Source organism: Lolium rigidum, chromosome 4, assembly GCF_022539505.1.
Source record: "Lolium rigidum isolate FL_2022 chromosome 4, APGP_CSIRO_Lrig_0.1, whole genome shotgun sequence".
NCBI lineage: Eukaryota > Viridiplantae > Streptophyta > Magnoliopsida > Poales > Poaceae > Lolium > Lolium rigidum.
The window spans coordinates 198,399,715-198,471,803 of NC_061511.1; the positions used below are offsets into that span (position 1 = coordinate 198,399,715).

Here is a 72,089-nt window from a genome sequence, read left to right on the forward strand (position 1 = left end):
ATTCGGTTAGCCATGGCTTGTGTAAGCAAAGGTTGGGGGAGTGTCATCCTTAAATAAACTAAAATACATGTGTAAACAAAAGAGAAGAGGGATGATCTACCTTGCTTGGTAGAGATAACGTCCTTCATGGGAGCCGCTCTTTGGAGGTACTGTTTGGCAAGGGGTTAGAGTACCCGCTACCGGTCGTTGACAACAACAAACACCTCTCAAAACTTTACTTTTATTCTCTTTATATGATTTCAAAGCTGGAAAAGCTCTAGCACATGATTTAATCCCTGCTTCCCTCTGCGAAGGGACTGTCTTTTACTTTATGTTGAGTCAGTAAACCTATTTCCCTCCATCTCAAGCAAGCATTTGAGTTGTTGTGATCAAACTATTACATTGTGATTTGCTTCATCATGTCTTTACTCTTTCTTGTTTAGTACAAGTTTTACCTGAATGAATATGGCTTTGAAAGTCATCAATGATTAATATGATTGAGTATGCAAGTTTACCATAAGCTTTAATATGGGAGCGCTGCTCAATAGATAAGTATAATCTGTTAACTGTTCTATGACCAAGAACAAAGTTTGCCATCACCAATTATGATTTCTTATGCACCTTTATTTGTGATTACCTTATACTTGTTTCAAGTTGAGTTATATGAGGAAGTTGTTTACTATAATGTCTTGTGTGAATGAAGATGATGCTTCTTGTTCGTATTTTATTTATCGACTCTTCACTCCATAAACATGTGGTCCTGTTTACCGAGTTCAGTTTCGCTTGGGGACAAGCGAAGTCTAAGCTTGGGGGGAGTTGATACGTCCAATTTGCATCACTATTTTGTATCATAATTTCTGTTATTCATTGATATATTTCACATTGGGACACAATACTTATGTTATTTCATCTATTTTGCATGTTTCATGATTATTTGGAGATCGCGCACCGGAGCCAGGATTCTGCTGGAAAAAGCACCGTCAGGATGCAATATTTCGGAAGATCGGCTTGTGGAAGGAAGTTTTACCAAAAATCCTATTTTTCCGGATGACGGAGGAAGCCGAGAAGGGGAGCCAGCTGGACCCGGGGTGGGCCCACACCATAGGGTGGCGCGGCCCATGGCTCGGCCGCGCCACCATGTGGTGTGGAGCCCCCTCGGCCTCTTTCGCCTCCTTTTCTTCGCGAAACCCTTCGTCCCGAAGACCGAAGCCACGGAGGAATCCTCACGAAGGGTTACGGCCGCCTCGCGGGGCGGAGAACACCGGAGAGAAAAGAGCTCTCCGGCGGGCGAGGAATCCGCGGGGAAATTCCCTCCGGAGGGGAAATCGACGCCATCGTCACCGCCATCGAGCTGGACATCATCTCCATCACCATCATCATCATCTCCACCATCATCACCGCCATCTCCACCGCTGGACATCGTCACCGCTGTAGCAATTTGGGTTTGATCTTGATTGTTTGATAGGGGAAACTCTCCCGATGCTGATTTCTACTTGTTATTGATGCTATTGAGTGAAACCATTGAACCAAGGTTTATGTTCAGATTGTTATTCATCATCATATCACCTCGATCATGTTCCATATGATGTCTCGTGAGTAGTTCGTTTAGTTCTTGAGGACATGGGTGAAGTCTAAATGTTAGTAGTGAACTATGGTTGAGTAATATTCAATGTTATGATATTTAAGTTGTGGTGTTATTCTTCTAGTGGTGTCGTGTGAACGTCGACTACACGACACTTCACCATTTATGGGCCTAGGGGAATGCATCTTGTACTCGTTTGCCAATTGCGGGGTTGCCGGAGTGACGAAACCTAAACCCCCGTTGGTATATCGATGCGGGAGGGATCGCGAGGATCTCGAGTTTAAGGTTGTGGTTAGATTTATCTTAATTACTTTCTTGTAGTTGCGGATGCTTGCAAGGGGTATAATCACAAGTATGTATTAGTCCTAGGAAGGGCGATACATTAGCATAGGTTCACCCACACAACACTTATCAAAATAATGAAGATTAATCAACTGTATGTAGCGAAAGCACTAGACTAAAATGCCGTGTGTCCTCGAGAACGTTTGGTCATTATAAGTAAACAAACCGGCTTGTCCTTTGTGCTAAAAAGGATTGGGCCACTCGCTGCAATTATTTCTCTCGCATTTTACTTACTCGTACTTTATTCATCTGTTACATCAAAACCCCCGAATACTTGGTTGTGAGCATTTACAGTGAATCCTTCATCAAAACTGCCTGTCAACACCTTCTGCTCCTCGTTGGGATCGACATTCTTACTTATCGAAGATACTACGATACACCCCCTATACTTGTGGGTCATCATTGGGCAATTGACAAATAAAGAAGGCATAACAATGCACATACATATATCATGATGAGTACTATGAGATTTAATCAGGGCATTACGACAAAGTACATAGACCGCTATCTAGCATGCATCTATGCCTAAAAAGTCCACCTTCGAGGTTATCATCCGAACCCCTCCAGGTATTAAGTTGTAAACAACGGACAATTGCATTAAGTATGGTGCGTAATGTAATCAACACAAATATCCTTAGACAAAGCATCGATCTTTTATCCCTAGTGGCAACGAGCACATCCACAACCTTAGAACTTTCCGTCACTGTCCCAGATTTAATGGAGGCATGAACCCACTATCGAGCATAAATACTCTCTCTTGGAGTCACAAGTATCAACTTGGCCAGAGCCTCTACTAGCAACGGAGAGCATGCAAGAACATAAATAACATATATGATAGATTGATAATCAACTTGACATAGTATTCAATATTCATCGGATCCCAACAAACACAACATGTAGAATTACAAATAGATGATCTTGATCATGATAGGCAGCTCACAAGATCTAACATGATAGCACAATGAGGAGAAGACAACCATCTAGCTACTGCTATGGACCCATAGTCCATGGGTGGACTACTCACACATCGATCCGGAGGCGATCATGGCGATGAAGAGACCTCCGGGAGATGATTCCCCTCTCCGGCAAGGTGCCGGAGGCGATCTCCTGAATCCCCCGAGATGGGATTGGCGGCGGCGGCGTCTTTGGAAGGTTTTCCGTATCGTGGCTCTCGGTACTGGGGGTTTCACGACAAAGACTTTAAGTAGGCGGAAGGGCAGGTCAAGGGGCGTCACGGGGGACCCACACAACAGGCCGGCGCGGCCAGGGCTTGGGCCGCGCCTCCCTAGTGTGGCGCCACCTCGTGGACCCACTTCGTTTCCTCTTCGGACTTCTGGAAGCTTCGTGGAAAATAGGCCCCTGGGCGTTGATTTCGTCCAATTCCGAGAATATTTCCTTACTAGGATTTCTGAAACCAAAAACAGCAGAAAACAACAACTGGCTCTTCGGCATCTCGTCAACACAAAGTAATATAACAAGTGCAATAAGTAAACATGTAAGAATCAATGCACACAGTTGATACAAGTGTTTGCTTCTAAGATAGAGAGAATAGGTAAACTGACTCAACAATAAAGTAGAAGATAGGCCCTTCGCAGAGGGAAGCATTGATTACTATATTTGTGCTAGAGCTTTTCATTTTGAAAATAAGAAATAATTTTGTCAACGGTAGTAATAAAGCATATATATATGTGTTATGTATAAGATATCCTATAAGTTGCAAGCCTCATGCATAGTATACCAATAGTGCTCGCACCTTGTCCTAATTAGCTTGGATTAACACGGATTATCATTGCATAGCATATGTTTCAACCAAGTGTCACAAAGGGGTACCTCTATGCCGCCTGTACAAAGGTCTAAGGAGAAAGCTCGCATTGGATTTCTCGCTTTTGATTATTCTCAACTTAGACATCCATACGGGACAACATAGACAACGAGATAATGGACTCCTCTTTAATGCATAGGCATTCAACAAGCTGTTAATATTCTCATAAGAGATTGAGGATTGATTGTCCAAACTGAAACTTCCACCATGAATCATGGCTTTAGTTAGCGGCCCAATGTTCTTCTCTAACAGTATGCATACTCAAACCATTTGATCATGAAAATCTCCCTTATTTCAGACAAGACGAACATGCATAGCAACTCACATGATATTCAACAAAGGTAAAAGAGTTGATGGTGTCCCCAGAAACATGGTTACCGCTCAACAAGCAACTTATTAAGAAATAAGACACATAAGTACATATTCTTCACCACAATAGTTTTTAAGGCTATTTTCCCCATGAGCTATATATTGCAAAGGTAAAGGAATAGATATTTTAAAGGTAACACTCAAGTAATGTACTTTGGAATGGCGGAGAAATACCATGTAGTAGGTAGGTATGGTGGACACAAATGGCATGGTTATTGGCTCAAGGATTTGGATGCACGACAAGAATTCCTCTCAATACAAGGCTAGGCTAGCAAGCTTGTTTGAACCAAACTCAAGTATAAAAGGAGCAGCAAAGCTTACATATGAACATATTGTAACTATTATAAGACTTTACATTGTCTCCTTGTTGTTCAAACACCTCAACCAGAAAATATCTAGACTTATCAATCATGCAAACCAAATTTTAACAAGCTATCTGTAGTTATTCATTAATGGGTACAAGGTACATGATGCAAGAGCTTAAACATGATCTATATGAGCACAACAATTGCCAAGTATCAAATTATTCAAGACATTATACCATTTAACACATGCGGCATTTTCCGTTTCCAACCATATAACAATGAATGAAGTAGTTCAACTTTCGCAATGGACATTAAAGATAAAGCTAAGAACACATGTGTTCATCCGAAATAGCGGAGCGTGTCTCTCTCCCAAACAAAGAATGCTAGGATCCGATTTTATTCAAACAAAAACAAAAACAAAAACAAACAGACGCTCCAAGTAAAGCACATAAGATGTGACGGAATAAAAATATAGTTTCACTAGAGGAACTCGATAAGTTGTCGATGAAGAAGGGATGCCTTGGGCATCCCCAAGCTTAGACGCTTGAGTCTTCTTAAAATATGCAGGGATAAACCACGGGGGCATCCCCAAGCTTTGACTTTTCACTCTTCTTGATCATATTGTATCATCCTCCTCTCTTGACCCTTGAAAACTTCCTCCACACCAAACTCAAAACAAACTCATTAGAGGGTCGAGTGCATAATTCATATATTCAGAGGTGACATCATCATTCTTAACACTTCGGACATTGCACAAAGCTACTGAAAGTTAATGGAACAAAGAAATCCATCAAACATAGCAAAACGAGGCAATGCGAAATAAAAGGCAGAATCTGTCAAAACAGAACGGTCACGTAAAGACGAATTTTTAAGAGGCACCGGACTTGCTCGGATGAAAATGCCCAAATTGAATGAAAGTTGCGTACATATCCGAGGATCACGCACGTAAATTGGCAGATTTTTATAAATTTTCTACGAGACTACTGCTCAAATTCGTGACGACAAGAAATGCTGTTCCTGCGTGGTAATCCAAATCTAGTATTGACTTTACTATCAAAGACTTTACTTGGCACAACAATGCAATAAAATAAAGATAAGGAGATGTTGCTACAGTAATAACAACTTCCAAGACTCAAATATAAAACAAAGTGCAGAAGTAAAATAATGGGTTGTCTCCCATAAGCGCTTTTCTTTAACGCCTTTCAGCTAGGCGCAGAAAATGTGTATCAAGTATTATCAAGAGATGAAGCATCAACATTACCTCGGGCTTTACACCTACCTTTCTTATTCTTTTTCTTACTCTTTGATTTAGGGAATACATGTCTACCTCCCGGTGTAGAGGTGAATTTTAGGGTGCCTTCTCCCACATCTATGACTGCTCCCAATAGTTTCGGCGGGGATCTTCAGAGTGTGATTTGTCCTGTTCCTACACATTCAATGATAAGATAATCGAGTGGATACTTGTTCTTCCAAGAATGATTGTATGCACACCCTCGGCTATTCCCTTAGGAATTATAACAGAGTTATCAATAAGAGTTATTCCTTCTCCCCCTTCAACTAGTCCCCAAAGTGTCAAAGATTCATAAATACTCTTAGGCATCAGGCAAAATTCAGACATAATATCACAATTGGCATGAAAAGTTTCACCACCGATAACAACTTTAATAGTAGGGTCCCATATTGAAGGTTCAGATTTCACCAAAACTTGATCAAGACGGTTACGAACATAACTATAAATTTTTTCCAAGCAACATGCACTTGTCTCAAGAGTGTTTAATCTATTATAAATGCTAATAAGAGCTGAATCAAAGTTATTAGCTGAACTATGTGATGCAACCAATTTTTTAATGGCATTAAAATCTTGATCCCCATTGCAATGAAGGAAATCTCCTCCCACTACAGCATCCAAGGCATATCTATAGCAAGCCCAAAATAAAAGTTACTAAGGAGCAAACTTAGAGTCATTTGAGGTTCAGCTTTACGATAAAAATAAAAAATTCTAGACCACGCATCTTTAAAACTCTCCTCATCCCCTTGTTTAAAAGTGAAGACTAATTCCTCAGGTGAAGAAGTAACAGGTACATAGCTAGACATGATAACAGAGGTAAAAATGCAAGTAACTAATTTTTTTGTGTTTTTGATATAGAGAACAAGACAGTAAATAAAGTAAACTAGCAACTAATTTTTTTGTGTTTTTGATATAAGAAGCAAACAAAGCAGTAAATAAAGTAAAGTAAAGCAAGACAAAAACAAAGTAAAGAGATTGGATGTGGAAGACTCCCCTTGCAGCGTGTCTTGATCTCCCCGGCAACGGCGCCAGAAATTTAGCTTGATGACGCGTAAATCACACGCCCGTTGGGAACCCCAAGTGGAAGGTGTGATGCGTACATCAGCAAGTTTCCCTCAGTATGAAACCAAGGTTTATCGAACCAGTAGGAGCCAAGAAGCACGTTGAAGGTTGTTGGCGGCGGAGTGTAGTGCGGCGCAACACCGAGGATTCCGGTGCCAACGTGGAACCCTGCACAACACAATCAAAGTACTTTGCCCCAACGTAACGGTGAGGTTGTCAATCTCACCGACTTGCTGTAAACAAAGGATTAAACGTATCGTGTGGAAGATGATGATTGTTTGCGAAGAACGAGTAAAGAACAATTGCGATAGGCGTATTTCAGATGTAAAGAATAGGACCGGGGTCCACGGTTCACTAGTGGTGTCTCTCCCATAAGATAAACGGATGTTGGGTGAACAAATTACGGTTGGGCAATTGACAAATAAAGAAGGCATAACAATGCACATACATATATCATGATGAGTACTATGAGATTTAATCGGGGCATTACGACAAAGTACATAGACCGCTATCCGGCATGCATCTATGTCTAAAAAGTCCACCTTCGAGTTATCATCCGAACCCCCTCCGGTATTAAGTTGTAAACAACGAGACAATTGCATTAAGTATGGTGCGTAATGTAATCAACACAAATATCCTTAGACAAAACATCGATGTTTTATCCCTAGTGGCAACGACACATCCACAACCTTAGAACTTTACGTCACATCGTCCCAGATTTAATGGAGGCATGAACCCACTATCGAGCATAAATACTCCCTCTTGGAGTCACAAGTATCAACTTGGTCAGAGCCTCTACTAGCAACGGAGAGCATGCAAGAACATAAATAACATATATGATAGATTGATAATCAACTTGATATAGTATTCAATATTCATCAGATCCCAACAAACACAACATGTAGAATTACAAATAGATGATCTTGATCATGATAGGCAGCTCACAAGATCTAACATGATAGCACAATAAGGAGAAGACAACCATCTAGCTACTGCTATAGACCCATAGTCCAGGGGTGGACTACTCATACATCGATCCGGAGGCGATCATGGCGATGAAGAGACCTCCGGGAGATGATTCCCCTCTCCGGCAGGGTGCCGGAGGCGATCTCCTGAATCCCCCGAGATGGGATTGGCGGCGGCGGCGTCTCTGAAAGGTTTTCCGTATCGTGGCTCTCGGTACTGGGGGTTTCGCGACGAAGACTTTAAGTAGGCGGAAGGGCAGGTCAAGGGGCGTCACGGGGGACCCACACAACAGGCCGGCGCGGCCAGGGCTTGGGCCGCGCCGCCCTAGTGTGGCGCCACCTCGTGGCCCCACTTCATTTCCTCTTCGGACTTCTGGAAGCTTCGTGGAAAAATAGGCCCCTGGGCGTTGATTTCGTCCAATTCCGAGAATATTTCCTTACTAGGATTTCTGAAACCAAAAACAGCAGAAAACGACAAGCGGCTCTTCGGCATCTCGTCAATATGTTAGTGCCGGAAAATGCATAATAATGACATATAATGTGTATAAAACATGTGAGTATCATCATAAAAGTAGCATGGAACATAAGAAATTATAGATACGTTTGGGACGTATCATGTACTTTGATGACATATTAATCTACAGCCGCAATGAATCTGATCATACTATACATATTCGACATGTTTTGCAAGTGTTGCGTGATAATAAACTCTATGGTAATCTTGAGAAGTGCACATTTTGCAAAGATAAGGTCATATTTACGGGTTATGTTGTCTCTCAGCATGGAGTAGAAGTAGATGTGTCTAAAATTGAAGCTATTCAAAATTGGCCTACTCCCATGAATGTGAGTCAAGTTAGAAGTTTTCATGATCTAGCTGGGTTTTATAGAAGATTTGTGCCCAACTTTAGTACTATTGTTGCACCTTTGAATGATTTAACTAAAAAGGGTGTAATATTTGAGTGGGGCGCAACCCAAGATCATGCTTTTGATGAACTGAAGAGATTGTTAACTTCTGCACCGTTGCTTGCACTTCCTGATTTCAATAAGCAATTTGAGATTGAATGTGATGCTAGTGGTATTGGAATTGGTGGTGTGTTGATGCAAGAGGATCGTCCCATTGCATATTTTTCTGAGAAACTGTCTGGTGCTAAGTTCAACTATCCTATATATGATAAAGAATTGTATGCTTTAATTAGAGTTCTTGAGATTTGGCAACATTACTTGTGGCCAAAAGAATTTATCATACATTCTGATCATGAAGCTTTAAAATACCTGAAAGCTCAGTCTACTTTGCATAAGCGTCTTGCCAAGTGGGTTGAGTTCATTGAGTCTTTTCCATACATTATTAAGCATAAGAAGGGAAAAGATAATATTGTTGCTGATGCTCTATCTAGGAAGAATATGCTATTAACTCAACTTGATGTTAAAATTCCTGGATTAGAAGTACTATGTGATTTGTATGCTACTGATCATGATTTTGCTGAACCATATCGCTTGTGTGCTCTCGGTAAGGCATGAGAAAAATATCACATACATGATGGGTTCTTGTTTAGAGCTAACAAACTATGTGTTCCAGAATCGTCTGTGCGTTTGCTCTTATTGCAGGAATCACATGCTGGAGGTTTGATGGGTCACTTTGGGCGTGAGAAGACTCTACTGATGCTAGCTGACCACTTTTATTGGTCAAAGATGAGGCGGGATGTGGACAGGTATGTGAAGCGGTGCATTACTTGCAACAAGTCCAAGTCCAAGCTGAAGCCTCACGGTTTGTATACTCCTTTACCGGCACCTACTACACCTTGGGAGGATATTAGTATGGATTTTGTGTTGGGTTTGCCGCGTACTAAAAGAGGCCATGATTCTATATTTGTGGTAGTGGACAGATTTTCCAAAATGTCACACTTTATTGCTCGCCACAAAAGCGACGATGCGTCGCATATTGCTAACCTGTTTTTCAGGGAGGTTGTACGACTACATGGAGTCCCGAAGACTATTGTTTCTGATCGTGACGTGAAGTTTATGCGCTACTTCTGGAAGACGCTGTGGAGAAAGCTCGGGACGAAGCTACTGTTCAGTACTACTTGTCATCCCCAAACTGATGGACAAACTGAAGTGGTGATAGAACATTGTCACAACTGTTGAGATCCATGATCAAGAAGAACCTGAAGGAGTGGGAAGAGTGTTTGCCCCATGTGGAGTTTGGTTACAACATGGTGGTACATTCTACCACAGAGCTATGTCCTTTTGAGGTGGTGTATGGTTTCAAACCCATTACTTCACTTGACTTGTTGCCTTTGCCCATACATGAGAGAGTTAATATGAAGGCATCCAAGAGGGCAGATTTTGTGCGAAAGATCCATGTGAAGACTAAAGAGTTGATAGAGAAGAAAGGCAAGAGCAATGCTGCAAGGATGAACAAGAAGCGCAAGGAGATGTTGTTCACGCCTGGTGATATGGTCTGGGTACATTTTCGCAAGGATAGGTTCCTGAAGCTGCGGAAGTCTAAGTTGAAGCCTCGTGGTGCTGGTCCTTACAAAGTGCTTGCCAAGATCAATGATAATGCATACTCGATAGATCTTCCAGTTGATGAGTTTGGTGTCAGTAATTCTTTCAATGTTGCTGATTTGACACCATATGACGGAGAAGACCTTGGAGCGTCGGGGTCGACGCCTTTTGAAGGGGGGGGAGATGATGAGGACATCCCTACCACACTACCACCTCCGTCATTACCAAATGAAGATGAACCTGCTGTGAAGCTCAAGTTCAATGAAGTTAGGATTGGACCGATTACAAGAGCTCGTGCGAAGCTACTTAAACAACATGTGAACTTGTTCCTAAGCGATACTTTGATTGATCAGAACTTTATACTACCTAAGTCCTATTACTTGTGTATCATCAGGTATGAAGAGGAGACAAGCATCGCACGAGGAGGAGACGAGCAGCTGGACGTGAAGATGGACGTGGAGCTGGACAAGGAGTTGGACATGAAGATATCTCATGGACGCGCGAGGGAGGAGCGGGAGGCATGCGCGAGAGGAGAAGAAGAAGTCCAGGCCATCCCAGCATCCGGTCAGACCGGCCGCCACGCCGGCACGCCCGGTCCCTGGCCCGGTCCGACGGGTTACTGCGTGACAATTCTAGAGCCCGGTTGCCACCCGGTCCCTGGCCCGGTTTGAACCGGCCAGCCCGGTCCCAGGCCCGGTCGACCGGCCCCCAGACCGGCCGTGTCCGAGTCTGTCTCGACCAGATCTATTTTGGGTCGGTTATTTTCGTACTTTTTCGACCCGAGGTCGTCCCGGACGCCTATATAAGTGCCCAGGACGCCCCCTAGCTGCTTTAGACCACGTTTAAGATAAACCCTAGTTCTTAGTTGTTTGCTCTGCAAAACTATTGAATTCCCTACACCATATTGCTTGATATTGTGTAGATCCTGATAAAGTCTTGTGTGATCAGCTGTTCCATTGGGAATTAGACGGTTGCAACTTACCGCTTCGTGGTCGGCGGCTACGTGCGCAAGTGTGTGGAGTTGCGAATATCTTGCGGGGTTGAGAGCTGTTGCATTGGCGACAGGGACCAATCGAGAGATCTCGTTGCGTCATACAAGTTATCATCCACTTCATCCAAGTTACCTCCGCTGCAATCACCCCGTGATCATCATCACCACCGTTGCTTACTGAGAAGATCGGGCCACCCCTTATCAGTTCCCCTATGCACTGGATGTCCGCCAAACCCGGACTGTCCGGCGAGGTCCCCACCGGACTGTCCGGAGTCGCCAATCTGCCATGACCGGCCGGCGCCCACCACGATGGTGCATAGGCCACGATGATCCGCCAAACTCGCAGGGGGTCACAACTGTGCCGTACTTGTATCTCATATATTGAATTGGGCTATACCGGTTTTGTACAGTGCCATGTATCGGTATTTTATAACTGAGTTTGAGGGAGTTTGGGGTGGGGGGTGGGGGGGGGGGGGGGAGTTGTACCGGAGCACATGCCTTCTCTCAAAAGAAAAAGAAACTCCACTATAGTGCCATTCATGACGAACTCCTGTTCTCTTTCCCTCGATATATACCGACCCGCTGCTTTACATGCCCCGGCATTCTCGAAGTTGAAGCTTCCTTAATATTCCTTGGCCACCCCCACCACACAAACAGTCCGCACACGAGCGCTCATGGCACCACGCGCTATATCGTCCCCAAGCCCTAGCTAGCAGCAGGGAGGCATGCAGAGCGGCGGTGGTGCGACGATGGAGGATACGGCTGCTAAGGTAGGCGGCGAGGGCGGCGTGGAGGTGGAGGTGGAGGAGGGTCCTCGGTTCCGGCGGGTGTGCGTGTTCTGCGGGAGCAGGTCCGGGAAGCGGAGCAGCTACCGGGACGCCGCCGTCGAGCTCGGCAAAGAGCTGGTAAGTCGCGTGCATATGCATACTACTGCTACACTGGATCTTGTTGCATGAGTTAATTTGTTGGTTCGTTAGTTAAGCTGGTGCTGGTATCTCTTGTGTGTGTGCGCTTCAGGTCGCTCGTAAGATGGATCTGGTGTACGGAGGGGGCAGCCTGGGCCTCATGGGGGAGGTCTCCGAGGCCGTCCACAGCGCCGGCGGCCATGTCATCGGGTCCGTAAACCGTACACATAGCATACATCTTGCATGCATCATTGTCAATCGTTCGTATCTACCGCCTTTTATCTCCTCACCGTAGCCACCTTTTTGTCGACAATGATATCTCTCCAACTAGTAGAGAGGAAGCATTCAATCCAAGTTGCTAGCTCACGGGTGCTGCTTGTCTCTTCTTTTTATCTGCATGCAGCGTCATACCCACCACTCTCATGGGCAAGGAGGTAAGATCGTTGGACATCTCAGCCCATTTATGCACTAGCTAGGTATGCAAGCTAACTCCAGGATGCATATATATCGATGCAAGCAGATCACCGGGGAGACGGTGGGTGAGGTATTGGCGGTGTCGGGGATGCACCATCGCAAGGCGGAGATGGCCCGCAACGCCGACGCCTTCATCGCGCTCCCCGGCGGCTACGGCACCCTCGACGAGCTGCTCGAGGTCATCTCCTGGGCGCAGCTCGGCATCCACACAAAACCTGTTAAGTTCCATCATCTCGTCTGCAGCTGGACTGAATCCGAAGAGAGAACTTTATCTAGCTTGTTCTCTAATGTGGCGGTTGGATGACTTCGGATGCAGGTGGGTCTTCTGAACGTGGAGGGGTACTACGACTTCCTGCTGGCCTTCGTCGACAAGGCGGTGGACGACGGCTTCATCAGGCCCGCCCAGCGCCACATCTTCGTCAGCGCACCCCACGCCAGGGACCTTGTATACAAGCTCGAGGTAGCAATTATCGTGCACTCATCTTCTTCCTCTAATGTCTCTCGCATGCCCTTACTTGCCGATCAATCGGCCAGTCGCCTTGCTGCTTCTAATTTCTAGCAGCAATTAGTCCATGCCTAGATCTCTTACTAACATGCATGCCCGGCAGTGCTGGTGCACCAACCAATTTGGCAACTAGCTGACTAGCTTCTAGCTATAGCTTGTCTCGTCTTCTAGCTATAGTTCTAGGTGGCCTTGGTGGTTGGACATATAATTAGAGACAGTACAATAAGGTACAACAGGCTATAAAACTTAAAGTAATTTATTTTTGCTGAGTTGGATGAGAGAGAAGAGGAGAGAAGAGAAGCAGGCTACAGGATAATAGCTAGCTGTAGCGCGTGCTCCTAGGTACTTTGTGAGATTGCAATGTGGGCCATAATATATAAAGTAGTTCATACTTGTATCTTACTATTTTATGTGCTGACTACAAGTAGACTATAGATGACATGGCAAAAACATATAGCCAACTGCTGACTCTTCTATTGTTCTGACCAAGTCCAATAAGACCCAGTCAGCTGGCTATAAGAGATAAAATATTATAAGTTTGCTTAATTGGAGACGAGAGATTAGGAGAGAGAATAGAAGTGGACTCTTATGACACTATGTGAGACTAAAATGTGGGCCATTTATTGTAAAAGTACTACACTCTTATAGCTTACTACATTGTACATGCTAGCTACTCCCTCCGTCCTAGAGTGTAAGTCATATTCCCAAAAACTATTTGTCCCATAACCCCCACCTCTAAGTCATAATTTTATTTAATGAGGGAGAGAAAGGGGTTGCATGCACCAATGTGGGAGAAAAAGAGAATGCATGCATCAGTGAGGGAAAGAAAGGGGCTGCATGCACCAATGAGAGAGAGAAAATGAGACACAATCACCTAGTACCTTGGGCCAAGATACTCAAAAATTGTGATTTACAAACTAGGACGGAGGAAGTAGTATAAATTAACTATAGATAATGTAGCAAACTGTTATAGCCGGCTGCCGACTATACTATTATTCTTGCTCTTGGAGTTCTCCTCTTGATTAATTACTCGTCCTTGCACTAGACAAGCGCTACGTGTCGTCTAGCTTCCGATAGAAAGTCCACCATTTCCATATCGGTTGCGTTTCCATATCGGTTGCGTACGGACCAAATTAAGTGGCGTTCTTGATGGTTCACTCTGTAGTCTGTGTACATATATATACGTTTGATTTGGCGATTCTTGAGTTTGTCTTAATTTTGCGTGCAAGTGCTAACATAATCTCCGTGCTAATTTACCCGGCATGCAGGAGTACGCGCCGGTGGAGGAGGGTGACCAGGCGACGCCGAAGCTGCGGTGGGAGATGGAGCAGGTCGGCTACAGCGCCACGCTCCTCGCCGAGGTTGCTCGTCGTTGATCCATTCTACAGCTACAAGAGTAGTACGGGATCAGTTACTGGCCCGCTAGTAGTGGTTTATTTAGTGGCACGTGACGATTAGCTGCCAACACGTATGGCGTGTATGAACGGAGGAGGGATTATGAGACAGGATTTGCTACCCACGGGGTTTGTTGCCCACTCTCATCCGGCCGTACGTGTAATGAAATCATCAAGATTCGGGTGTAGATGGCCGTCAGCATAATTGTGGTGCTGATCACGCGTTGCCCATTGATGACTGGACGAAGCTTTGCACGAGCTGGGGTGAGATAAACAGAGATGCATGCATTTTAGACAGTCTACAACAGGCTACGTTGTACCCTTGCAGCCAAGATTTAATGATACTAAATATGCTACGGCGGACAAGCATATATGAATAACCAATGAAAATGAACAATTATAATTATAATTACCATTAGATTTTAAGTAAAATTTACGTGTTATCTCCATATTCCTATAATATCATATATGAAATGTTAATGTAGACAACATATGAAAGACAATTTAGCCGAGAAAGACTCTGAGATTTACTGGTTAGTACATGTGAAGTTGTACTAAACAGCCAGAGTCTGAGACTCACCACCTTCTATATCAAATACAACAGTGGTTCCTCCTACTGTTGGTTTCATCTTTTTCTTTCTAAGACAATTTAGCCAACAATGTAAAATATACTGTGTGATCATTTTGAGACAATGCAATCAATTGTCATCTGGTCAAAGTACTCAAGGTAGTTAGAAATATACTGGACATGAAGAGTGTCAAATTAAGATCTCGGTCTTAGAAGTACAATCCAGGGCTCAGGTTTTTGTTGACTAAATATTGAAGTACACATACAAGAGAAACAAAAGACTGAAGCAACAGATCAAAAACGACGACAAAACCATCCTGTCTAAAAGCAATAGAGCTGAAGTACATAGAAAAATACTACTACTTCAGCAATACTCTTGCACGATTAATCAACAGATCAAGCAAAATACTAATAGCCTTGCAAATACTCTTTGTATTGCTGCAACTCTCCTCAAACTGTCATGTAAAAAAGAAACAATGGAGATCTTCACGGTTGGAAATTCTATCGAAGGAGTAATAAGACTTGCCTGATTAGGAATTCATTGTCAGTTGAGAACCAACCTGAGGTTGGGTGGTTAGGAGGGTGGTTGTACCCCCAGCCCACCAGAGTTTAAATCCCAGATTTGACATCTGTGTGTCTTATAAAGGTGGAATATTCATTCAGTGGGAGGCGATGTTCCCGTCAACAGCGAGGCGCCTGTGGTGACTTCGTCAATTTCAAGATCCAGTCCGCCGGCTCGAAGGTGCTCATAGGAGTAGGGTGTGTGTGTGCGCGTTCATAGGGGTGAGTGTATGCGCGTGTATGTGAGCGCCTACGTTTATACTGTGTTTCTCAAAGAAAAAAAGGAATTCATTGTCAGTTATGTTCTGAGAGTGGCTTGCTTGATAAATTTGGGGCAGAGCTGCATTCGCATTGTCAGAGTTACTTGCTTGTACAACCTCTGGCAAATCTGCATTGCCGGGGCACAAAAAAAACTGTTAAATTCAAGAAAAACCATTGTAGTAGTCCTAATAAAGAAGGTTCACTATGAAGGTGGAATTGCACAATCAAGTTATTTATTTATTAGCCGGTAGTTCGCATCGGTTTAGCAATGCATAGAGTCAGTTGAAAGATGCAAAAGGCAAGGTGATTCAACACCGTCAGGGTTTAGCCATAAAGTTTCCTTCATAAAAAAGAACCAACCTTCAACCCAGACCCCCATCCCAAGGTTCCACAGTATTATTTTCTTCTGAAAAAAAAGGAACCATCTCTTTATTCATCACACTATTACACCTCTGTTCAACAGAATTCAACACACAACAAAACAAAAGCAGATACCCCTTTGTTTTCAACAGCGCTTAATGCAACGCACCCAGCAATTAACTGGACTGTCGCTCAGATGACTTGACAACACGCAGGGGGAAGTGGGGGCAGTAGGCATCCAGTTTAGCAGCAGCACAAGGTACCAATGCTTTCAATGTTTTACTTTTTATGTCAATAGAGACCATGTGTCTCTTGGGGACGTCCAACCTCACCAAGGATTTCACATGGACAACATCATCACCATGGATGCTCTAGATGTCTGCAGAGATGACCAAGAAAAATTAAATCATTAGGGAAGTCAGAGAAAGTGTGTGGTAGAAAGTATAGGGATATCTCTGAACTTTTGACAGCAGACTGAAATCTAGAGTAGAAATACAACTGTAGATGATGAAAATAAACTCTTACTTCTTTGGATCTCTGTTTTTTTACTTTGACATGACAGGTCAAATATCATTAATAAATGTATTGATGTATCAAGACATCTGATCAACTAAAGCAATATTTTAAAAAACATGAATTATGTATCTGACACGAAGTTCAATAGGTCGTGTAACATTTGAGCAAGCAAGTAAATTAAGCCCATTTGATGCCCACAATATAGATGAACAAAATAATAACAAAACAAAAAAAGAAACTTCCTTATTATTCTGTGGAATTGTATGATGATATACCCAACAACAAGTCATCAACTGTGAATTTGATCCTTCCATTATATCCAGTTCTATCTATAGTGGCGATGAAAAATCTAGGCTTCAGTCATACTGAACATTAATCTGACATCGATTATGTTGAAATCCATATGTGGGTTCCCCAGGTGGAAAGTAAGAATGAAACCGCACGAGGAAAAGGTAAAATCAACTCCTTACTTTCCTGGAAATATTTGGAGCAAATATATCCACCATCATCACCAATGTTGCAACTGTCTGCAGCCATACTTTTCCCATATGATATCCTAACATATCACTGGTAAGAAATTTGTTGATCAAAATCAGCAAACTTATCTGTCAATGCTGCAGTATAAAATAAACTTTGAGACAGCTACACAACCCATGTTTCAAAAATTAGTGCTCTGCCTTGGGAATTATGTACTGACATGAATTAGTGACAAGCAGGTTAAGAAGACGGAGAAGAGCATTAGAAGGCTTACATAGGACGTTAGGTTTCACATACACACACAATGTTTCCTACACTTGATGGGAAGGTAGAAGGTTGGTCCAAATATGGTACTGGACAACATGAATATACCCACGAAAGTTCTTAGAAACAGAGGGTACCTTCAGATGATGATATGTATCTGAGCCCATCTACATTGCTTCTTCATTGATCATCCAGACGTTTGTTTCATTTGTTCCAAGCTCCTTTCCATTGCACAGAACCTACATAGAAAGTGAAAACATAAAAACCATTTGCTCATTTATTCATAGAAAACCAAGCTTAAGTACATCAAGATGAACTGCTAGCGAAAAAGATCCACCACTACCATGTAAAATCAAACATCAACCCAAATGGTGCACATACTGTATCAATAAAAACTAATTAGAAAAAAATCATACTGGTAAGTATAATCTATAACAAGCATGACAGCCTGGTGAGTCAATTTTATATACATTCCTAAAATCATGACAAGCAGCACAATGTTTACCAATCTTTGCAAGGTTAAAAAGTTCCAAGAGCAAACAAATTTTAACAGGAGCAAATCCTTTCAAGATAGCTTTACAAATAATGGGCCCCGCAATCTTTACGAATGTTATACCTGATTCTGGTGAGAACCAAATGGGACAAGGTGCAAATTTTGATAGCATGCTGGCTGCTATTGCGATGGCCATGGCCACTGGTTGTTGCCATAGATTGAGCATGTGTCATTAGCGGGGAATCTCGCGGGGAATCGTGGATGATGTCGGAGGGAAGCACAACTTCAGATCCGTATACTAGGAAGAAGGGGATAAACCCTGTTGATTTGTTAGGGGTAGTTCGTAAGCTCCACAGAACAGAATCTAACTCCTCAGCCCAAGCTCCGGCTGCGCGTCGCAGCGGTTCTTCAGGGCGCGGTTTGACTCTGGCTAGTATGAGGCCATTGGCTCGCTCGACCTGCCCATTGGACTGTGGATGCACCACAGATGCCAGGTCGAGCCGGATCCCAACGTCACTGCAGTAATCATTTAGTTCTCCTTGTGCGAAGTTCGTGCAAATTGTCTGTGATTATGCTGTGTGGGATGCCGTATCTCACAACGAGGCTGCAGACGGACTTTAGTGCCGTAGCACCATCGGTTTTTCTCACTGGCTTTGCCTCGATCCACTTACTGAACTTGTCAATAGCGACCAAGAGGTACTCAAACCCGCCAGGAGTTGATTTCTTCAATTTTCCGACCATGTCAAGCCCCCAGACCGTGAACGGCCAAGTGATAGGGATGGTTTTCAGCTCCTGAGCCGGAGCATTTGGTTGAGTAGCGTAGTACTGACAACCTCGACAGGTTTTCACTATTTTCTCAGCATCTTCTTTAGCTGTGAGCCAGTAAAATCCTTGCCGGAAAGCTTTTGCAACGAGGGACCTGGGAGCGGCGTGGTGCCCGCAATCACCTGCGTGGATCTCTCTGAGGATTTCAATGCCATCTTGGTTTGAGACGCATTTCAGAAATACCCCGTTTGCGCTTCATTTGTAGAGCTATCCATCAACTATTGTGTAGGATCTTGCTCGTCGGATGACCTGTCGTGCGAGGACTTCGTCCTCCGGCAACTTATTGTGGTCCACGAGGTAATCCAGGAAAGGCTTGGTCCAAGCCGGAGTGATTACCATCACCTCCTTAGCCGGAGACACTGCCACGTCTGGGTTTTCCGGGCTAGCGCCCTTCACCGAGGGTGTCCTTAGGTGCTCGAGGAAAATTCCGGGCGGGATGGGTTTTCTGCCAGATCCGAGCTTGGAGAGCATATCTGCCGCTGTGTTATCATCTCTCCAGACGTACTTGACTTCATATCCGAGGAAGCACTTGGCAATCTCATCAACTTCATCTATGTAAGCCGCCATGATGGAGTTTCTAGCATTCCAGGTTCTGGCTACTTGTTGTGCCACCAAGTCGGAATCTCCATAGCATATGATGTGTTTGATCCCAATTTCCTTAGCGATGCGCAGACCGTGTAGTAGAGCCTCGTATTCCGCCATGTTGTTTATAGCTTCGAAGTGAATCTGCAGGACGTACTGCAGTTCTTCTCCGGTAGGGGACTTCAGGATAACTCCAGCCCCCGAGCCTTGATGTTGTTTGGATCCATCGAAGTGCATGATTCAAGTTTCAGGTTCCGGCTCAGGTTCGCCATCCGGAGCCTCGGTCCAATCAGTGACAAAATCCGCCAAAAATTGGTACTTGATCGAGGTTCTATGGAATGTAGTTCGAATATTGTTCGGAGTCTCGGATGGGATCCAGGACATCACGAGGAGTTCTGGAATGGTCCGGAGAATAAGATTCATATATGGGAAGTCACATTCCAAGTTTGGGAGTGATCCGGTGAATTTATGGAAGGTTCTCGAAGGTTCTAGAATCATCCAGAATGATTCACTATGGCAGGTGGAGTCCCGGAGGGACTCCACCAGCCCTTGCTGACCTACAATGTGGGAAGGTGGAGCCCTTGCCGACCTACAAGGTGTGATGGATGAGTGGATGATCTTGAGGGGGTAGATCTTCACGGGAGTCGATGATGGTTATCTCCTTCTTCAGATCTGATCTCCTCTATTCTGGTGCGAATGGTTGCTGTTGCGTTTTGTTTCTTCTGTGTGTCCCTTTATGAAAGAGGCTTGTATTGATATGAGGAAGGTGGTGGCGCGTAGTATGTGCGGGTTGTACGATCGACCCCGCCTGTACGGGTGCCCGCTAAACACCCTGCTACGCTAGGATGGGTTTGGCCTCAACAGGAAATCTTCATATTTCATTGTAATTAGCTCATAACTGCCTTGGGATTCTCCATAAGTGATGGTTCCCATACATAATTCAAAAGAAGGTTCTGCCTGGATTACGATATTAACATTAGTTGAAACACAAAATCCAATAAACCCAATGAAACCAAGTGATAGATAGGGAAGAATCCGCAATAAAACGCATCAATATTCGGAGCTATCAGACGACGACGATGGTGATGATCGATGGACAAAGACATGGATGGACACTAGAGAAGAAGGGACAAGGTGAGTTTTTTGTGGGTAAGGGATAAGGTGAGTTCCTCTAGGCGTTCTAGAGTGTTTGTCAAGAGGACACTCTTCGACTACCAGAACCATTTTCGTCTTAGAATGAAATGATTCCCGTGCATTCTGAACTCTGAACTCTTTCGCCTGTATTCTAAAATGAATTTTGTCATTCCTCATGGCGTGTTTCCAACTAGAAGAGAACCTTTTCTCGTTGCTCAAGTTTACACGTGGTATAGTCATGTTTATATGCTCACATGTTATTACTATATGTTACAAGACGAACTTTGACCATAAAAGTTGAGCAACAAAATCCTGATTATATTATATGTATTTAGTATCGTTGGATTCGTATTGAAAAGCACTTTTTAATTATATTATTTTCATACAAACAATTTTTATACATTTGAAGTTATTCTTGGTCAAACAAAAAGCTCGTAAAACGAGGGCGCCTTATTCCTTGAAACGGAGGTAGTAGTGGTTAGTAACATCAAACTCGTATTTTGGAAAGTGTGATGTTACAGTAACTAGTTGAATGCTCGTGCGTTGCTACGGTTTCTGTTTTTGTCGCAATATACATTCGTAGGAAGTCACGTGTATCAAAAGGACATCCACAAGATATTCTAAAATCTCACATGAATTCACGTGTTGCTACAGACCCTAAGTTTTTTTCCTCTCGGTATTTTTTCCGTCGATCATGTAATATTATTATTCTAACAAACAGTTTAGTGGCACCCACCCAAATTAGGATACATGTTGAACCATATACACAATAAAAGAAAAATTTTCTGATAATCTCAATACTACAAGATAAGACATGTTTTAGCATGAACGAGACCGTATGTTGATTAAGTAAAAATGGACATCACCAAAAAACTAATTTTTTGAAGTATCTTTGAATTGGGAATGATGATGGCGCCAAAGCTTCATCAACAGCTGATATCGATAGATTGAGTTAGTTAAATCAAGCGGAGACAATACAAAATATGATGAAATTTCTCCGTACATAGCCTCTCAATAAGCAAAAGGAAAATCAATTTCAACTTTATCTGAGGCAGCCAATGAGATTATGTATTCCCTTGGAAATGAAGTCCAAAGATAGTTTCTTCTAGCAGCAAAAACAAATAATCTTTTATGATCAAAACCCTCCATTCAGAACTCCATTGGTAACTTCTGAATTGGTTATCCATGATACATCTTATATTAATAGTTCTGGGCGAGAATAAGAAAGCAATACAGGAGAGCTGCCTCCTTGGATAACTTATTTATAGGAATATTACCCCAGAAGCTCTTAAGAAAATTCACGGTGCAAAGTAGGCTCGGCTGATACCAGTTAGAGAATCAAATAATAGTATTTCTCCGATAAAATCTGAAAAAGGAAGCCTTTGGGGTGGCTGCACGTTGGTACAAGAGGCGGTGTATCGGTCTTTGGAAGGGGAGATGGACCGGCTCTGCAAGGCGACATAGCTGGCTTCAAGCGTGACGGCAGTGGTGACCATGAAACAGTCGGCGACGATAGTGGACCGTGTAGCAGCGGCTCCGTGCAGATGGATGATGAAGTATGCTGAGGAGGAGCAATGTAGGCGTCAAAGGAGGGCACACAAACGCGTCAATGGGCGTTGGCCATACCCCACAACGAAATCCCTAGCTAGGTGCTTGCGGCTCCCTACAAGAGAGAAGGGAAATTGAGTCGGGAGCGACGAAAAAAATCCAACCGAGAGGAACAGGGACGCGCTAGCACCAAAGTCCTCATCAACATCTCGGCTAGATAGAGCCATCCATGGAGGCGCATCCAAAGCATCCATGGAGGCGCTACTTGTCAGGCGGCGCCACCAGCTGTTTGAAATATTAATTGACATGTTTAACTGAAAATTCACCTGAATTTCATGACACCAGCTCGCCTCTTCATCTCTTCTTCGTCAATGATGGTCTGCTTGGGTTTGCTGTCATATTGGAATGTCGATGTTCTTCCGATCCAAGCATTGAAGCAACCCTTCAGAAAAAAAAAGTCATATCCATTGTACAATTCGGTTATCTCTAATCAGTTTTTCCATGCAGAGTAAATAAACAGAATACAAGAGAAAAATACACATGGTTCACAAACGGAGCCTTAGCTAGCTGATCATGCAATCCTTTTGAAAATACAAAACGTGACCGGCCAGAAAATCTGGAAACATTGCCGCGTTGACATGCCTAATTATCGAGATGATATTGATGGAGTCCGATGATTCCTTTCCTGTCGGCCTAATTATTTACATATTTCTTTCCTTTCCCGCAAGAGAATAAAAGGAAAAACGGCCAAGATATTAATTCTTCACCATTTTGCAGACGCTAATTAATTCTTTCCTTTCCCGCAAGAGAATAAAAGGAAAAAAGGTCAAGACATTAATTCTTGACCATTTTGCAGACGCTAATTAATTCTTTCCTTGATTGACCGATTTGTTTCTTCGGTTTTGAAATCCCAAACGGAGGGTCTACGCGTGAGATCAGACGTAGATCGGATGGTCAAGATGTCTTCAATCTTTGACATCAAACATTTTTGATGGCGTACAAACTCGTATATAATAGTAAAGATTTCTGTTTTTTGTCGCAATATACATTCGTAGGAAGTCATGTGTATCAAAAGGACATGCACAAGATATTCTAAAATCTCACATGAATTCACGTGCTGCTACAGAACCTAAGTTTTTTCCTCTCGGTATTTTTTCCGTCGATCATGTAATATTATTATTCTAACAAACAGTTTAGTGGCACCCACCCAAATTAGGATACATGTTGAACCATATACACAATAAAAGAAAAATTTACTGATAATCTCAATACTACAAGATAAGACATGTTTTAGCACGAACGAGACCGTATGTTGATTAAGTAAAAATGGGCATCACCAAAAAATTAATTTTTTGAAGTATCTTTGAATTGGGAATGATGATGGCGCCAAAGCTTCATCAACAGCTGATATCGATAGATTGAGTTAGTTAAATCAAGCGGAGACAATACAAAATATGATGAAATTTCTCCGTACATAGCCTCTCAATAAGCAAAAGGAAAATCAATTTCAACTTTATCTGAGGCAGCCAATGAGATTATGTATTCCCTTGGAAATGAAGTCCAAAGATAGTTTCTTCTAGCAGCAAAAACAAATAATCTTTTATGATCAAAACCTCCATTCAGAACTTCATTGGTAACTTCTGAATTGGTTATCCATGATACATCTTATATTAATAGTTCTGGGCGAGAATAAGAAAGCAATACAGGAGAGCTGCCTCCTTGGATAACTTATTTATAGGAATATTACCCCAGAAGCTCTTAAGAAAATTCACGGTGCAAAGTAGGCTCGGCTGATACCAGTTAGAGAATCAAAAAAAGGAAGCCTTTGGGGTGGCTGCACGTTGGTACAAGAGGCGGTGTATCGGTCTTTGGAAGGGGAGATGGACCGGCTCTACAAGGCGACATAGCTGGCTTCAAGCGTGACGGCGGTGGCGACCATGAAATAGTCGGAGACGGTAGTTGACAAGGTATCAACTTGTCAATGCCTAAGGATTGTAGGCTAGGGTTTAGTTGGAAGTAGAGGGCAAGTAGATCTCGAAGGTTTCAGCCGAAAAGTACTCGACGATTATGAAAACTAGGGCTTGTAAACAATGATTCGATGATCTCTTTGTCCCTCGACCCCCCCTTATATAGGAGATGGTGTCGAGGGATTCATATCGTACAGGTTACAGAGTTCGGGTAGGTTTCTAACTCCTCCCGCAAGATTACAAATATTACTTCCTATTACAACTCTAGCTTTCCTTAACAATATCTTGGGCTTCCGAATCTTCTTATTCTTCGAGTAGTGGGCCTTCAGTAAACCCCGGGTACTATCTTCGGCAGGCCCATTAGGGATGCCCATGTCAGTAGCCCCCGAGATTTTGCTTGAATCGTAGAGTCAGGGAAAATCTCCACTGTTTATTTTTACTCGACAACTTTAAACTTTTCTATATTTCTTCATATAAATTTCTATATTGTACAGGGATAATGATAGTTGGGGCTAGTTCATCTGACGGATCAGGTACTAGTTAACTGCTCTAGTGGCAATCCGCAAAAACCTACTTCAAAATCACGTCCCTGGACATGATTTCGGGATACTGGTGTAAACTTCGACGGAGTGCCGCTTAAGGTCTTACCATTCTGTCGAGTCCCGAGCCATATTTATCGGGTACCTAACGCGTCCGTTAGGATTTTTCTCCGTATCTGTTGATACGGATAAAAGTAGCAAACCGACGTCAGAGACGGCGCCACGCCTCACAGAATAGATCTGGGGTCTTACCTTCGCAAAGTTTTGCGGCATTCAGAAATTGTTCGCAACTTCGGCGTTCTGAGAATATATTGTCGAGTGCTTATTCGGCTGATGGAATGGCACATTTTATCGAGTCACGGATGACTTATATTGCTCTCCCGATGGGAGTATATGCAGAGTTATTTATAACTCGAAATATACTCTTTTGCTTTTCTATGTTTGTTCTTTTCATTCTAACTTTCTTTCTTTTTTATAATTTCATCGGGCACGCGAACAGCGTTCCCGATGGGAGTAGCCCCCGAGGCTACAGCCAAGGACTTGTGCTTGGTTGTAGGCTCCACGCTATATGTCACTATATTTTCTTTCTCTCCCGAAGTTTTATAATTTCTCGGGTGCGCGAACAGCGCTCCCGATGGGAGTAGCCCCCGAGGCTATGAACAAATATTTGTATTTGATCATAGGCTCACACCAGTTCTATTTTGTCTTTCTTGATCTCTTCATTTTTCCAAAGTAGCCCCGAGCATTTGTTCAAAAACTTGTATTTGATCAAAGGCTCTCCAATACTTTTGCATGTCGCCTTTTGATGCAGCTGTTGAGTCGAATTTTTCTTCTGCCAAGGTGACGTTATTGCTGACGATAGCTGATGACCCACAAGTATAGGGGGTGTATCGTAGTATCTTCGATAAGTAAGAATGTCGATCCCAACGAGGAGCAGAAGGTGTTGACAAGCAGTTTCGATGAAGGTTTCACTGTAAATGCTCACGAGACAAGTATTCGGGGGTTTTGATGTAACAGATGAATAAAGTACGAGTAAGTAAAATGCGAGAGAAATAATTGCAGCGAGTGGCCCAATCCTTTTTAGCACAAAGGACAAGCCGGTTTGTTTACTTATAATGACCAAACGTTCTCGAGGACACACGGGATTTTAGTCTAGTGCTTTCGCTACATATAGCTGATTAATCTTCATTGTTTTGATAAGTGTTGTGTGGGTGAACCTGTGCTAATGTACCGCCCTTCCTAGGACTAATACATACTTATGATTATACCCCTTGCAAGCATCCGCAACTACAAGAAAGTAATTAAGATAAATCTAACCACGGCCTTAAACTCCGAGATCCTCGCGATCCCTCCCGCATCGATATACCAACGGGGGTTTAGGTTTCGTCACTCCGGCAACCCCGCAATTAGCAAACGAGTACAAGATGCATTCCCCTAGGCCCATAAATGGTGAAGTGTCGTGTAGTCGACGTTCACACGACACCACTAGAAGAATAACACCACAACTTAAATATCATAACATTGAATATTACTCAACCATAGTTCACTACTAACAATTAGACTTCACCCATGTCCTCAAGAACTAAACGAACTACTCACGAGACATCATATGTAACATGATCAGAGGTGATATGATGATGAATAACAATCTGAACATAAACTTGGTTCAATGGTTTCACTCAATAGCATCAACAACAAGTGTGAATAGATACCGGGAGAGTTTCCCCTATCAAACAATCAAGATCAAACCCAAATTGCTACGGCGGTGACGAGGTGCTGCGGAGGAGATGGCGGTGATGATGGTGGAGATGATGATGATGGTGATGGAGATGATGTCCAGCTCGATGGCGGTGACGATGGCGTCGATTTCCCCCTCCGGGAGGGAATTTCCCCGGCGGATTCCTGCCCGCCGGAGAGCTCTTTTCTCTCTGGTGTTCTCCGCCCCGCAGAGGCGGCTGTAACCCTTCGTGAGGATTCCTCTGTGGCTTAGGTCTTCGGGACGAAGGGTTTCGCGAAGAAAAGGAGGCGAAAGGGGTCGTGGGCCCCCCAGACCACATGGCGGCGCGGCCAGGGCATGGGCCGCGCCGCCCTATGGTGTGGGCCCACCCTGGGTCCTCCTGGCCCCTCCTTCTGGCTCCCCTCGTCATCTGGAAAAATAGGATTTTTGGTAAAACTCCCTTCCACAGTTGATCTTCCGAAATATTGCATTCTGACGGTGCTTTTTCCAGCGAGAATCCGGCTCCGGTGCTTGATCTCCAAATAATCATGAAACATGCAAAATAGATGAAATAACATAAGTATTGTGTCCCAATATGAAATATATCAATGAATAACAGCAAATTATGATATAAAATAGTGATGCAATTTGGACGTATCAATAGCCACGATTGCTAGTCCAAAATTTGCGACAAGTCTTTTCTCGCTGCCATGCGGGCCCAATTGATCCACTATCATGACACGTCGTGCAAGTGGGGGACACACGTCCTCCGCTTTTTCTGGCGCACGCACCGTAACTTCCCCAACGTTGAGTTACTTTTTACCCTTGTTGCCACGTGGCTATCATCTGCCACACATTTTCCTTATCCAACGGTTCGTCGTTTCACCGCACCTCTATATAAGATCGTCTTCTTCCTCCTTGAACACTTCCGCTCACGCCGTCCTCCTTCTCTCATCTGCAAATTTCCTCCTGCGATCCACAACCTCTTAAGCTCCTCGCCTCCAAACTGCAAACCCTGCGCCATTGTTGATGCCACCGCGTCGATTGACAAGGCACAGCACGTCGGAATCCTCCATGGCCGCCGCGGATCTTGGGGCGGCGGAGTGGGAAAGATCGAAAATTTCCACTCAAGACATCAACATGTTGAAGAAGGCCGGGGATCAGCAAGAAACCCAAGGCACCGTGCTTCCCCAGTGAGGAGAGCTACCCAACCCCTCCAATGGGGTATCGGGTAAGTTTTGTCGATCACCTCATCCGCGGTCTGTCCGCCCCCATTCATCCTTTTCTTCGTGGACTGCTTTTTATCTACGGTCCGCAACTCCACCACCTCACGCCAAACTCCATTCTTCACATCTCCATTTTCATCACTCTTTGCGAGGCCTTCCTTGGCGTCCGGCCTAGCGGGCGCTATGGAAGCGCATTTTCTTCTGCCGCCGTAATGGCTCGCCCAATGTCGCCTATAATATAGGCGGCGTTGTAATTTCTGTTCGGCCCACTGTTGACTACTTCGACGTCAAGCTTCCGACTCAGTTCAAGGATGGCGCAAGAAGTGGTTGTACATTCAGGAGGAGAACCATGGATGTGCGGAGGACAACATCCCTCCTTTTGATGGCGCCGAAAAAATCCTTTGCCGCCGCTCCTGGGACGCAGAGGCTACCGAAGAAGAAAGGGCGTCGACATAAACCTTGATGGCTCGTATCCACGAGTTGCAAAATACTCGCGGCCAAGAATTATCGGGTATCCAAATCACTGCATACTTTCTTAGGACTAGAGTGCAACCGCTTCAAGCTCGCAAATATCCTCTCTGGAAATATGCCGGCGACAAGGACGTAGATCGGCTGTCGGTGAATTTGGAGGTCAAGGATTTAGAAAAACTTGTCCGAAAAATTTCATCTCTCAGCAAAAGAGATGATGTCCCTTCTTCTTGCCGTGTGACACCATTCATCGCCGCCAATCCACTTCCCGAGGTAATCTTTATCTATTGTCTTGTTGTTGCTTTGCTATCTTTTTTTGTAACTTCTTTCCTGACATCTCTCCATGTTTTATTTTGCACAGAATCATCCAGACCTTGTCTCGCTTCCTCCTCTTCCTGAAGGTGGAGAAGTCGAAGAAAGGGCCATTGTCACTGATGACCATCAAGAAGCTCCATCTTTTGTGAATGAACCCGTGGATTCTCGAAAATCTGCGGGATCTTCCGAAGGCACTGCGTCGGCACTATCTCCTCCTCCCGCTGTTTCTCCAAAAGGCAAAAGGAAGAGGAGTAACGTCGAAGATTCCGGCACTTCCAAAGCCGAAGAAGTTGATCCTTCACGTCAGAAGGCAACTTATGATCCATATCTCGCATCCCTCGTCAGCTCATAAGTCACCTTGATTTCCCCTTATTTCTGTAGTCGAAGTTTTTTTTTGTCTCATCTTGCTTTTTATGCTGTCGATCTTTAATCGCAGTGATGATGAGGAAGAAGTACCAACTCGTGACGTGGCTCCTCGGACGAGCGCGTCACATACTTTACTTGTTTCGGAGACGCTAGTTGAAGGAGAAGAATCTTCGCCTCCTCAACAAAACATCGTCACCACCACTCCTCCTTCAAGCCCCCTTGCTCCTTCACCAAAAAGGACAAGGGTTGAAGCGATCATCGAGCCTGCCCCTCAATTGGGTAGCTCTTCTCAGGCGCTCTTAGATGATGTAAGTTTTTGACTTTCCTGCTAGTATCTATATTTCCTCTGTTTACTTCTTTTTGTGCCTTCATATTTTTCTCGTACCGATATTTTCTTTCTCTATTCTTTTTTGATAGCCCATGATCAAAGAGCTTATTCGCATTGGGTCCCAATTCATTGGGTACCGTGAATACGCCAGCAGGACTGAAGGTAACAACTTTTTGCTGTCATTGTTTCTAATCTTCTTGCTCCTATGTTTGTCGCAATTTTGATTGTTCTTTTCTATTTTGGCAGAGAAACTTGCAGAGGCCAACAGGCTTGCCGACACTCTTGCTCAGAAATTGGAGCAAAGTGAAACGGCTCGCCGAGAAAGCCGAACTTGATGCTAGCCAAGCAAAAGTGGAGGCCGATGAGGCCAAAGCAAAAGCTGCTAGTGTCGAAGAACTGCAGAAGAAACTTGAAGATGCTCGAAGCTGCTCTAAATGAGCACAAAGCCGCACAAACCGCCCGTGAAAAGGGAATCCTCAAGCGCTTGAACACACAAAATCGTCGCTTCCTCGGTAGCTTTGTTGATCCCTTCTATTTTTCGTAAGACTTGCTTTCTTTTGTTTTTACTTGCTGTCAACTAACATATAATTCCTATGGCAGGTCAAACAAGCCAAGATTTTGACCTTGAGAATCCCACCAATGATCCTCTGCTTGACGCACTGTCTTATCTGGAGTTTCACGGCCAAGAAATTCGCGAAGGTGTGGTGAATGCTGACGCAGGATTGTCGAAATTGTTCCCCTACTTCTTCCCGAAGAAAGAGGAGCCTAAGACTTTCCTTGCCCTTGCCAAGTACTTCAATCCGCCAGAGGATCTTGGACTGAAGATGCGCCGGGAGAACATGAAGGTTGTCTGTTGAGAACAGTATTGCCTTGGTCGGCGACGATCAACAAACTGTTGACTGGATGAAGGTAGGCGACACCGAGCAGATAGAGCAATCAAGATGGAGGTCGTTGATCAAGGCAGCCAAGCCCAACACGAAGAAAATCCTGGCCTATCTCGGGATCAAGCCATCTTCAACTCCTAGCTCATCAAGGCCGGAGGTCTAGTTGAATGCCTTTGCTTTTTCTTTCCTTTGCTTTCTCTATTCCTTTTCTTCGTTGTCGCCATTTTAGCCTTGGCGACAATTACCCTGTTAGTCCCTTTGGAGAACTTCTTTTGTAATGTCCGTGTAAATTTTCTAGAAATTAATGAAATTCCTCTTGGTACTTATCATTGATCATGGGACTTTCTTTTCCAGTTAATATTTGATAATTATTCGACCAACCCTTGCTCTGCCGATGCTTCACCTGCCTCTTCCTTCTCGAAGAAAATACTAGTCGATGATAATCCCCTCGAAGGTTCTTCAAGCAAACATTTGTCGGAAGATTTGCAAGAACTTCGACAACAACTTCAATCCATGAAGAAACAAACTCTGGCAATGATGGAACAATCTCGGAAAGCGTCCGAACAAGAAAAATTTGCTCTCCAACAAGCCAAAGAGGCTATGGCTGCCAAGGATACTGCTGTATTGGAAGCAGAGGGAGCCACTACCCGAGAAAATAGCATGCTCGAGCTAATGTTGGAAGCTAGCACGGATATGTTGGGTATGTTTTTCCAACCTCACAATGCCTCCTCTTTATTTTGCTGTGCCCTCCTTCAAATTTCTTGCCTTGTCACTTAATAGGCTCGGTTCTTGATGCTGCCGCCGAAGATCGAAGAGTGAACGAGAGAACAAATCTTCTTGTCAATCTTTCCCTTAACCATGGCTGTTTATTCTGGCCACCCCGAACGAACCCAGCAAATTGTCGGGTTCCAAGATCGTGCTTGCCAAGTGCGCGAATTTCTCAATTTTTGCACGACAACATTGACCCTTGTTTACAAGACTTTGTTTCCTCGAAATGAGGTTCCAAAAACTCTTCTCGAATTGCTGGAGATATTCGGAGACGCTCCCCGCATTCATAATTTTGTGCGAGCTCAATTGATCGCTGGAGCAAGGTTCGCCATGATTATGATAAATATTTGTCATCCAAAATTAGACCTGACGAAGATTGTTGCTGGTTGCCTGGCCAAGAAATCGCGGCGAAAAAATTATATTGACACAATCGATGAGATGGTAGCTCCTGTGGCCGAGTCGATGATAGATGAGCTTCTTCGGATGGACTCAGAATTCTTCGTCAAGGGGTCCTATGCTGAACACAAAACAACCAGAGGCTTGTCCGTAGATAGTGTTTTAGGCTTTGACTGATTTGTGCCATATTGCAAAACCTTGTGTCTCTATCTTTTTTGATTTCTTTTTTATTTCCAAAGAAATTGGTTGTATATTGCAGAGTGATCTATATTGTTGGAGCCCCCGAGCCTTCTGGCTAGAGTTTGTACTGTTTTTTCCATCTTGAAGATTTTTCCTTCTGTTGTAATAAGACATCCTTGTTTTTTCATTGATGGATTGCAAGCCCTCGAGTATCTTAATATCGAAGTTCTATATTTTTGTTGCGAGGTTCTTGGACCAAAGCAATAAGATTTTTGACGTGTACACTATATTTATAGTTGTTGGCTTCCGATTTTTATATTTGGCGAGGTATTAGTGTACCAAGGCGAAATATTTCGGTAAATCTATATTGTACGTATTTTGAGACTTAAAGGCGTTGAGCCCCCGAGCGTGTCGAAGAATAAGAAGTATATCTCCACTATCTTTATTATATTGCAGCACCGCGAGCCCGCCTCATTAAAAACCTTTCCGGCCCCACTCGGTGCCCCGAAAAGGAAAAGAGTGCGTCTGAAAACTCGCGGGCGTTTCAGTACATTGTATTTTTACAGAGAAGGACTATATTTCAGCTCTAGGCGTAGAACCGCCTGAGCTGCGCCACGTTCCATGGGTTTTTCTCGGGAACCCCTGTCTTCTTGTCCTTGATCCTGTATGCTCCTCCGTCGATGACTTCCGTGACGATGTAAGGCCCCAACCATGGTGACTCGAGCTTCTCTGTACTTTGCTGGTTGAGCCGTAGGACCAAATCACCGACCTGGAAAGATCTCGGCCGCAATCGTCGACTGTGGTAGTTCTTCAAGTCTTGCTGGTATTTGGTAACCCGTGAGAGTACTTCATCTCGAGCTTCATCGAGTGCATCCATATCATCCTCCCGAACTTTTCGTGATGTTTCTTCGTCATACTCTGTTACTCTTGGAGAATCGTGCTCTATTTCAATTGGTAGTACGGCTTCAGCTCCGTGGACGAGGAAGAACGGGGTTTCTTGTGTCGCCGTGTTTGGTGTTGTTCGGATGCTCCACAAAACACTTGGCAGTTCTTCGGCCAGGTGTGTCGAGCCTTTTCAAGCGGTCCTAGCGGACGTTTTTTAATGCCATTGCAGATGATGCCATTGGCTTTCTCGACTTGACCATTAGTTTGGGGATGTGCAACCGACGCGAAGTGCAATTTGATGCCCACTTCGCGCGGTACGCCTTGAACTCCTTCGACGTAAAGTTGCTGCCATTATCTGTGACGATGCTGTGAGGTACTCCAAATCGAAAAACGATGCCCTTCACGAACTTTATTGCCGATTGTGCATCTGGTGAATTTATTGGCTTCGCTTCTACCCACTTGGTGAATTTGTCGACAACAACCAACAGGTACTCGTATCCTCCCGGCGAGGCTTTGTGCAACTTGCCTACCATGTCGAGTCCCCACTGGGCAAAGGGCCATGACAATGGTATTGGCATTAGTTCTGCCGCCGGAGAGTGCGGTTTTGCGGCAAATCTCTGGCACGCGTCGCAAGTTCGTATTATCTCTTTTGCGTCCTCAATTGCTGTCAACCAGTAGAATCCTGCCCGAAAGACTTTGGCTCCAATAGCTCGACTGCTTGCGTGGTGACCACATATTCCCTCATGCACATCCTTTAGGATTATTCTTCCTTCTTCGGGTGTGACACACCTTTGCAAGACGCCCGAAATACTTCGCTATATAACTCCCCTTTGACCACTGTGAAAGCTTTGGATCGTCGAATAACTCGCCTTGCTGCAACTGGATCGTCGGGTATTTCCTTCCTGAGGATATACGATATGTACGCTTGCATCCAAGGGACTTCTATCATCATCACAAGTTCTTAGTCATCTTCGTCCTCCACGGTTTCTTTGAGAGATGCCGAAGTTTTTTCTTCTTTTGCTTTTTTCTGCATCTTCTTCGGCTTCGTTGATCTCTCCGCTATTTCTTCCCAAAATACGCCTGGCGGGATTGGGAGGCACTGTGACCCGATGTTTGCGAGGACGTCGGCTTCATTATTGCTCAGTCTACTGATATGATTTACCTCGCATCCATCAAACAGCTTCTCAAGCTCATTGTAGACCTCCTTGTATGCTATCATGCTATCATTGATCGCATCACATTGGTTCATAACTTGCCGAGCCACCAATTGTGAGTCGCCAAAGATTTTTAGTCGAGTTGCACCGCAAGCTTTCGCCATCTTCATCCCGTGTAGAAGGGCTTCATATTCTGCTTCATTGTTGGATGCGTTTGGGAACGTCATCCGTAGGACATATTTTAACTTGTCGCCTTCAGGTGATATGAGTATCACTCCTGCGCCAGCTCCTTCTACTCTCTTGGATCCGTCGAAGTTCATTGTCCAAGTTCTCGACAAATCTGGGGGTCCCGTGTTTTGCAGCTCCATCCATTCTGTGATGAAATCTGGCAAAACTTGCGACTTGATTGCCTTTATTTTTTCATACGTGATGTCCCGAGGGGAAAGTTCTATTCCCCAAAGGGAGACGCGCCCTGTAGCTTCTGGATTGTTCAGTATATTTGAGAGAGGTGCTTCATTGACTACTATTATCGGGTGTGCCGAAAAATAGTGGCGCAATTTTCTTGCTATTGTAATCACTCCATATGCTAGTTTCTGGTACTGCGGGTACCGCTGTTTGGACGGCGATAAAACTTCGCTAATGAAATATACCGACCTTTGCACTCCATGGAGTTTTCCTTCTTCTTCTCTTTCGACAACTAGCACCGTGCTAACCACTTGTGGTGTGGCTGTGATGTACAGCAGGAGAGGTTCCTTTTCCTTCGGCGCCACCAAGACTGGTGGTGTCGAGATTTTGCGTTTCAGATCCTCGAAAGCTCTATCGGCTTGTTCGTTCCACTGGAATTTCTCCCCTTGTTTTATCAAAGCGTAGAACGGTAGTGCTTTTTCTCCCAGCCCGGCGACGAATCTACTCAAAGCTGCGACTCGCCCAGTTAACTGCTGTATTTCTTTTAACTTGGTTGGCTTCCTCATCGTTACGATGGCTTGTATTTTGTTGGGATTTGCTTCAATCCCTCTTGCTGAAAATAAGAACCCAAGAAGTTCTCTCGTTGGGACGCCAAAAGAGCATTTCGTCGGGTTTAGCTTGAGGCAGAATTTGTCGAGGTTATCAAAAGTTTCCTTGAGATCTTCGATCAACGTCGTCCCCTTTTTTGACGTTATGACTACATCATCAATGTATACTTGCACATTTTTTCCAATCTGTGTTGCCAAACACTTCTGCATCATCCTCTGATACGTTGCTCCCGCGTTTTTCAACCCGAAGGGCATTGTTTTATAACAAAATACACCATACGGTGTGATGAACGCTGTTTTGGCTTCGTCGTCTTCTTTTAATCTGATCTGGTTATAACCAGAGTATGCGTCTAAAAAGGAAAGACGTTCACATCCTGCCGTGGAGTCGATAATCTGATCGATCCTTGGGAGGGGAAAGTGATCCTTTGGACAATGTTTATTGAGACACGTAAAGTCGACACACATGCGAAGGACTTTCGTGTTTTTCTTTGGCACCATCACTGGGTTAGCTACCCAGGTGGCCTCGGTGGATATCTCTTTGATGAAACCAGCTTCTCTGAGTCGATCAATTTCTGATAGCATAGCTTTGCGGTTTAGTTCCGAAAAACATCGCAAAGGTTGTTTGATTGGTCTCGCTAGTGGATCCAAGTTTAGGTGGTGCTCGGCAAGTTCCCTGGGTACTCCTCGTCATGTCGGCTCGGACACCATGCGAAGATTTTCCAGTTCTCACGGAGGAACTCGACGAGCGCGCTTTCCTATGCGAGGTCCATGTCATTTGCGATAGATGTCGTCTTTTTTGGATCCGTCGGGTGAATCTGCACCTCCTTAGAATTTTTCTCAGTGTTGAAAGTTGATTCTTTATTTGGCCTGGCAACGTCTGGCAGCACATCGTAGTCAGTCATGAGCCTTGATGCCAAATACTCAGCTTGCATCCCGAAAGTTTCTGATAGTCGATGAAAATCCTTGTCACATTTATCGGCTAGGGCGAAGCTTCCTTTGATTGTGATTGGTCCCTTAGGTCCAGGCATCCTCCACAATAGGTACGTGTAATGTGGTACCGCCATAAATCTAGCATATGCTGGTCGTCCCAACAGAGCGTGGTATTGTGACGGGAAATCTACGACTTCAAACTCCAATTTCTCGATTCTGTAATTTTCTTGGGTCCCAAACTGAACGTCGAGATTAATCTTCCCCAACGGATAGCTTGGCTTCTCTGGTGTGATGCCGTGGAATCTCGTGTCTGTTGGTTTCAAGTTTGCTAGGGATATATTCATCTTCCTTAATGTATCTGCGTACATAAGGTTCAGGCTGCTGCCACCATCTATAAACACGCGAGACACGTCAAATCCTGCGATGACCGCTGGTAGTATGAGTGCTGACTGCCCTGGTCGAGGAACTTGCTGCGGATGATCTGCTATAGTAAAACCAATGTCTTGCCCTGACCAATTAAGGTACTCAACTGTTGGTGGAGGCATTTTCTCTGCCATGAACACCTGTCGTGAGATAACTTTCTGGGTTCTATTGGATGGCCTTCCCTTCTGAATCATCGAGACCGCTCCATTAGAGTTGGGATCAACATAAGGTGGTGGTGCAGGCGCCGCCACTATTCTTAGCTGATGTCGATTGTCATCTGTTATCGCGGGAGGAGGTGGCGGTGAACCTCACTTCGGGTTCTCGAGGATTTCTTTGCGCCTGCTCGAGCATTAGCATGCCCTGCATATCTCGGCATTGCCCGGAAATTTCGACAATCCTTCTACAGATGTCCCGACTGTCTTTTTCCGTTGCTGTCGAGGAAAAAGTGCATCTGACACGGCCCGTTCATCATTTCTTCGGGAGACACAAAAGGCCTCTGGAATCTTGGCCCGATGTTTTGCCTATTGTGTCGAAATTCATCTCTATTGTCACTTCGTTGCTCATTACTTCTCTGGTAATCATCTCGATTATTTCCTCCTGCACTGGCTCGGAAACCAGCTGAAATTTGACCTGGAGCATCATAATTCGAGTACTGCCGAGGAAATCGTCGCCTTGATTGATAATTTCGACCGCGGTCCTCCTCTGGCGACCTATGCCGTTTGTTGTGGACAACATCTTCTCCATCTGCCCATCTGTTTGCTATTTCCATTAATGCAAATACTGTCTTTGGATTGGTTCTTCCCAAATCTTCGACAAAATCTCCACGTCTGATCCCTGCGACAAATGCATCTATTGCCCTCTCGTCAGATATATTTTCTGCCGAGTTTTTTATGATGTTCCACCTTTGGATATATTTTCTCATTGGCTCGTCTGGCTTCTGTCGACACGCCCGTAACTCCTCTAGAGACGCGGGTTTCTTGCGGGTGGATCGGAAATTCTTGACGAATATGTCCTCAAAGCTATCCCGAGCTGTCGATAGATCCCGGAGGAAGCTTTTTGATCCAAGATCGTGCAGCTCCACTTAAATGCACCTGAATGCTTTGCATGGCTGTTGCCCTGGTCCCTCCAGTTAACTTCACCGTCTCGAGGTAATCAACTAGCCAATCCTCTGGATCTTGCTGGCCGTCGAATTTTTTGAAATTATCAGGCAACTTAAATCCCGAAGGGACTCGAGTTTTTCGTACTCTCCTTGTGAAGCACGGCAAACCGCACATATCCTCGTCGTTTAATTCTGGGGAATACCGATGTTCCCTTCGCTTTGCCGTGCTCTGTCTACCCTTGCTTGTGCTGCCGTGTCTCTTGCTCCACTTGTTCCTTCGACATTTGCTGCTCGTTGCTCGCCGTAGGTCGTGGACTATTTTGCCTTGTCTGCTCCTTCGGCGGTGTTGGTGCAAACGCCGTTCCCATGGCTTCAGCTCCCGCCACTGCCATGTTGTACAATGCCTCCCTTGGATCTCCTGGAGGTGGCCTAGATGCAAGGATAAAGGCTTGTGTCGCCATATACCCAGCTTCTGGTGTCTTGGGGATAATATTCCCTCTTGTGTCTATCGACATAAAAGACAGGTCGAGATTTTGAACCAGGTACTCTCTTTCTCCTTCGAGTATGTGTTGCAATCTTGACCTTGCTCTGTTCCGAGCTTCTCTATGGCTATCTCCCGAGGTTCCGCATTGTCGACTTAACTCCGCCCTTCGTCCGCTTGACGCGGAGGCTGCCTCCTTTCTTCGTTTAAAGCTTACGTCTGTTTTTCCAGCTTCTCTTCCAGCTCGGGCGAGTCAATATTGATAAGCTTGCAGTTCTTGGACTGTAGCAGTTGTCGTCATTGGTTCCGAGCCATCTAAAGCTTTCGCAGCTCTATCCCATGCTGTTTGTGGAAGTTGAACTCTGACGCGTGGTGTGGGCCCGACATATTTAGTGCCCAAACCTCTCCTTAGATCTGAGGGATCGACATAGGGATTTCCCAAATCGTCGAAAGCCTCCGATGTTTCCTCTTGATCGCGACTTGCCTCTCCAATGGCATAAACTTGGTGATATTTTGGAGTTTTCACTTTGCTTGGTTCGGTGACACCATCATAGAGTTTGGTGAAGACCTTCCCAATAGAGATGGATTTGTCGATGAAGTCGAAGCTATCGGTGTCGCTCGAATCATCGCTTATATAAGAGTCCGCCGATGATTCGAAGGACATGTCACTGAAGATTTTGGCGAGTTTTTCACTTGCCCTGCCGTCGATGAAGCGTGGCGACGAAGTTTCCTTATCGCTTGACTCGACGGATGATGCCGAGTTTGAGAGATCGGGACCACCCGCCGATAATCCCGACGAGATCGGAACTTCGAGACGATACACTCCTTCTTTCTCGACGCGGAAATCGAATTTTCCAAACGTCATCTTCATTGGCTCCTCCAGATACGCATATGCATCCAAACGGGAGGGCGGGTGAGGAACAAAATCAACAAGACCAGTTTCGATCTGTTTACCTCTATCCATGATGTTGCTTGCTACTGATAAAGTCGACGATCTTGAACGTGCCATCGAGATCAGCTCCTTGTCGCCTCTAATTCCCACAGACGGCGCCAATTGACAAGGTATCAACTTGTCAATGCCTAAGAATTGTAGGCTAGGGTTTAGTTGGAAGTAGAGGGCAAGTAGATCTCGAAGGTTTCAGCCGAAAAGTACTCGATGATTATGAAAACTAGGGCTTGTAAACAATGATTCGATGATCTCTTTGTCCCTCGACCCCCCCTTATATAGGAGATGGTGTCGAGGGATTCATATCGTACAGGTTACAGAGTTCGGGTAGGTTTCTAACTCCTCCCGCAAGATTACAAATATTACTTCCTATTACAACTCTAGCTTTCCTTAACAATATCTTGGGCTCCCGAATCTTCTTATTCTTCGAGTAGTGGGCCTTCAGTAAACCCCGGGTACTATCTTCGGCAGGCCCATTAGGGATGCCCATGTCAGTAGTGGACCGTGTAGCAGCGGCTCCGTGCAGATGGATGATGAAGTATGTTGAGGAGGAGCAATGTAGGCGTCAAAGGAGGGCACACAAACGCGTCAATGGGCATTGGCCATACCCCACAACGAAATCCCTAGCTAGGTGCTTGCGGCTCCCTACAAGAGAGAAGGGAAATTGAGTCGTGAGCGACGAAAAAAATCCAACCGAGAGGAACAGGGACGCGCTAGCACCAAAGTCCTCATCAACATCTCGGCTAGATAGAGCCATCCATGGAGGCGCATCCAAAGCATCCATGGAGGCGCTACTTGTCATGCGGCGCCACCAGCTGTTTGAAATATTAATTGACACGTTTAACTGAAAATTCACCTGAATTTCATGACACCAGCTCGCCTCTTCATCTCTTCTTCGTCAATGGTGGTCTGCTTGGGTTTGCTGTCATATTGGAATGTCGATGTTCTGCCGATCCAAGCATTGAAGCAACCCTTCAGAAAAAAAAGTCATATCCATTTTACAATTCGGTTGTCTCTAATCAGTTTTTCCATGCAGAGTAAATAAACAGACCCAACTGCTAAAAAGTGCTCGGTGGCTGGTTAGACAATCTGAGCCTCCGCTTTGTGGCCGTTCGATGCGCGATGAAGACACATAAGGGCGTGCCTTTCCGACAACCAACGACAGCGACGTTTTGGTGGCCCACACGACCCTCTCTAGTCTATCCATTTTCCGTTCCCCACTCTGGCTCTCCAAAATTCCTCTCTCGCTAGGGTTCCATGGAGGCAAAATCTGTGCACCGGCTTTGGAGATTCTGGCCGTTCGAGTGAGGGCGGGGTGCTCGGCGGCGGAGACCGACCCGCGCGCCTGAGGGCGGGGTGCTCGGAGGTGGAGAAGGACCCATGCGCGTGGGCGCTGACGCGCTGTGATTGGAGATCTAGTCTGTGTGCTATGAGTTTGGCTGTGTTCGGCCATGGCTGCCGGCGAGGTAGAGGCATGCCGGCCAAGTACGATGCCGCCGCGCAGTACTCAGCCGCATCCTCAACCTCCTGGAGCACCAGGTCAACGGCGGGAAATCCTGGAGCACGAGAACCATGTCGAGCCGCACAACGGCCGCGGTGCCAGCGAGGAGGCCGACGACCTCCACCCACCCAGGTTGCCGCTCCTCTGGGTGATACAGCTTCTCGCGCCGTGGAGGTCTAGAAGGGCAACATCTACGCACACGCATGCCGACATGCGAGGACAGGGGCTGCGCGCATCTGCGTGCCTCACAGAGGTCAGCCACGCCAATGCCACCCAGCTCCACAGCCCCCTGGGACTGCCAGTCTTCATCTGCTCTTTGCTGCTGGTCCTGGTCATGGACGAGCTAGGACACGCCCCAGCCAGGCTGCTCCTGCCGCTGGTGCTGGTCGTGGCCATGCCACGGCGACACGCGCGGTCACCTCTGCCAAGCTGTTTTTTTTTTCCGTGGTGTGTTGCTTGCTGAATCTTTTGCTAGCTAAATGCTGATATGGACTACCGTTTTTTTTTGTCAAGACACAATGCTACCATTTTGTTTTATGAAAATAGGTATTCTAGTGCAAACTTGTGTGAGTTTACTTCTTTTTAGACAAACAGTCATGATAATTTTTCCCTTATCCGGTCGAGTAAATACAAATGCCCTTGATACATTTTTGTTCAGATGTAGAAGATCAGAGGGGATGAAGCATAGTGTCTAAGTTGGCTTCTGAAAGTAGCTGAGTTGTTTTGATAATTATGTCTAAGTTTGCTTCCGAAAGTAATTGAGTTGTTTGATAATTATGCCTAAGTTGGGCTTCTGAAAGCAATTGAGTTGTTTTTATAATTATGCATAAGTTGGCTTCTGAAAATAATTGAGTTGTTTGATAATTATGTCCAATTTTGCTTCTGAAAGTGGCTGAGTTGTTTCGATAATTATGTCTAAGTTCGTTTCTGAAAGTAATTGAGTTGTTTGATAATTATGCCTAAGTTGGCTTCTGAAAGCAATTGAGTTATATTGATACCATGCTTAAGTTGGCTTCTCAAAGTAACTGAGTTGTTTTGAACTTTTGATAATTATAGCTGCCGACGATCCAAAGGGGAGCCGCATGGTGGTTCAAGATGCCTGCCGACGAGCGAGCCGCGCGGTAGTGTAGGGTGCCAGTCGACAGAGAGCGAGTCACGTGGAAGTTCGGCAAGATCTGTGGCGGGAAAGAGACACGCGTGAGAGGACCGCGAACTCATCGGCGGAGTGCGAGCCGTGCGCTAGTGCGGGGTGCTTGGTGACGAAGATTCACCATGGAGGCGCCTAAATCGACTTTCCAAGGTAATCGTCCATCGTCAAATCCCATTGTATATTGCTAGATTCCTACTGCAATTGTGCAAATCACGGCCATGGTCGTGATTAAGATGTTGTGATTTGTCTTGCCCTTCCAACCTCTGCTTGATTTGTTGTTACTACACTTGTACTGCTGATTTATGGTTAGCAGTTAGCAATTCATGTGGTGTGGATCATCATTGCACCTATCTGGTGGTCAATCAATCTCGAGGTGTCCATGGTCAGCTGAGTTTTCCCATTGTTCTTCTAACGACATGCTTCTATATCAGAGGTTTTGGGTAGAATCCTCTTGTTTTTCTTGTAGGATTATAGGTGACATAGGACATAGGGTTTTACCAAGTGTGTGATTACTCTGATGGAAATCGAAGGTTGTTTAGCATTCACACCTAAAAGCGTCTCCCTTATCCACCGCGAGCTTATTCCATCTGTTTCATCTTGCCACCACAGATCCCAGCGGTTATCTTGAAGGAAGACGACACCTTTCGCATTGAATCTGAGTGCCCTCTGAGGTAGTCGTGTAGTTCCTCACAGTACAAGTCTGTGCCAATTACGGCTATAACTTTCAGAATGAAGTTAAAAACCATAATGGAATAGGTTGGACCGGATTTGGTGAATCACACTTAAGCAATTTGACTCATCTTTTGTTTTATTTTCCCTGCCCCCTTTTCTAACTACACGTCTCTTGATACAAAACTCCCTCTTTGTGGCATGCAAAGAATGTGATTACATTTTAGGTGCTGGCATTTTATTTTGATTCTTGTAACTTTGAAGTAGCAAAAATACTGAGAGGAGCCTGATGGGTTTCTGCTTTTTTTTTGTATGGTCAGTGTCTACTTAATAAGATGATATTTTGTAGTGTCCACCCTCCCAATATTCTAACGCGCTCAATTTTGGGACGTCATTGGCAAAGCCATGCTGGATCATCGTTTCCATCTTAAGGGGTGAATATATGGAGTACTGATTTAATTTAGTTGATTTTATATTCTAGTTTAGCTTGATGATTTAGCAACATCCTAAAGTTGCATACTGAGTTAATTGACTTGTTTGTTTCAACTTAACTAAGTTATGTACTGAATGTGCTAAAGTTGCGTGGCCACTTCTATCAAGTTGGTAAAGTTGTTTTTTACCGCAGTTTTATTGTACATACATGTGCTAGGGGGTTTCGCTTTTCTAAGTAGACAATTATGCAAATGATTTAGTTACGTTCGTCTAACTAAGTTTGTCGTGCCATTTAAGTAGATTTTCGGGATTTTTTGATGCATGTTTAAGTTGTGTTGTTACCGTAGTTAAGTTGCTTTCGGCATATAACTAAGTTGATTAGCAGATTAGCCTAACTTGCATTCTGATTTTTTGTGGTGGAATTATTTTCTTTGATTCACTGTCCCTTTTTCCCAATTAAGTTGTGTTGTTACCGTAGTTAACTTGCTTGAATCATAGAACCAAATTCATTAGCCAGATTAGCCTAGGTTGCATTCTGAATTTTTGCGGGGACTTTTTTTTTGCTTTGATTCACTGTCCCATTTTTCGATTAAGTTGTCTTTTCAGAGTAGTTAAGTTGCTTTTCAGCATAGAACTAAGTTGATTAGCCTAAGCCGGATAGAAATTACCCAATATCAACACAGTAAGTTGCTTACACTAGGACATTAGCTTGAATAGCCTACATGGTAAAGTGTCATGTACCATTTAGTTAAGTTTATTAACTCATTACCCTCTTACAAAAAAACTCCCTACTAAGCTGGTTCTCCACGCAACCATGGTTTTGTAGTCTAAGTTGCATTTTTTGCGTCCGACTTTTAGAATTAAGTTGATTTTATCATCATCTAAAGTAACTTGATTACGTGTATTATATGGCAAGTTGCTTCACTAGAATGCCCAAGTTGTATGTTCGACTTAACTAAGTTGATTGCATCAACCTGTTCAAGTTGGTTCCATAACCTAATTAATTGTTTTTTTGATCACATGACTAAGTTTCTTTTTATACAAACTAAAGGAGAGGAAAGAACTGGACGATGCAAGAACAAGCATCTGGGAAAAGAGGGACAAGGGTGGTGCTATGGTGGAGGATCGTCTGATTTGGGGCGACAAGGAGTGAATGAAGATAGAGCTCATGGCGTAAACCAAGACTGTCATCCATGGCGCTCAATGGATCTGCAGGCTTGCCGCCGCGGCAGCCGCCCAGCTCCATGGAACAGAGGAGGCAGTACTTGCAAGCCGGCACCTGTGTACCAGTTAATTATGGTTTATGCGTACAGATGCCCAACTAGCTGGGATCTTTTCGTTGATCTGCTACATACTGCTTAAATCTGGATGTGTTTTTCGTGCGGGGTGGTTTTTCACCGAAGCATTAAATAGTTACTTTGTGGTGTGCGGGTTTAATAGCACGTGCGGGGTATTGTTTCACCGAAGCTAGCTGTTCTTGTGTGGAGAGGTCGCTGTCTTTCCTAAAATGTACTCCGCGGGGTGTGCTTTCCCTTTTTGGCTGAGGGCCGGATTAGACTAACCAGCCCCCGAGGGCTGGCTAGCCACGTCCATAAACAGAATACAAGAGAAAAATACACATGGTTCACAAACGGAGCCTTAGCTAGCTGATCATGCAATCCTTTTGAAAATACAAAACGTGACCGGCCAGAAAATCTGGAAACATTGCCGCGTTGACATGCCTAATTATCGAGATGATATTGATGGAGTCCGATGATTCCTTTCCTGTCGGCCTAATTATTTACATATTTCTTTCCTTTCCCGCAAGAGAATAAAAGGAAAAACGGCCAAGACATTAATTCTTCACCATTTTGCAGACGCTAATTAATTCTTTCCTTTCCCGCAAGAGAATAAAAGGAAAAAAGGTCAAGACATTAATTTTTCACCATTTTGCAGACGCTAATTAATTCTTTCCTTGATTGACCGATTTGTTTCTTCGGTTTTGAAATCCCAAACGGAGGGTCTACTTGTGAGATCAGACGTAGATCGGATGGTCAAGATGTCTTCAATCTTTGACATCAAACATTTTTGATGACGTACAAACTCGTATATAATAGTAAAGATTTTTGTTTTTTTTGTCGCAATATACATTCGTAGGAAGTCACGTGTATCAAAAGGACATGCACAAGATATTCTAAAATCTCACATGAATTCACGTGTTGCTACAGACCCTAAGTTTTTTTCCTCTCGGTATTTTTTCCGTCGATCATGCAATATTATTATTCTAACAAACAGTTTAGTGGCACCCACTCAAATTAGGATACATGTTGAACCATATACACAATAAAAGAAAAATTTGCTGATAATCTCAATACTACAAGATAAGACATGTTTTAGCACGAACGAGACCGTAACGACCTAATGTGAAAATACCATTGCCACTGGAATCTTTGAGTTTACTTGGCTATACTACTTTTCAGCTCCATTCTGCTCGTGGTCATGCCTTCACACACACCGACTCCGCCCCGTTTTATTCAACAGTCAAGAATTATATTAACTGAACAATTTATACGCTACCAATCTCCCAAGAAATGAGTAATGTAAGAAGAAGGAAAGGAATTAACAAGCTAGCCGGCAACAAATTTTAACACAGAGATCGTATCTTTATCTTCCTAGCGATGCGTTTTTTCCATGTGCATGAGCTGCTTCGCGGAAGATTCACGTGGCGGGTACGTCGGCCGTGACGAGTCCTTCCCGCGGCATCTCATTTTCAAATCCTCGTCGCGCATTGATTCTTGATCGATCCGCTAATTAATAAGACATGCCGCGCGTTGACGTTTGAATCGTTTGATGCCACCGTTCGATCGAAGAAGTGGACAGCGCAACCAGACTTGAACGAATCTTGCTCTAGTTCAGACTCGCCGGACGATCGCCTTCTCCTCCTCCGGCTCGTCCTCGCTGTCGTCGCCGACTCTGGCGCCAGCGACGCCGCCGCCCAGGCAGTCGAAGCGCACGCTCCCCTTGTTCGAACTCGCTGATACACCCGCCGACTTTTCGTCAATGGTCGCGGGCGTCGTCGTCGAGCCCGGCCCTCCCGGCGTCTCCACGTCCGGCGCCCTCCTCGACGCCGCCCAGAACGGAACCCTGGACGAGAACGTCCTGGCGATGAACGACGGCCAGCGGTCCGACCGGCCGATCCGCGCGCTCCGTGCGCCGGCGGCACCGCGGCCCACCGTGCGGCGCAGGCTCTCCTCGCCCGCGGCGACCATCTCCCTGCGCACCTGCTCCGGGAGCCGCAGCGTGAACCGCTCGAGGTCGCGGTCGAGCCGCGCGGAGAGGGAGTGGCCCGTGGAGTGCGCGCGCGAGAACGGGCGGCCCGACCGCGACCGCACCGCGCGGCGCAGGCTCCCGATCCGCTCCAGCTCCGCCGCCTCCATCCTCCTCTCCTCCTCGTCGCCGTCGCCCTCGCGGCTCATGTCGATGGCCACCTCCGGCCGCTGCTGCTCCTCCCCGGGAACGTTCTCCTCGGCGGCTTCGACTGTTGCTGGCTCCTCGGGGACGAGGCTGCGGCGGCAGACGGGGCAGGTGACGTGGGCGGCGAGCCACTCCCCGATGCAGTCCGGGTGGAAGGAGTGGCTGCACTCGGGGAGGAGCCGGAGCTGCTCCTCGTCCTCGAACTCGCTCAGGCACACGGCGCACTCCAGCGCCACGTCCTTGCCGCCGCCGGCCTGCTCCCGGAGCGCCCTAGCCTCGGCGTAGGTCATGGCCGGGAAGGAGGCGAGCACGTCCGGGTCGAGCCCGCGGGGCTGCCGGTTCTGCTCCTGCGGCGACAGCGTGAACAGCGCCGACGTCCGGATGGTGTTGGCTGGGGGATCGCCCCGGCCGCAGCGGCGGATGTAGATGGAGAAGAAGCCGATGAAGAAGAAGGTGGCGATCAGCGCCACGAGGAGCACCACCATCGGCGCGCTGAAGCTCGGCGGCTGCCTCGCGCCCGGCATGATCCCGCCGTCGCCATCCCGCGTCCTGTCCCACGGCTGGCCCGGCTGCGCGGCCGCGGCCGCCGCGAGGAGGAGCAGCGCGGCGAGGCGCAGCACGTGGCTGCGAGTGGTCGGCGTCGGCATCGGTGGCGCGTTGCTTGGGACGCGCGGTCGGTGGTGTCGTGGGCGCGCGCGGGAGGTGTTAAAACGAACGAGTGAAGCAAGCGACGCGAAGCGTGGCGAGCGGAACGGGTCTCGTCGTGGCGTCTGGTGGGGTTTTGCCGGCGTAGGCGAGCCGCGGTCAGATTTGTTGCATCAACAGCTGCACAAAGAGACTGGCTCGCGCCTCGAGATCGACCCGTCTCTTAGCTTAACTAGAGATTAGATACAGTAAAAAAAATGAGGCGACTATGAGTGTCTTATGCAGCTTGGGTGGAAAATCAGTTGATCTTAAGCCAACACCAGCTCGCTCTATTTAAATTTCTATATTGAAAAGAATAATTATACTATATACTAAGTCAGGGCCGGCCCGAGGGGGGGGCGGGAGGGGCGGGCGCCCCGGGCCCCCGGAAACAAGGGGCCCCAACTCCCAACTAGGTGCCTAGGTATGCAAGTGCTGCGGCTGACGCCGCCGCCATTAGAGCAGGTAGAAGCTATCGTAGAGTACAACCGTTTGGAGGAACAAGACGAAGCGTTATGGTTCTGGGCCTTTTTTTTTTTACTTTCGTTAGATGGGTTTTGTTATTTTGGTTAGCTCTGTTTATTCACCTTAGTCTAGGGCCCTACCTTAGCCAGGTACAACCGTACAAGGTGCTAAATGGTGTGTGACCCATGGCTAAACCGACTGATCCAGAGAAGTCTAGCACGGAATTCTCAATAAAAATGCAAAAGAATCTACGTATTTTTCTCTTGAAAAAATGGAGCATTTTCTTTTTCATCAGGCGTTGATTTCTAATACTTCATCTATTCCAAATCAAGTGATTCGGATTATTCATGTGTATTTAGATGCGGTTTAGTGTATAAATACAGGTGAATTCCATCAATCGAAGTTATTTAATTCGGAACGAAGGAACTAGCTCGCAAAGCTTAAATAAATAGGTATGAACCTAATTTTCTCTTTATTGGAAGTCGATATTGTTTGATGGTTTTCTGAACAAGAGCGGGAGACAACTAATTGATGGCCCTATGGTTGCCACAAATACCACGTCGAGAGTTAAGAGGCTGAGTTGCCGAGAAGAGACTTCGCAAAATTCTTAGACAGTGTGGCAACAAGATTCGTACAGAATCAACATATATAATATTAGTTGCAGAATCCTTAAAAGATAAAGTTGTTGAACAACAACTCATCACTTTGGGTATCTCAATGATCCGAACTTGCGCCTTCACGAGTTTCTTTGTTACGGAAATACTTCTCTCGAAGTGGCCTCAAGTAGTGAAAAAATGAATTGACTAGCACTAATACATATCGAATAAGAAAATTTCTATAAACTTATAAGAACTATATATGTGTTTGAATATAATTTAGATGTTTACTCTTAATAGTTATTATATATTAACAATATTTAATAATTATTTTAATAGTTATATTGGGCCCTTAATTGTACTTTCGCCCCAGGCCCTTGAAATCCCAGGACCGGCCCTGTACTAAGTATGCAATGTATATTAAAGAAATTAGAATAATTTTGTTTCTCGTATGTTGTGCATGGTTTATTCCTATTGTGGAAGATTTGAAGGTTAATTTATTCCATTTTTATTTCGTGGATGGGTTTTTTCTTACAGTTTTGGTTTTGCTAATGCTTGGTAGTCAAATCAATCACGAGCATCTCCAGTTGCATCCTTCAAAGCAACCTCTCAAGAAATTTAGGATGCGCCGGATAAAGCCGCACGTTCCAAAGCCTCTTTCGATCTGGCGGCGCGGCTCAATAGATTGTTAGGCGCTCCTACCTGTCCCCGCTACATAAGGGTCATTGCGGATACGCCGGACGCAACTAAAAGTGGCGCGACTAGTGGTGGGACCTTCGCGTTAGTGACGCGCGATATGGACACATGGGTATAACCGTCGGCTACCTCTGGTCAAGCGACGTAATGGTCGTGTGATGGCGTGTATTTCACACGTTCGTTGGGCAACCCCAAGAGGAAGGTATGATGCGCACAGCAGCAAGTTTTCCCTCAGAAAGAAACCAAGGTTTATCGAACCAGGAGGAGCCAAGAAGCACGTTGAAGGTTGATGGCGGCGGGATGTAGTGCGGCGCAACACCAGGGATTCCGGCGCCAACGTGGAACCTGCACAACACAACCAAAGTACTTTGCCCCAACGAAACAGGTGAGGTTGTCAATCTCACCGGCTTGCTGTAACAAAGGATTAACCGTATTGTGTGGAAGATGATTGTTTGCGAGAGAAAACAATAAAACAAGTATTGCAGCAGATTTGTATTTCAGTATTAAAAGAATGGACCGGGGTCCACAGTTCACTAGAGGTGTCTCTCCCATAAGATAAAAGCATGTTGGGTGAACAAATTACAGTCGGGCAATTGACAAATAGAGAGGGCATAACAATGCACATACATGTCATGATAAGTACAGTGAGATTTAATTGGGCATTACGACAAAGTACATAGACCGCCATCCAACTGCATCTATGCCTAAAAAGTCCACCTTCGGGTTATCTTCCGAACCCCTTCCAGGTATTAAGTTGCAAAGCAACGAGACAATTGCATTAAGTATGGTGCGTAATGTAATCAACAACTACATCCTCGGATATAGCGCCAATGTTTTATCCCTAGTGGCAACAAGCACAACACAACCTTAGAACTTTCTGTCACTCGTCCCGAGTGTCAATGCGGGCATGAACCCACTATCGAGCATAAATACTCCCTCTTGGAGTTAAGAGCAAAAACTTGGCCAGAGCCTCTACTAATAACGGAGAGCATGCAAGATCATAAACAACACATATGTAATAACTTGATAATTAACATAACATGGTATTCTCTATCCATCGGATCCCGACAAACACAACATAGAGTATTACAGATAGATGATCTTGATCATGTTAGGCAGCTCACAAGATCCAACAATGAAGCACAATGAGGAGAAGACAACCATCTAGCTACTGCTATGGACCCATAGTTCAGGGGTGAACTACTCACTCATCACTCCGGAGGCGACCATGGCGGCGTAGAGTCCTCCGGGAGATGAATCCCCTCTCCGGCAGGGTGCCGGAGGAGATCTCCAGAATCCCTCGAGATGGGATTGGCGGCGGCGGCGTCTCAGTAAGGTTTTCCGTATCGTGGTTTTTTTCATCAGGGGTTTCGCGACGGAGGCTTTAAGTAGGCGGAAGGGCAGAGTCGGGGGCTGACGAGGGGCCCACACCACAGGGCGGCGCGGGCCCCCCCTTGGCCGCGCCGCCTTGTGGTTTGGCCACCTCGTGGCCCCACTTCGTATGCTCTTCGGTCTTCCGGAAGGTTCGTGGCAAAATAGGCCCCTGGGTCTTTGTTTCGTCCAATTCGAGAATATTTCGTTACTAGGATTTCTGAAACCAAAAACAGCGAGAACAACGAAGCTGGCACTTCGGCATCTTGTTAATAGGTTAGTTCCAGAAAATGCACGAATATGACATAAAGTGTGCATAAAACATGTAGGTATCATCAATAATATGGCATAGAACATAAGAAATTATCGATACGTCGGAGACGTATCAAGCATCCCCAAGCTTAGTTCTGCTCGTCCCGAGAGGTAAAACGATAACAAAGATAATTTCTGAAGTGATATGCCATCATAACCTTGATCATACTATTTGTAAACATATGTAGTGGATGCAGCGATCAAAAACAATGGTAATGACATGAGTAAACAAGTGAATCATAAAGCAAAGACTTTTCATGAATAGTACTTCAAGACAAGCATCAATAAGTCTTGCATAAGAGTTAACTCATAAAGCAATAAATCAAAGTAAAGGCATTGAAGCAACACAAAGGAAGATTAAGTTTCAGCGGTTGCTTTCAACTTATAACATGTATATCTCATGGATAATTGTCAACATAGAGTAATATAACAAGTGCAATATGCAAGTATGTAAGAATCATGATAATCGAACCCATAGGATTAGTGAACTTGAAGAAGCTATGGGAACCTTGGGTTCAACTTTCTTCTCCTAAGTTTAAAGGAGAAAGCTTATGTGGGTAAGGAGCAAAAATTCATGTATGCCTCTAAAGTGCCTAAGCCAAAAAACTATTATAGGCCTAAAATTGACAAAGCCCTTAGCACCACTATGGATGATGGAACATCTAAGATACCAATTGATGTTGATGCTACATCTCTTGACAATACTTGATACACACTTTCTGCGCCTAGCTGAAAGGCGTTAAAGAAAAGCGCTTATGGGAGACAACCCATTATTTTACTTCTGCAATTTGTTTTATATTTGAGTCTTGGAAGTTGTTACTACTGTAGCAACCTCTCCTTATCTTTATTTTATTGCATTGTTGTGCCAAGTAAAGTCTTTGATAGTAAAGTCAATACTAGATTTGGATTACTGCGCAGGAACAGATTTCTTGCTGTCACGAATTTCGATATGCCTCTCTTTAGGTAACTCAGAAAAATATGACAATTTACGTGCGTGATCCTCAGATATGTACGCAACTTTCATTCAATTTGGGCATTTTCATCTGAGCAAGTCTGGTGCCTCAATAAAATTCGTCTTGACGGACTGTTCTGTTTTGACAGATTCTGCCTTTTATTTCGCATTGCCTGTTTTGCTATGTTTGATGGATTTCTTTGTTCCATTAACTTTCAGTAGCTTTGTGCAATGTCCGGAAGTGTTAAGAATGATTATGTCACCTCTGAATATATGAATTATGCACTGACCCTCTAATGAGTTTGTTTTGAGTTTGGTGTGGAGGAAGTTTTCAAGGGTCAAGAGAGGAGGATGATACAATATGATCAAGAAGAGTGAAAAGTCAAAGCTTGGGGATGCCCCCGTGGTTCATCCCTGCATATTTCAAGAAGACCCAAGCGTCTAAGCTTGGGGATGCCCAAGGCATCCCTTCTTCATCGACAACTTATCAGGTCACCTCTAGTGAAACTATATTTTTATTCTGTCACATCTTATGTGCTTTACTTGGAGCGTCTGTTTGTTTTTATTTTTGTTTTTGTTTGAATAAGATCGGATCCTAGCATTCTTTTTTTGGGAGAGAGACACGCTCCGCTGTTTCGTATGAACAAATATGTTCTTAGCTTTATCTTTAATGTTCATTGCGAAACTTGGACTATTTCATTCATTGTTATATGGTTGGAAACGGAAAATGCCGCATGTGGTAAATGGTTTAATGTCTTGAATAATGTGATACTTGGCAATTGTTGTGCTCATATAGATCATGTTTAAGCTCTTGCATCATGTACCTTGTACCTATTAATGAATAACAACATAGAGCTTGTTAAAATTTGGTTTGCATGATTGATCTCTAGAGTCTAGATATTTTCTGGTTGAGGTGTTTGAACAACAAGGAGACAATGTAAAGTCTTATAATAGTTACAATATGTTCATATGTGAGCTTTGCTGCACCTTTTATACTTGAGTTTGCTTCAAACAACCTTGCTAGCCTAGCCTTGTATTGAGAGGAATTCTTCTCGTGCATCCAAATCCTTGAGCCAACTACTATGCCATTTGTGTCCACCATACCTACCTACTACATGGTATTTCTCCGCCATTCCAAAGTACATTACTTGAGTGCTACCTTTAAAATTCTATTCTTTGTCTTTGCAATACATAGCTCATGGGACAAATAGCCTTAAAAACTATTGTGGTGAAGAATATGTACTTATGTGTCTTATTTCCTAATTAGTTTTTTGTTGAGCGGTAACCATGTTTCTGGGGACGCCATCAACTTTTACCTTTGTTGAATATCATGTGAGTTGCTATGCATGTTCGCCTTGTCTGAAGTAAGGGAGATTTTCATGATCAAATGGTTTGAGTATGCATAATGTTAGAGAAGAACATTGGGCCGCTAACTAAAGCCATGATTCATGGTGGAAGTTTCAGTTTGGACAACTAATCCTCAATCTCTTATGAGAATATTAACTGTTGTTGAATGCTTATGCATTAAAGAGGAGTCCATTATCTGTTGTCTATGTTGTCTCGGTATGGATGTCTATGTTGAGAATAATCAAAAGCGAGAAATCCAATGCGAGCTTTCTCCTTAGACCTTTGTACATGCGGCATAGAGGTACCCCTTTGTGACACTTGGTTGAAACATATGCTATGCAATGATAATCCGTGTTAATCCAAGCTAATTAGGACAAGGTGTGAGCACTATTAGTATACTATGCATGAGGCTTGCAACTTATGAGATATCTTATACATAACACATATGCTTTATTACTACCGTTGACAAAATTGTTTCTTGTTTTCAAAATGAAAAGCTCTAGCACAAATATAGTAATCAATGCTTCCCTCTGCGAAGGGCCAATCTTCTACTTTATTGTTGAGTCAGTCTACCTATTCTTTCTATCCCAGAAGCAAACACTCGTATCAACTGTGTGCATTGATTCTTACATGTTTACCTATTGCACTTGTTATATTACTTTGTGTTGACAATTATCCATGAGATATACATGTTGAAGTTGAAAGCAATTGCTGAAACTTATATCTTCCTTTGTGTTGCTTCAATGCCTTTACTTTGAACTTATTGCTTTATGAGTAACTCTTATGCAAGTCTTATTGATGCTTGTCTTGAAAGTGTTATTCATGAAAAGTCTTTGTTATATGATTCATTTGTTTACTCATTATCTTCATCATTGCTTCGAATCGCTGCATTCATCTCATATGCTTTACAATAGTATGATCAAGATTATGATAGCATGTCACTTCAGAAATTATCTTTGTTATCGTTTACCTACTCGAGGGCGAGTAGGAACTAAGCTTAGGGATGCTTGATACGTCCCAAACGTATCTATAATTTCTTATGTTCCATGCTACTTTTATGATGATACTCACATGTTTTATACACATTATATGTCATTATTATGCATTTTCCGGCACTAACCTAATGACGAGATGCCGAAGAGCCAGTTGTTGTTTTCTGCTTTTTTTGGTTTCAGAAATCCTAGTAAGGAAATATTCTCGGAATTGGACGAAATCAACGCCCAGGGTCCTATTTTTGCACGAAGCTTCCAGAAGACCGGAAGGATCACGAAGTGGGGCCACGAGGTGGCCACACAACGAGGCGGCGCGCCCAAGCCCGGCCGCGCCGGCCTCTTGTGTGGGCCCTCGTGACGCCCCTTGACCTGCCCTTCCGCCTACTTAAAGCCTTCGTCGCGAAAACCCCAGTACCGAGAGCCACGATACGGAAAACCTTCCAGAGACGCCGCCGCCAATCCCATCTCGGGGGATTAAGGAGATCGCCTCCGGCACCCTGCCGGAGAGGGGAATCATCTCCCGGAGGTCTCTTCATCGCCCTGATCACCTCCGGATCGATGTGTGAGTAGTCCACCCCTGGACTATGGGTCCATAGCAGTAGCTAGATGGTTGTCTTGTCCTCATTGTGCTATCATGTTAGATCTTGTGAGCTGCCTATCATGATCAAGATCATCTATTTGTAATGCTACATGTTGTGTTTGTTGGGATCCGATGAATATTGAATACTATGTCAAGTTGATTATCAATCTATCATATATGTTATTTATGTTCTTGCATGCTCTCCGTTGCTAGTAGAGGCTCTGGCCAAGTTGATACTTGTGACTCCAAGAGGGAGTATTTATGCTCGATAGTGGGTTCATGCCTCCATTAAATCTGGGACGAGTGACGTAAAGTTCTAAGGTTGTGGATGTGTCTGTTGCTACTAGGGATAAAACATCGATGCTTTGTCTAAGGATATTTGTGTTGATTACATTACGCACCATACTTAATGCAATTGTCCGTTGTTTACCACTTAATGCTTGGAGGGGGTTCGGATGATAACCCGAAGGTGGACTTTTTAGGCATAGATGCATGCTTGGATAGCGGTCTATGTACTTTGTCGTAATGCCCCGATTAAATCTCATAGTACTCATCATGATATATGTATGTGCATTGTTATGCCTTCTTTATTTGTCAATTGCCCAACTGTAATTTGTTCACCCAACATCTGTTTATCTTATGGGAGAGACACCACTAGTGAACTGTGGACCCCGGTCCTATTCTTTACATCTGAAATACAATCTACTTCAATTGTTCTTATCCGTTCTTCGCAAACAATCATCATCATCCACACTATACATCTAATCCTTTGTTTACAGACAAGCCGGTGAGATTGACAACCTCACCGTTACGTTGGGGCAAAGTACTTGTGATTGTGTTGTGCAGGTTCCACGTTGGCGCCGGAATCCCTGGTGTTGCGCCGCACTACACTCCGCCGCCATCAACCTTCAACGTGCTTCTTGGCTCCTACTGGTTCGATAACCTTGGTTTCTTACTGAGGGGAAACTTACTACTGTGCGCATCACACCTTCCTCTTGGGGTTCCCAACGGGCGTGTCATCTACGCGCATCAATCACCCAAGTGATACACAACTAGAATTAGGATATGAGCATAAGCTAGGGTTATGTTTAATTTACTAGGGTTACTCCTCCTCACTTAGTTAAAATTCTTGTATCAAGGCAATGCTAGGTTTGTCCCTAGTATTTAGAGAAGCAAGGTTTAAGTACTATGTCATTACTCCTACTCAAGGCATGAGGATTGGTCTGGGATGAACTACTAGTGATATACTTATTATTTCATGTGATAAATGGGACCTATTGATCATATAGGTTAAATTTATCATCTAATTTCACAAGTGATGACCCACAAGTATAGGGGATCGCAACAGTCTTCGCGGGAAGTAAAACCCAATTTATTGATTCGACACAAGGGGAGACAAAGAATACTTGAAAGCCTTAACAGCGGAGTTGTCAATTCAGCTGCAACAGACTTGCTCGCAAGAGTTTATCAGTAGTAACAGTTTTATAGCAGTAGCAGTAGCGAAATAACAGCAGCAGAGTAACAAAGACAGCAGTAATGATTATAGTAAACAGCAGGATTAAAATACTGTAGGCACGGGGACGGATAACGGGCGTTGCATGGATGAGAGAAACTCATGTAACAATCAAGCAGGGGCATTTGCAGATAATAAAACGGTATCCAAGTACTAATCAATCAATAGGCATGTGTTCCAATTATAGTCGTACGTGCTCGCAATGAGAAACTTGCACAATATCTTTTGTCCTACCAGTCGGTGGCAGCCGGGCCTCTAGGGAAACTACTGGATATTAAGGTACTCCTTTTAATAGAGTACCGGTGAAAGTGCATGGAGCCCCCATGTGTGGTTTTGGTAATTAATGACAATCCCTATGGACTAATGTTTGCATTGAGTTATATTTGTAGGAGTTGTCCATAGGCAATTCTTGAACCATATGTTGGCTTCAAGGTTGCAATAAGAAGAATTTGATGAAGGATATCAAGTGTCAAGTATGTCTTGAAGATGAAGATGAAGTGAGCCCTCAAGTTACTTTAAGACATCAACATGATGAAGAATGAAGAAATGATGTGCAAGTTCAAGATGAGCCATATCTAAGAGATCATTTGCTTGAAGCTTGCCATCCATATGGTGATCATGGATATGTGAAGATGTGCCGAAGAAGAAGCTCTCCCATGGTGGATTATGGGGGAGCAATCCACAAGACTTCGTCAAGCAAGCACAATCAAGAAAGGTGTTCCATCTTGTTGCGGTCAAGATCGTCATCATCAAGCTCAAGTGGAATACTCAAGGTTAAGGTTTTCTCTTGATAGGGTTTCTTTCTCACCGGTCTCATGGTGTAGTTGGAGACCGTTTTATAGTTTAGTTGCCGTACTATCAAGAGGGCTCTCGAGTGAGTAACTCGATCGTATCCTTCGGAGAGCTCAAACCTTTGCATCCTTGCATCATCTTTCTTGGTTGTTATTTGGATCTTATCCATATGGTGTTTTAGAGCTTGTGCTTATTCTCATGACAAGCTCTAGTTCATCGAAAACGGATTCCGCATGAATCACTTGTTGCGTTTTCGATATTGGAGTTTTTCTCGGTTTCTCGTATTGAGAGGTTTCACTCGAAAATACATAGAAAAACCTACCCCACTTGTTCTTAAGCTTTTCACTCTTTGTGCGGTAGCTCTTGTCATCTTCTTTACAACAAAATTGGTTTCACCTAAATCCGAGTTTCCTAACTCAAGTTGTTGCATTTTCCATATTGAAGGTTTTACCGGTTTGCTGTTTATAGATAGGTAAAACCTTTATCCATTTGTTTCTATCCTACTTTGCTGGACTATGATGGTTCCCTGCATTATCTTGTAGAGCTTGTTACTAGCTTCGAAACGAGCCCAAGATCATCAAAATCGGAGTCCGGATGCAAAAGTTCTTGAGGTTTTCGTATCGGGTGTTTGGGTAAAAACAGGGGGGCCGGAACTGCCGCCGGGAACACCCCGGCACTGCCGCCGGGCCGGCACTGCCGGTGGAAAAAGGCCAGCACTGCCGGCCACCCCGGCACTGCCGGTGGAACAAGGCCGGCACTGCCGGCCTGTCGCGATTTTGGCCCCAACGGGCAGAAATCTGAGACCCCTTTTTAAGGCTTTCTTCCTCCTCTTTCTCCCCACTTCTTCTTCCTCCTTTGGCTCTCCACCATTGCTGACCTTGAGAGCTTTCCACATCCCTTTACTCCTCCAATGATTCTTGAATCCATTTGAGGGAAAAGGAAGAGGAGATCTAGATCTACATTTCTACCAATCAAATCCATCTCTTTGTGAGTGGAACTCTCTAGATCTTGATCTTGGTGTTCTTTGTGAATTCCTTTGTTCTTCCTCTCTTATTCCCCCAATAGCTTTTGTAGCTTTGTTGGAATTTGAGAGAGAAGGACTTGAGCATCTTTGTGGTGTTCTTGCCATTGCATTTGGTGCATCGGTTTGAGTTCTCCACGGTGATTCGTGGAGGTGAAAGCAAGAAAGTTGTTACTCTTGGGTTCTTGGAACCCTAGACGGATTCTAGGCCTTTGTGGCGATTTGTTGGGAGCCTCCAATTAATTTGTGGATGTGTGCCCCAATCTTTGTGTAAGGCCCGGTTTCCGCCTTGAAGGAAATCCCTTAGTGGAACCGTGACCTAGCTAGGCCTTTGTGGCGAGGGTCACCGGAGATTTAGGTGAGGCGCCTTCGTGGCGTTCGGTGTGTGGTGTGAGTACCGCATCTTGGGGTGAGGCCTTTGTGGCGTTGGTGTGCATCGAGCAACCACACCTCAAGGTGAGCCTCTTGTGGCATTCGGGAGCACTAAGCAACCGCACCTCTCCACCGGAGATTAGCACTCGCAAGAGTGTGAACTCCGGGATAAATCATCGTCTCCGCGTGCCTCGGTTATCTCTATACCCGAGCTCTTTACTTATGCACTTTACCTTGTGATAGCCATCGTGCTTGAAGTTATATATATCTTGCTATCACATACTTGCTTGTATTGCTTAGCATAAGTTGTTGGTGCACATAGGTGAACCATTGCTTAGAATAAGTTGTTGGTGCACATAGGTGAACAATAGTATATAGGCTTTGGGCTTGACAAAGTAAACGCTAGTTTTATTCCGCATTTGTTAAGCCCATCTCGTAAAAGTTTTAAATCGCCTATTCACCCCCCCTCTAGGCGACATCTGTGTCCTTTCAACCGGAGCAAAGCATTAACACTCCGTGAACACATGTGATCCTCACATCACTACCATCCCCTCCGGTTGTCCCGATTTCTGTCACTTCGGGGCCATTGGTTCCGGACAGCGACATGTGTATACAACTTGCGGAGTAAGATCATAAACAACGAATATCTTCATGAATCAATAACATGTTCAGATCTGAGATCATGGCACTCGGGCCCTAGTGACAAGCATTAAGCATAACAAGTTGCAACAATATCATAAAAGTAACATCTACGGATACTAGGCACCATGCCCTAACAATCTTATGACTATTACATGACAAATCTCATCCAATCCCTACCATCCCATTCGGCCTACAGCGGGGGAATTACTCACACATGGATGGGGGAAACATGGCTGGTCGATGGAGAGGCGTCGGTGGTGATGATGGCGATGATCTCCTCCAATTCCCCGTCCCGGCGGAGTGCCAGAACGGAGACTTCTGGCTCCCGAGACGGAGTTTCGCGATGTGGCGGCGTTCTGGAGGGTTTCTGGCGACTTTGACTTCTCCCCGTGCGTTTTTAGGTCGAAGGCAATATATGGTCCGAAGGAGGGCGTCGGAGGCCGGCCGAGGGGGCCACACCATAGGGCCGCGCGGGCCCCCCCTAGGCCGCGCCGCCTTATGGTGTGGGGCCCTCGGGCCTCCACTTGATTTGTCCTTCTGGCTCCGTCAGTATTCTGGGAAAATAGGGCATTCTGCATAAATTCCGAGGTTTTTCCCGAAAGTTGGATTTCTGCACAAAAACGAGACACCAGAACAGTTCTGCTGAAAACAACGTTAGTCCGCGTTACTTGTATCCAAAGTACACAAATTAGAGGCAAAACAATAGCGAAAGTGTTCGGGAAAGTAGATACGTTTTGGACGTATCAACTCCCCCCAAGCTTAGCTTATTGCTTGTCCTCAAGCAATTCAGTTAACAACTGAGCGATAAAAGAACTTTCACGAACACATTTGCTCATATGATGTATATATTCTCATGATATGGCTAATACTTGGGCGGTTCATAATAAGATACATGCACATAAGATCATCTAACAGCTATGTCAATCATGAAGAGGCACCAACAATTAATAATAAGCATCATGAATCATGTATATAAGCAGGATTGCAATGTTCATAAAAGAGTATGATAGAGTGGTATCTCGCTTGCCCATATTTGATCAGCAAAACATAAATGCCCGGGCACCTCTGGAGTTCATAGAAAGACTAGAAGTAGTGATTGTCAAAGATAAAAGCATCAAAGTTATACCACAATCAATCATATTTTGAGACAAGCATATTATACTAAGACTGACAGTTGTGCTCTCAAGATAGTACTCAAAGAAATAATGGAGACACAACACAAAAGTAAAAGACTGACCCTTCGCAGAGGGAAGCAGGGATTAACATGCGCTAGAGCTTTTCATTTGTAAAGCAGGAGTAAAATTATTTTGAGAGGTGTTTGTTGTTGTCAACGAATGGTAATGGGTACACCAACTACCTCGCCAACCGGACTTTCAAGAGCGGCTCCCATGAAGGACGTTATCTCTACCAGCAAGGTAGATCATCCCTCTTCTCTTTTGTTTACACATGTATTTTAGTTTTATTATGGGTGACACTCCCCCAACCTTTGCTTACACAAGCCATGGCTAACCGAATCCTTGGGTGCCTTCCATCAATCACATACCATGGAGGAGTGTCTATTTGCAAAATTAAGTTGCTTACTGATGGATCAGAGCAAAACATGTGAAGAGAATTATTAATGAAGTTTGATTAATCGGGGCTGGGAACCCCTTTGCCAGCTCTTTTTGCAAAATTATTGGATAAGCGGATGTGCCACTAGTCCATACGAAAGCCCATCAAGAGTAAATGACAATGTTGAAAGTGAAACACCACATACTTCCTCATGAGCTATGAAACATTAACACAAATTGAGAAGCATTTTTTAAGGTTTAAAGGTAGCGCATGAGAATTTACTTGGAATGGTTTGAAATGCCATACATAGGTATTTATGGTGGACACTCTGGAATAACTTGGTTTTCATGTGTTTGGAGGCACGAGCAGCGTTCCCGCTCAGTACAAGTGAAGGCTAGCAAAAGACTAGGGAGCGACAAATCAAGAGAGCAATAACCTGTCATAATCATGCTTGCGGCAAAATAAATTAACTGAGGCATAAAAGTGATACAAGAACTCGAAGCAATGTAAATCATTGAGGCTTAATTGACTCTTGTTCAGTCATATGCATGCGTGAGCATGTGCCAAGTTAATTCAAACGAATTATTCAGAGGAGGATACCACAATATCATACCTATCTATGAATAAAACAATGCAAGCAAACATCCATGACATGCTACTCATATTAATAAATTGGAGCTAAACGTGAGAGATCATGAACCATTAGACTTTCTTAAATGACATATACCTCACATGAACCAACTAAGCATGCTCACATGGATGAGTATATGTACAAAAATGAAAACAAATAGAGTTCATACCAGCCTCTCACCACAATCAGATTGTCGAATATCGTCATTATTGCCTTTCACTTGTGTAGCTTGGATAATATGAAATGAAAACCACGCTCCAGCCACCGAAGACCATTGAACTCATAATGAAATTTACAAACCAAAGAAGAACAGCAAATATTTTTGGTGTTTTCGAATTTGAGAACAAGAATAAAAGGAAACAAGCAAACAAAGCAAAATCTTTTTGGGTTTTCTTATAGCAAACTAGCAATAGCAAATAAAGCGAAACAAATGCAAGAAACCAAGCTAAACAAATGATGAAGAGAAACAACAGAAATATTTTTGGTCTTTTTGTGTTTTAGGAAAGAAGCAAAGCAAGAACAAGAAAATGAAAACTAAAAGAAACACAGAAAAGCGAGATGGCAGAAATCTGCCAAAACCTGACAGCAGTACAGAAACCGATTTTTACAAAAATCTTACGTTGCTCAGCTCGAAAAGTGTTCAACTAATGAAAGTTAGATAACAACCTGGGGAACCTGCATAAAAATTGTCAGCTCAAAATAACGTTCTGGCTGTGCGCACGAATTTTTCTAGTAACAGTCCAGAATCTGTTTTCAGGCAGCACTTTCCCAAATATCATCTCCCTCTCATTAGAAAACCACTCAAAGAGACTAAACAAGTATGTACAAGTATCCAGCAACCATAATATGCAAAGAATGATTGATGCCGGTATACCTCCCCCCAAGCTTAGGCTTTTGGCCTAAGTGGAGATCAACCCCATCGACCCCATGAGGTAGTATCTCCGTAGTTCGACGAAGATGGATCATCTTCCGGGTATGTGCTAGAAGAAGCACCCGGATACGTGACGGTGTAGTCGTAGGAGGGCTCGGCGTCCTCGGAGTCATGCTGCTGGTGGAAATCTTGTATCTTCATATGTTCATCCACCTCCTCCTTAGTGCGCGACCATGGTTGCCCGTCAATACGGAACAAACCTGGCTGGGGAAGAGGGATTTCTTTCTCATCCCCGTCAGCAAACAACATTCTATAGACCATATTATCTAAAGTGGAATCAGTGGTAACAAAATGATGACTTTTCATAGCAGCGATATCAAGCCTCCTAGGGGTTAATGGCACATCATTAGGATCAATAGGAAGTCTTAAATGTGTTAAAACGCGCAATGCAATAGTTCCTCCAAAAATAGGCCCCCTGTTAGACAGCGGCGAGCAATAAGAGAACCAAGATGATAAGATGTCCGTCCGAGTAAGTGCAATATTCAAGAAAGCAAGATGGTAACTAGAAATATTGCTAGTGTTCTCCCTACCAAGAATGCTAGTAGCAATGTAATATGCAAAATATTTAATGGCGGGGAGTTGAATGTTCCTTATCTTGCCACGCTGAATGGTGCGACAATCATCATTGGTGATCCCTCGATAAAGCTCCAACAAGTCCCGGGGGTTGTCATCAATCCTCCTTGATGTACCTACAGGGGCAATATCCAATGCACGACAAAATTCTTTCAATTCCATAGTAACAGGATTACCATAAATCTTGAATGCAACTGTCGGCTCATATTGCGTGTTTTGGAACTTGAAGCTCTCGACGAAGATTTTGGTGAGCATGTAGTATTGCTCCCTTTCATCTCCCACGTAGGTGGCTAAGCCCGCCTTGTTGACAAGGGTGAAGAAATCATCCAGTATCCCTGCATTTGTCAGAAAATCATAACATGGGAAGGATGAAGCATTAGGAGCCCCATTGTCCTCTTCGGGCGCGAAGCTAGGCGCGATGATATCCTCATTGTACGATCGCCTAAGTTGGGTGGCGGTCCTAGAAGGCCTCCCGGTGCTGGTTGTTCCTTTCTTGAACAATTCTCCAAAGTTGAACTTTTCATCTCTTTTCTAAAATTTTCAACAAGTGATATAAAATTTGATTTGGTGACATATAATCAAGGGGAACTGCTATAGGAACTTGCTAGAGTACTAATCATGCATCAAAACTAGTTTATACCACTTAGAACAAGCATGCAAGCTCACTAAACATGTTACCTACAGCAGCAAAATATGCAAGATATACTCCACCAAACAAAATTCTACTTGGAGGGTTGGAGGAGTCACATACCGGAGAGCAAATGTGCCAAATTTCAGACAGAAATCTGGGCTGAGCAAAGAGATCGAAAAATCCTGAGCTCTTGAGCAAAAACGCGAGTGAGAGAAAGCTGGTTCGAGTTTTTTCGGGAGAGAGAAGATGCTGGGAGAAAGAGATGAAATAGTGGGGCAAGGAGGGGCCCACACCACAGGGTGGCGCGCCCACCTCCTTGGCCGCGCCGGCTGGTGGTGTGGCACCCTGTGGTGCCCCACAGGTCATCCTCTGGTGCTCCCAGGTGCCTCTTCGAAAAATAGGACCAACGGTATAATTTTTGTGAATTTTTGAAAACTTTGAAAAATGCACATTTCTGGGTATTAAGTTTATTATTACTGGCCAGGAAAATTTTTGAAAACTCTAATTAACTAAGGAACTTTGCAAAACAAAAAGTGCTACAGCAACTAGATCAAGTGGAGGAAGAAAGAGATGTTGTTTACCTCCTCTATGCATATAAAATGTATTTGTTAACAAGGTTGATCAAGTCTTGCCACCAAATAAATTTTACATAGCATATGAAGAAATAAACCTCAAATCAATCATGTTACCTTGAATTGTATTGATATGGATCCAATCATAAGAGTTTGATATTCTTCTTTAGGCTCATATATAGGACAATCGATAGTTCCAACTTTGATAGTTCTCACATTAGAAATAGTATTAACTCCACATGCTTTTTCAATTCTCTTGGGGAAATAGACGGTGTGCTCCCTATCATCAACATTAAAAGTGACTTTTCCTTTATTGCAATCAATAACAGCACCTACAGTATTAAGAAAGGGTCTCCCAAAAATAATGGACATATTATCATCTTCAGGCATTTCCAACACAACAAAATCAGTTAATATCAAGCAGTTATTAGTAACTTGAACAGGAACATCCTCACATATACCAACAGGAATAGCAGTAGATATATCAGCCATTTGCAGAGATATATCCAGTAGGTATCAACTTATCTAAGTAAAGTCTCTTATAAAGAGAAAAAGGCATAACACTAACACCGGCTCCCAAATCACATAGAGCAGTTTTAACATAATTATTCTTAATAGAACAAGGAATAGTAGGTATACCTGGGTCGCCAAGCTTCTTTGGAACCTTACCGTTAAAAGAGTAATTAGCAAGCATAGTGGAAATCTCCTCATTAGGAATTTTCCTTTTGTTAGTAACAATATCTTTCATATACTTTGAATAAGGAGGCAATTTGATAGCATCAGTCAAAGGGATTTGCAAGAATAAAGGTTTCATCCAATCACAAAATTTATTATAGTGTTCTTCTTCCTTTGATTTTAGTTTCTTAGCAGGAAAAGGCATTTGCTTTTGAACCCAAGGTTCTCTTTCATTACCATGTTTCTCAGAATTAAAATCTTCTTTAGTGTACTTTTTATTTTTAGCATGCTTTTCAGGTTCTTCTTCAACCTCTTCTTTATCAGGAGTATCATTCTTATCATTATCTTTATCATGTTCATTACCACTTTCAGTTTCAGCATCAGAAATAGAAATACTATTAGGATCATTAACAGGTTCAGAGGATTCTACAACATTCTTATGTTTCTTTTTCTTTTTCTTAGATGGAACACTAGTTTTAGTTCGTTGAGAATCTTGTTCAACTCTTTTGGGATATCCCTCAGGATATAGAGGATCCTGAGTAGAAACACCACCTCTAGTTGTTACTTCATAAGCATGTTTTTCTTTAGAATTATTTCCCAACAAGTCATTTTGCACTTTAGTGAGTTGATCAATTTGAGTTTGAACCATATGAAAATGTTTAACAAGCATCTTAACATCATTGGAGGTTCTCTCCACAATATCATGCAATTCACTAATAGCTTGAGAATTTTCCATTAGATGATTCTCTACTCTCATATTAAAATTTTCTTGCTTAACAATATAATTATCAAACTCATCTAAGCATTGCGCGAGAGGTTTTGAATACGGAATATCTTCTCTAGTAAAGCGTTGAAGGGAGTTTACCTCAATCATGGATGAAGGGGGAATTATCTCACATATATCTTCTATGGGAGGAAGATTTTTCACATCTTCAGTTTTAATACCTTTCTCCTTGAGAGACTTCTTGGCTTCCCTCATATCTTCATCATTTAATTTAATCATACCCCTCTTCTTCAGTATCGGTGTTGGAGTTGGTTCAGGCGTAGTCCAATCATCATGATTCCGGCCTATTTTAGCCAATAATTCTTCAGCGTCGTCTGGAGTTCTTTTCCTGAAAACACAACCAGCACAACTATCCAGGTATGCCCTAGACTCAATGGTTAGTCCACTATAAAATATATCAAGTAAATCATGCTTTTCCAAATCATGGTCAGGCCGAGCTCTAATAAGAGAGCAAAATCTCGCCCAAGCCTCAGGCAATTTCTCTCCATCTTCCTGGTCAAAATTATAAATTCTCTGCAAAGCAATATGTTGAGCACTAGCAGGAAAATATTTACGGAAGAAAACATCAAGCAATTCTTTTGGACTTTTAATAGAATTAGGTGGCAAACTATTATACCAAGTTTTAGCGTCATCCTTTAACGAGAATGGAAAGATTTTAGCAACAAAGTAAGTACGCTTCTTAACATCATCGAAAAACAAGCTACTCAGAGTAGATAACTCAATCATGTGTTCAACAGCACTTTCCTTTTCAGTACCACAAAAGGGTGTTTTCTCAACAATAGCTATATGAGATAGATCAAGAGAAAAATCATAATCTTTATCCTTAATGTTTATAGGACATGTGGCAAATTTAGGATCGGGAGACAGTTTATATCTAACAGCATGTTCTGCAAGCAACTTTTTAATTTTTCTTGCATCAATAGTAGCATTGCATTTTTCAATAATATCGTCATTAAGCTCCACATAATCTTCATCAGGATCATCACTAGAATAATCAAGTTCAGGTGAATTAACAGGTGTAGTAGCATCAGGAGTTTCAGCATTTTCAATTTGTCTAGACCTAGCAATTGTAGCATCTAGAAAAGTTCCCAATGAACCACTATCATCAAGCACAGCAGAAGCATCATCAATATTATAAGAGGAATTTTCACATTCATCGGAAGTACCAGCATTTGAAGCTTGTGGTGGTGAAACAATTTTACTTATCATAGATGGTGAATCAAGAGCAGCAGAGGTACTCAGGGTTGTACCTTTTCTTGTAGTGGATGGTAATATGGCGACCTTAGTATCGCGAGGTTTACCCATGATGGAGAATTTGCAGCGAACAATATCAATCCAAGTGAACTTCCAAATAAAGCTATGCTCCCCGGCAACGGCGCCAGAAAATAGTCTTGATGACCCACAAGTATAGGGGATCGCAACAGTCTTCGCGGGAAGTAAAACCAATTTATTGATTCGACACAAGGGGAGACAAAGAATACTTGAAAGCCTTAACAGCGGAGTTGTCAATTCAGCTGCACCTGGAAACAGACTTGCTCGCAAGAGTTTATTAGTAGTAACAGTTTTATAGCAGATAGCGATGAGCGAAATAACGGCGAGCAGAGTAACAAAGACAGCAGTAATGATTATAGTAAACAGCAGGATTAAAATACTGTAGGCACGGGGACGGATAACGGGCGTTGCATGGATGAGAGAAACTCATGTAACAATCAAGCAGGGGCATTTGCAGATAATAAAATGTTATCCAAGTACTAATCAATCAATAGGCATGTGTTCCAATTATAGTCGTACGTGCTCGCAATGAGAAACTTGCACAACATCTTTTGTCCTACCAGCCGGTGGCAGCCGGGCCTCTAGGGAAACTACTAGATATTAAGGTACTCCTTTTAATAGAGTACCGGAGCAAAGCATTAACACTCCGTGAACACATGTGATCCTCACATCACTACCATCCCCTCCGGTTGTCCCGATTTCTGTCACTTCGGGGCCATTGGTTCCGGACAACGACATGTGTATACAACTTGCAGGTAAGATCATAAACAACGAATATCTTCATGAATCAATAACATGTTCAGATCTGAGATCATGGCACTCGGGCCCTAGTGACAAGCATTAAGCATAACAAGTTGCAACAATATCATAAAAGTAACATCTACGGATACGAGGCACCATGCCCTAACAATCTTATGACTATTACATGACCAATCTCATCCAATCCCTACCATCCCCCTCGGCCTACAGCGGGGGAATTACTCACACATGGATGGGGGAAACATGGCTGGTCGATGGAGAGGCGTCGGTGGTGATGATGGCGATGATCTCCTCCAATTCCCCGTCCCGGCGGAGTGCCAGAACGGAGACTTCTAGCTCCCGAGACGGAGTTTCGCGATGTGGCGGCGTTCTGGAGGGTTTCTGGCGACTTCGACTTCTCCCCGTGCGTTTTTAGGTCGAAGGCAATATATGGTCCGAAGGACGGCGTCGGAGGCCGGCCGAGGGGGCCACACCATAGGGCCGCGCGGGCCCCCCCTAGGCCGCGCCGCCTTATGGTGTGGGGCCCTCGGGCCTCCACTTGATTTGTCCTTCTGGCTCCGTCGATGATTCTGGGAAAATAGGGCCTTCTGCATAAATTCCGAGGTTTTTCCCGAAAGTTGGATTTCTGCACAAAAACGAGACACCAGAACAATTCTGCTGAAAACAGCGTTAGTCCGCGTTAGTTGTATCCAAAGTACACAAATTAGAGGCAAAACAATAGCAAAAGTGTTCGGGAAAGTAGATACGTTTTGGACGTATCAACAAGGTATGATCATGCATTAGGCATGATCCACTTATTCATCACTAATCACTTCTTTATTATTTCTCTCAACACACTCATCCTAGATTCTTAGGGTTTATAATTAATACCAAGTTGTGATGATTATGGAATTGGTTTCCTAAGGTATTGCTATTGGAATAAGGTTCTCACCTCCAAGATCAAATGTTGTCTTGAAAAACTAGGATTAGTACTACTCTAGTATTCTTGTATGGGCATGGCTATGATTAGTATTATAACTTCTATCACTTCTCAATGTCTTGAAATATCCTAAGGTCCTACTCAAGAGATGATAATATGATCCTCTAAATATATGGTTTACCTAGGATTTCTACCTTGATATCTTCTGTAGCTTGTTCTTCAGTAAATCTGATAAACCTGCATCTTGTGCTATGCCTCCACCTCCTAGCTTCTTCATCTTGATCCTAGCTAATTCACATGGAAGGTCTCAAGGTTTTGGTTTCCTTGTAGCATGGTACAAGATGACCAAATGGATGAAGGGTGTGGCTCCTTTTATAGGCTTGGGAAAGCTCTAGCATCATGAAACATAGGTGGGTGACTCTTGTTTTGGTTTGATGAGTAAGGTCCTTGGTTGTCATGCCCTCATCCATAGCAATCCTTTGAGTATGAGGTGGCATAGCTTGGAATGCAAGTCATGTAGATATTTTCATCCTATGTGGCATAGAGATTATCCTATCATATGATTTATTTTTAGGGATTTCTATTTTCGTGCCCTCGGGTCCTTAGTTGTGCTCAGTTTTCCCCAGCTCCTTAGTTTTTCCTCAGTTTTACCCAAGCCTTTGTCTGAAACCATCACACGTGACCGTTATCTTATGACTAGTGGGGCCACGTAGAGCCCGCAAAGACACGTCAGACCATCCATCTTTGTTTGACCGTAAGCATCGGTGTATCCCTGACCAAAACGCGCACGAGTGGGGCTTCGGTATATCGAATGACAAGTGGGCCATGGCGCTGATACAATGGGCAATACACGGGTAGGAATAGATTTTTAAACGGAGCTCTACGAGCGATGGCACGGAGGAGGTGGCCTGCGGGGTGCCGAGATGAGATCGACGTCCACAAAGAACCGCATGAGGCGAGACCAGACGCATTAGATAGATATGAACTAGACGCGTTTAACCATGCAAAGAAGAGAAGAAATGGTCGACGACATCGACGACTACCTCAAAACTTTGACTGACCGTGTCCGACACGAACGCAAGCAATGTAGAGAAAACTAGTGTCTCTCCTTTCTAGCGTGTATAGATGGGTGCTAGAAGAGTGTGGTGGCGAAGGGAAAGACCTCGCGGTGGTCTGTGGCGTCCGACGCATAGCGGGCGGCGTGGCCGTGCCCACGGCGGCGTGCATGCATGTTCGGCATTGGCATCGAGCATGTACGTTCGGCATTGGCCTCGGCGGTATCTCTGGTGTGTCAGTGATTGAATGAGGGGACGGGATTGACGGTGCATCCCGACGGTGACCTAGCAGTGGCGGCGAGCATAGTCGTTCTGACCATGCCGATATCGGCATCGGCATCGTTTGGAGGCTGTGGTGCTCAATCAAGGTGGGATTTGTTTCTTGTACGCCAAAAGTGATTTGAAATAAGTTTCGTGTTGAAGGTTAGGTAACGAAAGTTTGTAACTAGGGACCCTTGTAACTAAGCCCAAAATTATACTAGCGCCATGGTGAGGTTCTTTTTGATAGAGCTATACGGTTGGGCAAACTTTTTTGACACTTTTTAGATAGGGTTCCTTGTTGTTACACGTATGGCATCATGTATGGCTAATTTGGGGTCATTTGGAGATGTTCAAAAAAATCACTTTGCTTAAACGCATGCCGTTTCGTCTCACTGAAACCAGCTTTTTTAACAAGGTGATTTTTTCTACATTCTCTAAATGACCTGAAATTTCATACAGCTGATCTTCTATACATAGATAGATAGATTGTTTCGTTTTTACATTTTTCGAACTTTTTATTTCCCTTTATAATCCCCAATTGATTTTCAGATTTTGTAACAAGTTATGGCATAATGTATGGCATCATTTTCGCCCTAAATTTCAAATTTTGTGAAACTTTCCCTTTTAGATATTCCTTGTTGTTATAGATATGGCATCATGTATGCCAAATTTGGTTAGGTCTCACTGAAACCAGCTTTTGTAACAAGTTAGGTTTTTTCGACCTTCTCAAAAGGGATTTTTTTCTACCTTCCATAAATGACCTCAAAAATCATACAGACGATCTTCTATACAAAGATAGGTAGATTTTTTTGCGTGAAAAGTAATGGATACAACAAATCAGTGATGGTTTATCATTTTTTGCGTGAAAATTAATGGCTACAACAAATCGGTGATGGTTTATCATTTTTTTGCGTGAAAATTAATGGCTACAACAAATCGGTGATGGTTTATCATTTTTTGCGTGAAAATTAATGGCTACAACAAATCGGTGATGGTTTATCATTTTTTGCGTGAAAATTAATGGCTACAACAAATCGGTGATGGTTTATTATTTTTTTCGTGAAAATTAATGGCTACAACAAATCGGTGATGGTTTATCATTTTTTGCGTGAAAAGTAATGCCTAAAAGAGTTTATAATTTTTAGCGCGTGAAAATGAATACGAGAAAACCGCCCTTTAGCATACTTAGAGAGTGGAAGGTAACCGTTGACGAGAGAGAGAGGGGTTATCCCGCCTGTTAGATCATACGATCAACGGTCGGCGGGCACGATCCGCGTGACATGGGCTAGACCAATCAGAGCAATGTTGCACGTCTGCGAGAATTTGTGGAGGGAGAGGGAAAAGCTGAGTAGTATCAAGAAACCAAGGGCACTCGTGTAATAAACAGACTAAGGGATTCAAATATGAGATTTAAAAAATGGAAAATGTGTGTTTTGTACAATGAAACCCATCGTGGCCTACCTCAAACTATTTGCAATACAAATATACATGAGTGTGAGAATTGTGGCCTCATTTTGACAAAGTATGTTTTGGGGAAAGCTGTTTTGGGAAGGGCTTATTGTGGAAAACCATGCACCTTCATAGCTACTAGGTGATTTGAGAAGGCCTTTGAGAAGTGGCAATTTGTGGTAAAACTTGATTTATCTATGACTTATCTATGTTTTGAGAACTCGGCAATTTGTGGTAAAGAATCCATGAGTATGTGCCACTATTTTTCGGAATTTTTGCACATTAAATGACTCATTTAACTAGTTAATCCCATTTGTTGACTGTCTGTTGACCAGCCACTTGAGGGTAAAGCGAGCATATTGCACTAGCCAGTATTAGCACTCAAGGGGAAAACTGAAAACACAAAAAATGCTAGTATATGACTCGAGGTTATACCTGAGTATATCTAAATTTCCAGGGTTAGACTCGAGGACGCGTGTTGCGGTGCAGAAATGGAAGACGTGCAATTGTTGACGCGTAGACGCGGGTCGCGGTGCGAAGTCGAAGACGTGCAATCGTGGACGCGTGTCGCATTGCGAAGTCCAAGACGTGCGGACGTGCGGCGGTGGACGCGTAGGACGCGGGTCGCATTAACCACCCCTCGCCTTTATAGACGCCTCCTCCCACTATCTCTGTCACTCTCACTCGCCCACGCAACGACGCCTCTCTCACGTCCCATCATCTTCTCCAAAGCTCCCAAGCAAAAAACCCTCTCCCTCTCCCTCTCCTCTGCCGGCGAGATGGACAAGGAGAATGCCAATCACATCGTCGACGGCGCCGTCGGCTCCAAGCGCGACGCCTCTCTCTTCGACGCTGTCCCCTCAACGGACGTCGCCGCCGCCGCCGGTGCATCGGAGGCTGCTGCCACCGGTGGCGGTCAGATCCCGCCGGGATTTGACCCCTATGAGCCGGTGCCGTACGTCCCGCCCCGAACCCCTACGACACCTTCCTGGAGGACCCATGGAACGAGGTAACTACGGTTTGCTTCCTTTTTTGTTCCCCATTCCTTTTTGAACCCTATTTTTGCTGGTGTAGATGGATCTATAGATGGATGAGTATTGGGCTAATATTTGCGCCGATTTTATTCCATTTTGTTTTGATCACTTCTTGATTTCCTTTAAGATTTGGGGCTCGTCCGTTCGGTTAATTTATGCAAGTAATAATTGGATCTCAATCAGTTAATTTATGCAAGTAATCATGGGATCTCAATCAGTTATTTTATGCACTAATCAATAGATATCAACCGTTTAATTTTGCAAATAATCCGGAATGTGTTCAAGTTCGGATCCGGAATCTGTTTCTTTGCCTATGATGAATCGTTGGGCACAAATTTTTACAGGGAGGGTTCAGCGAACCATTGCTATGTGCAAATCTGGTGTGCATGAGCTTTGGTTCGCTAACACCTTCCCTGTAGATATATAATCATGCCCACTCTAACTGAGGCTGACTCTATTTTTCCTAACTTTGTTATCATGCACGTTCGTCATCGTTGCAACTCATTCACTCATAGTTTCTGTTTGATATGGATCAGATGTCTGGCGGCGACGTCGGCAGCGACGACGAGGAGGAGGACGTCAAGACTCGCCAGGTGCTGCGGAGGCTGCAGGTCGGCCAGTACATCTCCTACTTCGCCAAGGGTGTCTACGGTGCCCCTTCCGCACCGGGGAGACTCGGCGCCACGGACTTCAACTGCCTCGTCACGCATGCCGAGAACATCAGCAACACCTTCCCCAAGGTCGGCACGACGGTGAACGTCTACTCCTTCCGCGCCAAGCACAGTTGCTCGGCATGCACCTCCGCAGCATGCAGCGGGTGGAGATCTCCGCGGGGCGCATGCCTCCGCTCAAGCCCAAGGCTCCCAAGGGGAGCAGCAGCAACAAGTGGAGGGAGAGCCAGATGGGGTAGGCGGAGTCCTGGACGTGTGCTGCTGCTACCTCCCATTTTGTTGTTGGGATCCCTTTGTTGTTAGCTAGGGATCCCTTGTAGTTATGTTGTTAATATGATGGTGATGTGAAGAACCTCGAACCTGTTACTATGTTGGCTGCTGTGTATGCAGCTTATTATCTAGGGAGGGATCCCTATTCTACTATATTTTGTTGGTCTTTGTTTTCTCGATTTACTATGACTGTGAATTTATCGTACATTACCCTGGAGATTTGCTTCTAGATTTAACTATATACATATGGACCAGAGGGAGTACTAGATTTGCTGCCATATTGGGCAAACAATGAGGGCCAAAAGGCACAAATAATTGAAGAAATACAGAAATGCAAGCTTCTCTAGAT

At 44.2% G+C, this 72,089-nt stretch overlaps 2 protein-coding genes and 1 long non-coding RNA gene across 4 annotated transcripts; 2 read left to right on the top strand and 1 right to left on the bottom strand.

Annotated features, from left to right (window-relative positions):
• Nucleotides 1-11,959: 11,959 nt before the first annotated feature.
• LOC124648019 (probable cytokinin riboside 5'-monophosphate phosphoribohydrolase LOGL9) lies at nucleotides 11,960-14,595 on the top strand. Its single transcript, XM_047187851.1, has 6 exons — nucleotides 11,960-12,115; nucleotides 12,228-12,325; nucleotides 12,519-12,549; nucleotides 12,636-12,806; nucleotides 12,906-13,049; nucleotides 14,363-14,595. The coding sequence occupies exons 1-6, from the start codon at nucleotides 11,960-11,962 to the stop codon at nucleotides 14,468-14,470; spliced, it is 708 nt and encodes a 235-aa protein (XP_047043807.1). The 3' UTR covers nucleotides 14,471-14,595.
• A 25,129-nt stretch (nucleotides 14,596-39,724) lies between these two features.
• On the top strand, nucleotides 39,725-43,375 carry LOC124649030. Of its 2 annotated transcripts, XR_006986510.1 has the most exons (3): nucleotides 39,725-39,916; nucleotides 40,720-40,963; nucleotides 42,966-43,375. It is a non-coding gene; the product is annotated as an uncharacterized LOC124649030 (long non-coding RNA). The 2 variants fall into 2 exon arrangements; XR_006986509.1 differs by having other exon boundaries at nucleotides 39,725-40,963; nucleotides 42,966-43,351.
• Nucleotides 43,376-44,475: 1,100 nt separating this feature from the next.
• LOC124648020 (RING-H2 finger protein ATL29-like) lies at nucleotides 44,476-46,014 on the bottom strand. The gene has a single exon (XM_047187852.1). The coding sequence runs from the start codon at nucleotides 46,012-46,014 to the stop codon at nucleotides 44,806-44,808; it is 1,209 nt and encodes a 402-aa protein (XP_047043808.1). The 3' UTR covers nucleotides 44,476-44,805.
• Between the last annotated feature and the right edge of the window lie 26,075 nt (nucleotides 46,015-72,089).

Excerpts from the sequence above, each read along its gene's own strand:
- LOC124648019 (XM_047187851.1), top strand. The coding sequence starts at position 11,960 with ATGGAGGATACGGCTGCTAAGGTAGGCGGCGAGGGCGGCGTGGAGGTG. Across the intron at positions 12,116-12,227 it reads TCGAGCTCGGCAAAGAGCTG|GTCGCTCGTAAGATGGATCT; the intron begins GTAAGTCGCGTG and ends TGTGCGCTTCAG. Across the intron at positions 13,050-14,362 it reads ACCTTGTATACAAGCTCGAG|GAGTACGCGCCGGTGGAGGA; the intron begins GTAGCAATTATC and ends CCCGGCATGCAG.
- LOC124648020 (XM_047187852.1), bottom strand. The coding sequence starts at position 46,014 with ATGCCGACGCCGACCACTCGCAGCCACGTGCTGCGCCTCGCCGCGCTG.